Source organism: Helianthus annuus, chromosome 6, assembly GCF_002127325.2.
Source record: "Helianthus annuus cultivar XRQ/B chromosome 6, HanXRQr2.0-SUNRISE, whole genome shotgun sequence".
NCBI classification, from domain to species: domain Eukaryota; kingdom Viridiplantae; phylum Streptophyta; class Magnoliopsida; order Asterales; family Asteraceae; genus Helianthus; species Helianthus annuus.
Genome location: NC_035438.2, coordinates 86,737,753 through 86,809,841, shown reverse-complemented (window position 1 = coordinate 86,809,841; position 72,089 = coordinate 86,737,753). Strand labels below are relative to the sequence as shown.

At 35.0% G+C, this 72,089-nt stretch overlaps 2 protein-coding genes, 1 long non-coding RNA gene and 1 pseudogene across 22 annotated transcripts in view; 1 reads left to right on the top strand and 3 right to left on the bottom strand.

Moving 5' to 3' along the window:
- Positions 1 to 544, bottom strand: part of LOC110944997 — a 2,489-nt gene extending 1,945 nt beyond the window's left edge. The window contains exon 1 of the mRNA XM_022186637.1: positions 43 to 544. Coding sequence (XP_022042329.1) covers positions 43 to 544 — 502 coding nt within the window. The remainder of the gene's footprint in view (positions 1 to 42) is intronic.
- Positions 545 to 11,780: 11,236 nt separating this feature from the next.
- Positions 11,781 to 20,353, top strand: LOC110944998 (annotated as a pseudogene).
- Positions 20,354 to 32,226: 11,873 nt separating this feature from the next.
- Positions 32,227 to 32,945, bottom strand: LOC110864157. Its single transcript, XR_002549678.2, has 2 exons — positions 32,544 to 32,945; positions 32,227 to 32,453 (listed from the first exon to the last, which is right to left on the bottom strand). It is a non-coding gene; the product is annotated as an uncharacterized LOC110864157 (long non-coding RNA).
- A 1,890-nt stretch (positions 32,946 to 34,835) lies between these two features.
- Positions 34,836 to 39,533, bottom strand: LOC110865839 (protein RRP6-like 1). Of its 20 annotated transcripts, none has more exons than XR_004861096.1 (9): positions 39,028 to 39,533; positions 38,429 to 38,730; positions 38,237 to 38,333; positions 37,996 to 38,073; positions 37,883 to 37,934; positions 37,676 to 37,784; positions 37,507 to 37,589; positions 37,371 to 37,416; positions 34,836 to 35,180 (listed from the first exon to the last, which is right to left on the bottom strand). XR_004861096.1 is itself a non-coding variant. In XM_022115165.2 (9 exons), exons 5-9 carry the CDS (start codon positions 37,888 to 37,890, stop codon positions 37,225 to 37,227), a joined length of 312 nt encoding a protein of 103 aa, XP_021970857.1. In that variant the 5' UTR covers positions 37,891 to 37,934; positions 37,996 to 38,073; positions 38,237 to 38,333; positions 38,429 to 38,730; positions 39,028 to 39,533; the 3' UTR covers positions 37,098 to 37,224. The 20 variants fall into 20 exon arrangements, 17 of the variants coding, with proteins under 17 accessions (XP_035830592.1, XP_035830593.1, XP_021970857.1 ...); XM_022115165.2 differs by lacking the exon at positions 34,836 to 35,180 and adding an exon at positions 37,098 to 37,290; XM_035974695.1 differs by lacking the exon at positions 34,836 to 35,180 and adding an exon at positions 37,098 to 37,290 and having other exon boundaries at positions 37,883 to 38,073; positions 38,237 to 38,314; positions 38,394 to 38,453; positions 38,638 to 38,730; positions 39,028 to 39,368.
- Positions 39,534 to 72,089: the final 32,556 nt, after the last annotated feature.

Genomic DNA, 72,089 nt, shown 5'->3' with positions numbered 1-72,089 from the left:
TACAATTAACATAAGTGAAAAAAAAAATTAAATTCCACGTACCAACATTAATATCGCCAAGAAATTTTTTTTCCTTAAGGTCTTTTATCAATGCATCAAGCTTCATCTTAAACAATCTACAAAGAATGTCGGGTCTGTCTTCAGGCTTAACTGATGTGTCACCAATAAACCTTACCATCTCGGGCCATTTCGGATTACAGGTAATAGTTATGAAAAAATCAGGATACCCATAATTCCTACATAAAGCCATAGCATCCAGGTAATTTTGCATCATATATCGAGCTCCACCAGTAAACGAAGACGGTAATATCACAGGTTTTCCAGTATGAGACAAATCAGTCTGGCCACCTTGCTGAACACTTCTTAGGCTGTTAAACGATTCGCATCGTAATTTGGTTTGCTGAAATCTTATGTAGTTTAGCCGCTCGCTTTCGATCATTGTGTATGCGTCGACTATAAACTGTTGATACAACCTCCTCGCATTAAGGATTAGAGAGAATTTGTTGTCCCTATCCTGCATCCTATAAGCAAAGAACTCTCTCATTGTGCAATTTGGACGTGTCTTCTTGTGTTTGGACCAAAATCCCTATGAGGAATGTTAATCCTATAGCCATCATCTCCAAAAGGAAAAATAATTGGATATTGTAAAGCAAGGTATGAAGGATGTAACTCGCTAATACGTTTAAGAACTCCTGACTGCTCTTCGACAATAATATCACGTTGTTCCACACTTTGATTTTCATCGCCAACAATTAAAGCAACAATTTCGGATGATGTAGGTAAATTGTAAGTCCTGCTATCTTTATCTCTCTGATAAATCAACCGAAGCCTAAGAGAAACATTGGGTTTCTCATGAAGATGGTTTCTAACCATCCGATATGTTTTTACCAACATATTTTTTGAATCTAACATGTCAGTTAGATACTTTATGAATTTATCGTCAAGCTCTTTTGATCTGGAAGATGACTGAGTTGTTGAGTCCCTGGTATAAAAATTAAAGATAATTAACAATAGGTAGAAAATACAATAAAAATAATTAATTATAAAAAAAACATTGGATTAAGAATATAGGTGCTGATAAAATAACATACCCAAATAAGGTCTTCCTATTGGACAGTTCATTCTCAGTATCGTAAATATAAAGTTGAGAAAACTTTGGTTGGTCACCGGGTTTAGGAAGAAGGCTACCCATACTATGCGCATTTTGACCACTGATTCTATAAACAAAAGGAGCATTACCTTTGTTTATCTTAGTATCCACTTTTCCTCCCATAGAAGTAAAGGAAAACATTGAATTGTAACGTCGAATATTCTTTAAGAAAAACTTGCTATCTGAATCTAAAGATCGAAAAAGCATCTGGTAAGATGGGTCAGATTCTTTATAATCAGGTAAGTCAACTTTACCATAACCACAACATAAGGCATATGTTCGCTTTTGAAGTGTCATACGACCCTTTCCAGCTTCAGTTTACCACAACTTTGCAAAGCATAACCCACAACAAACAGATTGGTCGCCATGGTCAAGGTAAGCTGCACAGTTAAACGAAAATTTAAGACTTAAGAATGTAAAAATATAATGATTAACAATTAATTTTGGTTACCTGTAGATGTGCCTTTCCTGAGGTCTTTAATCACTTGTTGGACAACATTTTCATCATCAGAATCAAGATCAGCCATTCGTATGGGTTCTATTTCGATTGGTGTATGCGTCAACTTACGCCTTCCAGAAGACATCCTTTTAACAGAAGACAAATCTGTCATCATATATGTAGCATTTCGTTTACTAACAATCCGCGGAGTAATAGAATAACAATCGGTCAGTGGTAAAGTAGATGACGTTGCAACATTGTCTGTTGTAACAAATAAAACATTATTAAAGAAAAGGTATATTTTTTGTAGAAAATAAAAAGTTTTCTGAAAAATGTATAATTTATAAATATACCGGGAGAAATACGGTTCAAAGAAGACATAGCATTAGTAAACTGTGAGGGATTACGATTTTCTGAAGGTATATTTGTCATACACGAAGAAGGTGTTACGTTTTCTTTGTTTGCAGTATTCGAACTTCGAATAAATTTAGAAGAATCTTGCAATACTACATTGATCTTTCCATTCAAAGTTAAAACCGACCCAGATGTAGAAGTAACCGTTCTTGAAGAAATGCAATGATTTCCTAAAAAAAATATAACAAATATCATATTACAAATAACCATTAAAAAAATAGTATTTACATATATCAGAGTTATAAATATAATAAAAAAACATTTAGAATTAAAACCCTTCTTTTTGTTTACAAACCTGGTAGTATGTTTGATAAATTTGACAACGGTGTACGGTTGGGTGTTGTATAAGGGTGTTGCACATCTTTTCTGTTCTTCTTAATAGTAGTAGGTGTTATAATGGAAGTTTGTCCGTTTAAGGAAGTATTTAAATGATTTCCTAAAAAAAAATAAAGACATTATTGTAAGTAAACTAATAATAAAAAGACTTTCGTAAGATGTAAAACAATATTGTTGTACTAATAAGATGGTCTTAAGTAAAAGAATAGTTACTTAAAGGAATAACTGGTGAACAATTTGTAGGCAAGCTTCTGTTTGAAAAATTAGGTGTTATGTTTTCTTTGTTGTTTAAAACGACCCGTGTTGCTGATGAAGACGTTGAATCCACTTTTGATGGAATACAATTTCGATTAAACTTTGATCTCTTACTATCAAGATATAGTTTTCTTAACCTACGCCTTCTTTTTGCCTCGGCAACTGCAGTGAGCAAAATGGTTAAAGCAATAAAATATGAAATAACAAAAACTAAATAGTATTAATGATAATAATACTTATAAAAAAATTAAGAAATTTTGAAAAAATAAACAGTATTAATAAAAAAGAAGTAACCTTTGAGAAAATAAGGATGAACTTGTGTAGTACATCTTGATCTCTTATTATCAAGATATTGTTTTCTTAACTTTCTTCTATGCCTGGCCTCGTGAGCTACAATTACAAAATAACTAAAGAGGGCAAGAAAGGAGTAACAAAAAATATGAATAAATAGAGATTAAGTTTAAAAATGTAATAATAAATTTCAAATTAATTACAATACTAAGTTACCTTTCATAACGTAAGATAACCAACGTGTATAATCTGAAAGAAATTGGGAACAAAATAAATTAATTACTATATTGAATTATTTTTAAATATAATATGTTTCAGTACAAAAATAAAAAGAACAACACTTACAATCGTTAATAACGGCATTCATGGAAGGTTCGGAAGAAGATGAATATTGATGTTTAAACCTATTATCCATTTTCTAAACAGCAACAGAAAGGTAAAATGAAACATTATAACTTACTGTCAGAATTTAAGATATAAAAGTTTTATATTTAAAAATATTTACTCATAACAAAACTTTATAATATGTAGCAAACATCATAATAGGTATAAATAATATAACAACAAATTAGGATACATATGCATAATAGTTGAACAATCACTAACTTACTGGATGTATAAAAGAGTGATGAAAAAAGAAATAGAACGTAAGATTAATCTGAATGAAGATTGAAAGAACGTTGAAGCTGAAATGAAGAAATGAGTATTTTTTTTTTGGTTTTATAGAGATAATCTATTTTTGGAATTCTATAATAGTAATCAATGTAAATTACTTAAAATGAAAATGATTACCTTAAATATAGAAATAATCATAAATATAGAAACTGTACCAAATTTCTGAAATCTTTGAATAAAACAATCAAAATTTAATTACCTGTAATTTACCTGTAATTATGAATATAACATATTTTAAATTTTAAATGGTAAGTAATGATTACAAAGAAATTAACAAACAAAAGTAAGTGGTCATCTAAACGTAAATATAGTAACGGTTAAAGTAAAAACACATTTTTGAAATAATGGTTTTAATCTACATCATATGAGTATATTACTAAAAAAAGTAATCTAATTAAATAAGAAACATGAACAAACATTATTTAAAACCAAACGACACAACAGTTAAATAAATATGTCATATTACATTAGCAAACCATATAAAGTTTTTAAAGCACAACCAACATAAAAATTCAAAACAAACTCTCAAACATCAAAATAATTGTTTCTTCTTGTAAAAGTATGATTATTTGGTTATTAATTCTTGGCATGATCCTCATCAAAAGAAATGTTGTCACCACTTATGCGAGGTTTACTTGCCGACGATCCCACTCCATCTTCACTCACATAGACATCACCAAGATTACGCTTCAAATCAGTTGATGTTTTATTGAAATCAGACGCAACATCCTTTGAAACAGGTGTAGAGTTATCACCGGTATAAGAGACACCATCCTTTATAAAATAAAGAAATATTAGTACTAAAGCAATTCTTAATTTTATGATATATTAGTTGACAAATCTCAAACCTTTGCACTTTCACCGACAGCATCTTGGAATTCAGAGTGACCCATAGAAAACGAATCAGATGCATCAAGCTGTTAACATTTGGAATAAAATCTCAATATCTATAAGGATCATTTAAATGAAAAAAAATTAAAATAATTTAATATAAGATTCACTTACTTGATCAATTTTCCATTTTTTGTTTAGCTGATCCAAAATATCTACATCATTGGTCACAACTGATATACCATAATTCTCAACAGCATTGAAAATATTAAAGTCTGTTACTCGAATAACGAACGCACACTTCATGTTAACCAATGTCTCAAACTCAACAGGATATGCTCTGGGCACGTCATTGGTATTAAGTATCTATATTGAAAACATGTGATGTCTCGTAAGGATCATATATGAACAAAATAATTTAAGTAAATCAGACAGAAGTATTATATTTACATCGTCCTGAATTTGTATAAGTTCCTTTGCAGTTTTACCAACAAACTTCAACGCCTCATGATCAAACATTGTAAGTGTCACCGTACCAGTTGAATCTTGAACTCGAATTGGTATTTTAAACCTTAAAAGAGTATTTATATAGTTTATAAAAAAAATCATGTTAATTACAAAATAAGAAGTATGAATGCAAGTTATTTACCTCGACATTGGGAAAACATCTTTTCCATCACAATCCTTGTTGGAACACTGGTATACCTTCTCATCTCTAACATCACTTGTACCATCTTCCTTATCGTATGTTTCAAACTTTTGCTCAACTTTGGATTTGCAATAGTTACATCCATCATAATACCACATCTTATCAGAAACAATTGCTACAATAGTTCCCACAATAACAACCTTTTTTGGCTGTTTTAATAGTAAAATATATGAAAGCGAATTAAGATTATGATATTAGTAAAAAAAGTAAATTATAAATTGTGAGAAATAACCTGTATGATTGAACCAAGATAAGCAATTGGCGAGAAAACATCATTTTTCATAAATTCATCTTCAACAGAACATAAAACATACGACCCAACATGGCTACTTGACTCGGATGAAGCAGAAAGTTTTGCAATAAACCTAATCAAAATTTATTTAAGAAACATTAATGTTAAATAAACAAAGAATATAAATAGATATTTAGTTGATACAATGCAAAAATTTAAGTTTGTTAATTTTACTCACTTTTCCTTGAATGTCAATATCTGATCAAAATTGTCGTTAATGAAGACTCGGGTACCATCAAAATTGTTAGATATCCCCCATTTACCTGATAATAAGAAACATATTAATAAATCACATAATCATATATATTGTTAAAATAAAATTTAAAACTTATTAAGATACCTTTGTAGGTTTTAACGGCACCAAAATGAACAGCAATGACAACATGGGCTTCACGATCTTGACTAAGCATGTACGAACACATGTCTTTCGCATAATCATCCCAAAGAGTTAAATCAACCTCAACATATCTGAAACCAATAGACCAAATATATATTAAAAAAAAAGAAAACCTTCTAAATTTTATAAAATATAAAGGAAATAAATTTAGTAAATAAAAATAATATCAAAATGAAAATTGTATTACTCGAGATCTTGAAGTTTAAGATTGAGGCGTTTTCCTTTAGTACCATTTTTTTTGTTAGTGTCCTCAATCTTGTAGCAAACAACAACGTAACATATGAAATCTAATAAAAAAAATGTAACATGTTAGTATAAAGTGAACACAATATATTAAAGTAAATGTGAAACAAATGTTATAATACAGATATTTCGAAAGAATTTACAACAATACCTATTGTTGTACCCTCCTTGTATCTCTGTGACAAAACATCCTTAAAATCAACAAAATCAAAAACAAACTGTGGCCCATCCCATTTACTACACTTTTCGACAAATGTCTGGTAATAAAAAGATAGCTTCTGATTGTTAGGAACAATTTTGAAAGATGCAGTGTTGGCAGCAAGAGATGGCCTTTTTATTAAAAGGCATCCATCAACATTAAGATGTCTCTCAAATTTTGAAAAGAGCCTATGTAAGCAAGAAGCTTGAATCTTGGTACCCTGTACATTAACAAAGTATAAAATATAAATAAATGGTAATATGAACTTTAAATCATAAAAAAAAACAAACATTAATAAATATTTAGTTAAGAAATTTACCATCTCATCCATAAGTATCATATCGATACGATAGGTCTCTCTTTCGTTACCTTTCATCTTCTTTCTCCACAAACTTATAATCTTCACCTTTATAGTGAAGTTTGTACTGAGAGCGTTAACATCATTAAGAAGAGTAATCGTACCTTCTTGTTCCATAGATTACCTCTGAAACAGTGACTCAAGGAAAATAAAAGTTATTAATTGGATACAATATATGAATGAAGAAAAATTTAACATGAATTTATAGGAAAACTTTTAACGATATATTGTTAGAAACAATATTTTCAAAAAAATAATAAAAATTAATTATGTAAACATTGAATGACTAAGGAAAGTGTATGTCGGACTAAAATAAGTTAACATGAATACATTTAAAAAAAATTATAATTTCAATTTCGTTTACCAAAAATAAATTTTGACAGCACAAATATTCCGTAATTATATTAAAGTTTCAAATTTACTTATATATGATTCTGAATTAATAATAAAAGAAAAATATCTAATATCTAAAATAACTTCTATAGGATACTGGAGTATATATGGAATTACTTTATACATTTTTTGAAAATATGAATCCGTTGCTGGGACAACATAAATTAAAAAAAAATTTAAAGGATCATTTTTTTTATCAATTTTATGTATAAATATGTATAAGTTTCCAAAATAACATCACCAAAGTAAGTTACTAAATGTTAAGATATGGAATTAGAAAATAAGCTAAACAAAAAATGAATACATTAAGTGATTGGTTAATCTGAAGTGTACATTTTATCAAAATATAATCCCCTAAATATAATATGTTTTAACATCAATAACATATTGAGTTGGGAGTGATATAATTTAATGTTTTTTAGATATTATAACTTCCTATTGGTATAAAATTAATAAATTTTGAGGTTAGGTTGTTTGTGTTAGATAATATAATTCCTTGTGCAAAGATAATAAAAAAATTATAAATAAAGGTAGTACCAAATATTAGGTAATAATTTGAAAGATATAATGGGTTGCTAACTTTCTTACAAAATAGTAGCGCCAATGTGTATTTGATTTGATTTCAAGAATCTCGACCACTTGGAAAAACCATACCTGTAAACATCACCATTCTTTTCCGCTACCGTCTTGATGTTTGTTACCTCACATCTAAGGTTTTTTATCGAAACCTCATACAGGTTGTGAACAGAAAGAGACAAATCATCCGAAATAGCAGACGGTAAACGCTGAAAACATAAAAAAAAGAAAATTTTCAAATTAATCTATAACATATAATTATTAGTTATATATGAAATAAATAAAAATTAATAATATGAAAACACATACCAATCGGTTTTCTGCGACTTTCGTGAATTCAATGAATGAATCTGTTTTCGTCATTTTCAAATTAGAACGTTTACGGCAAACAGGTGCGGTTTCTGGCTGTGATCTTATCAACAACAGCTTCTTTTTTGTTTCTATACTTTGAACGGGTACGATGAGCAATTACAGAGTCATCGGACACAATCATAACTGACTTACATTTCCGAGTGGCCTAATAAGTCCAAAAAAATAATCATTAGTTTGTCTTTTAAGATAAAATTTTTAAAGTAAAATATGTATATATGATACTATACCTTTCTCTTTCTCGGCAAAACAGATTGACGAACATCAACTGTATTGTTCGGAATGGCCTAAACAGGTAAATAAATACATAAGTAACTACCTTATTGGAAAAAATAAGACTTTCAGCAGAACTCACATCAGAAACAACTTTGGAGCACAGACTCGGTTCATAAACCATAACATTTTTTGGTATCAAAAAGTTGTCGAGATCCGTTTGACTCATGCTTTTGTCCTGAAAAAAGGAAAACATAAATCTAAAAATAATGTAAACAAATTCAGTTAAATTAACAAAAATAAATTTAAGTAACACAAATAGAACCTTTAAACTTAGATTTTCATAAACATCAACAATAGTTTTCGCCTTCGGGTCATCCTACGAAAGATATAACATTAACCTTTGTAAATGAATAAACAAAGGCAAAATAATTGTAAAAATTTAAAATTTTTATCATTTGTTAAATAAACACAAACCTTCATAGTTGAATCTTCATCACAAACAACACTTGATTCGCCTTGGCCTTCAGTTTTTGTATCCCAATCATCTTTGAACTACGTATCAAAAAAATATTTATTTAACAAAATAGTAACAATTATTATTAAAAAATAAAATTAAACATGTAAACAAAATTACCTTCTTCTTAAGGTCTTCCATTTCAAGTAGAGATGAGAAAAAGGTATCAAACTTGGAATCGTCTTTATCCTATATAATTAAGAATGAAGTAAATAATGGTAAAAATACAACAAAAAAATATTTATAAAATAGTTAATTAATTTGCTTCTAATATACAGAATTACATTGAACAGATATTCAAAACTTGCCAAATGAAATTTGTCATCTTCACTTTCCACAACAACACCTTCTTCAACGTCAGTTCCAGCACCAATACACTTATCCTTATGTTCGGACTAAATATAAAATTAAGAAATAACAATGTGTTAAATGAAATATCTACTTGTAAGATCGTGTTGATAAGTAAACAATAGTGTACATTTATAATTCTAACCTCAATAGCAAATTCATCACAATCGTCAACATAGATTGAGTCGTCCAAAACAACTAACTCAACCCTGTTGTTCTGAATTTGAGTACCGGTTTGATGATTAAATACTGAAAGCTCGAAGATTTTATTTCCATGCAGTGAGAAAACAAAGGTAGATCTCCTGTCTAAGGCAAGTTCGTTTATCATCTCAGAACATCCATGAGTAAAAATACAGCTGTCAGTTAATCCGTCCATGTTAACGTTCCAAAACCTATCTCCTAAATACAGAGTTGATTGACCACCTTTGAATTTTTTTCCATAAAATTGCCTCCAAAATTCATCAGCCATTACCTGCATATGATGTGATAATTAGTATTAACAATTAATTTAAATACCAATATACAGACATAAAAAATTATTCATCATACATATATTATAAGATACTACTTACAATAACATCTTCGTGAGGATTGATCTTGGATATGAAGCAGTTTTTATGAACACATGATTTAAACACCATTAGAAAAAATGAGGATGGTCCATATGACTGAAACATAAGGTAGTCATCTTTTCTTACAGAACTATCCCTAACTACTTTGGTGAATCCATCAGCAAGAACAGGGCCCACATCAGTTTTTTTCACTCTTACAAACCATATATTGTCACCATCAACAATCTTAACTGAATCTTTGTAAGGTGGTTGGTCTCCCCAAACCATTGACGCAAAGTCATTAGGTATTTCCTATGAGTTTAAAAAAAAAGAAAAATTTATCAGTTTACATAATATATAATTATAAAACATTAGAATAACAATAAACGTACCAAAAATATCGGGAATTCTTCATCAATTAGCTTTAAAAATGAAGGAGTGTTCTGCAAGGGGTCGATACCTGAAATTAATATACGAAGGTTTATTAAAAACTAAAACAGGCAATGTATTTATAACAAAGCAATGAATATTACCAACAATAATAAGTAGACGTTTTGAAAAAATTTAAAAAAAAATTATTTTTAGAAACACATTCAATATTTGGAAAAAAAATAAAACAGAATGAAATATAAAAAAATAAATACAAAATCTTTTCAAAAACATTGGATTCGTATAATGCAAAATAATCTACAACAACAAAAAAGTGCCAAAAAATAAAGGAAAAAAATCAAAAGAATCTGTATTTTTAACAAAACGCATGATCATCAACATTAAAAAGTAAGATCTGCCGAAAGGGTTTTGCCCAAAAAGAAACATAAGATCTAAAAAACAATAAACAGTAAATTTACCTACGATTGTTGAAAGATTCGTCATCTAAAAGGATCACCGGCTATAGAATTTTCTGCAATTATCTATAAATAAGTAACAACAATAAACATTATCGTCGGGCAAAAGGGTTTTGCATAAATCAAAATTGATATAACCTATAAACATATAAAGAATACATTTACCTTCGATTGTTGAAATATTGGTCAGTTTTAAGGATTATCGTCTTCAGTATTTTGATAATGGGATTTAGGGTTTCTAAGCATCAAGAACGAACAAAAAAACTACAAAAAAGGGAAAATAAATCAAAAATTCCGAATAAACATAAAACAATAAATAAGGATCAAAGTTTCATTACATACCTGCAGATTGTGTGGAACAATCTACAAAAAAAAATGATTAACATCTGCCGGTTGGGTTTTAAAGACAAAAAAAACTGTATATGTGATCTAATAACATAAATAAAGAGTATTTAAGTTTGATCAAGTAGATTTACCGATGAATTTTGAACAGATTCGGCACCTAAGATGTATATCGGATATGGATTTAGAAGAGAGAAAAACCGTTCGCAAAGAAAGTGTAGAAAGAAAGATTAGGGTTCAATGATTGATAAGAAACATTATATAGGATCCATATTATATTTGGGTTAGTTTGGGAAAGCATGAATCCGACCCAAAAAGTTTCGGATCCCGCGTTGAAATAAAGAATGGTTTGTGTATGAAGAAGTAGAGATTTTCCCTCCCAAAATGAAGGTTCACTAAACAAATGGTTGCCACATCATCATATTGGCTTCACCATCCAAGGACAAATAACCCAAATCATCTCCTTTATTAATATATATAGATAAATCTCGAACCAAAAATGCGAAGATTGGAGATACACCACACCAGCTACTAATTTAACACACACGACTGAGGCAAACTAACACGGAATAAGAAGGTGCTCGCTGGATTCGTCTTGCTCACCACATAAACCGCACACCACCAACTCCATATTTACGTTCCTGTTTCTAAGCGCCACTAAAGTCGGAACACGATTCATCTCCGCTTTCCACATAAAAAGATTAGCCTTTTTAGGAACCCAGTTGTTCCAATCCATAAAAAATTAACCGGGTCATTGGATATTTCGAATAGAATTTGTTTCATTGAAGCAACTTTGAACAAACCATCTTCCTCTTTGATCCATTCCCATCGACCCATTTGATTAGAAAAATAAATCCTTTGGAGCATATTAATCAATTCATCAAATTACCCCCTTTCCACTTGATTCATAGAGGCAAACTTCCACTTCTATTTCCACGAAATCAGCTGGTTCACTATTTCTTCACATTCATTAAGGGTGTACCTATTGGCACACCCAAATGCCTATATGCACACCAAAAAGGGCTTTTTTGTCCTATATGCATACCCTGCAGTATCGAGCTGTGGACAAAGTGCGGCATTTTGGTCCGGTCAACCAGACAAAGACTGACGGGTGTTTGATGGGTCTTTTGACCGGACCAAAACGCCGAGCTCTGGCCACGTTTTGGTCCTGTCAACCAGACAAAAGACTGATCGGGTGTCTGGTTGACAGGACCAAAACGCGGCCAAAGTTCGGCGTTTTGGTCCGGTCAAAAGACCCGTCAAACATCCGTCAGTCTTTGTTTGGTTAACCGGACCAAAACGCCGCGGTTTGGCCACAGCTCGACACTGCAAGGTGTGCATATATGACAAAAAAGCCCTTTTTGGGCTGACTATCTACACACCAAGTGTGCAATTAGTCTCCCCCTTCATTAATCATCACATTCTTACTTTTTTTTTCCAAAGCAAACAAATTAGGAAATCTATTTTTTTAAAGGTTCCTTGTCCAGCCACCAATCAGTCCACAATCGATTTTTTTCGTCCGACCCCACCTTTCCTTTAATCAAGTTATTCATGGATAGGCCCGATTTGGCCAACCTATCCTCCAAGTTTGCAATCGTATTCCAAATCCTGGAAATGAATTTCACGTGAAGAAGACCCGCCGTTGACTGAATAGAGCCATGAATGGCTAAGATAACTTGTCGCTATAATGTATTTGTTTATGTCTTAATGGACTTCATATGAGGAAGATCCGACGTTAAACTCATATAGTTAAAATTATTAAAAACATAGCTATAAAAAATTATACAAGATAAGGGGATGTTCAATTGAGAAGAAAATACAAATGTAAAACATTAAATAGTTTTTCTCTCATCTCATTTATTATTATCATTGACCAATTAGTTAGTCATAAAGACTATCATCCTTTAACATGTTTCGAAATTTATCTTACACATATTTAAATTTATCCTACACAACTCGTAATTTATCATACACTTTAAATTATTATTTTTTTATTTTTCAAAAAATATTTTTTTAACAAAATAAGTTACAAATTTAATGTAGTTAACTATTAAAAAAGAAAACTACAAATTAATGATATATCTAAGTTAACTAATATATTCTTACAATAACAATAAATACAAAAATTAAATAAAATAAAATGAAGCATTTTTTTATTCTTACATTTGAACCCTCTACGAGAAAGCTTATTTTTTTAGCTTTTAAATTTTGACATAAACATTCAAAATAAAAATAAAATAAATCATTCACGTTGAAGCTGCTTCTGGGAGTAACAATGGCGGACGAATGGGGAAACCTATAAGGTGGGTGTTTGGCATTTCTTCTCAAAGTGACTTATTAACTTATATAAGTCAAAATTGAGAAGTTAGAAATTCTAACTTTTCAAGAAATGACTTCTCAAGACACAAACTCCTTCAAAATAAGCTAACCCAAACACTAAAAAAATAACTTATTAACTTTTATAAGTCAATAAGTCATAAGTTGCTCCAAAATAAGCTAACCCAAACACCCCCAAGGACGCCTTTCGTATTCATCTATCAGAATCAATCATAGATTCTCCTATTCCTGTATGTATATTCGATGACTGTTTCCACTTTGAATTTTATTTGGTATTTAACAGGAATGTGGACATCTAACCCTAACGGTCTAGTCAAATGACTAATCTGCAGCATTAAATGTGCAGGAAATGATATCTTGTCTTATGATCCACTCAGGAAATAGCGAATCCATTGAATTACATTTGTGCCACTTGATTCTTCATGAATTGAATGTGTATAAAATGATATAGTTAAAATGAAGAACCTTAATTAGGCGATATCCAAAAAATACGAATAACACTTTGGTTAGCAGGGTATTGGCACGTCCCATGAGTTTTCCCGACATGTTATAAACTTGCCCAAGTATCACGGTTTTAAACACCATGGTCGACAAATTGAGATAGACTACAGTTAGTTCGGATACAGAAACACCACCAAATCAAACTGCAAGGCTGCAATGGCAAACCCGTAAGCTACAGATTCGCCACTTTAGGGTCAGACTCCGAGCCCAATCTCAAAAGTAAAATGGATAGAACCACTGGATGTGTTACTTGTGCTACCCCTTATATATGCATTGCTTGCATATACTACTACTACTACTACCTTGAGAAATGAATGTTAGAACTGAGTTGTTACTTGTGCTACCCCTTATATATGCATTGCTTGCATGCGGTCAGAATCAGGATCGTAAGTTTGTTATTATTCAGTAGTATCCCATCTGTTCAAAGAAGGTTTTGGCTTCTAGATTTCAGCATGAATTATTCACGATTTATTGCATTTACGAAGTTACACTTCTACAACGTTTTCATTTAATCATCAAACTATAGTTATTCAGGAAAGCACCCTTGTTCAAATGTTTGATGTTCATTTGTTTCAGACAAAGGGAATGTTAAATAATTTTATATGATAGTTTGCCTTTTTCTTTATCATATTTTTGAGAGAACATTATATTAGTTGCAAATTCATCCAGACACAATAACATTATTCTCTGGTGCAGTTGTGTATCTGGAAGCTCTCAAGGATAGTTGGCAGAATATACCACCCAATTGGGTTGGCTCCGACCCATGTGGGGACAAATGGGATGGGATCTCCTGCAACGATTTACGTGTAACATCTATGTAAGCCTTCCCACATATGTAGAGAGAAAGATAGATTCAGATGATAACCACTAAATAATTAGGAACTAAATGAACCACTTTTTGGCCTTGGGATCGTAGGGATGGCTTAGATGACACAAACGTTTCTTCCACGCCATTAATCTTGACCAGTCTATCCTTTTTGTCTGCTTTATGATCAAGGGCTAAACAGTGGCTCATTTGTTTCCTAATTATTTAAGGGTCTCAGCTGAACTCATCCTATATGTACATAGATATATACACACATATGTACATACACGCATGCATATGGATGATTACTGAAACTATCTAACTTCGTTGTTTCATATGCACCCTTAACCCCTTCATTTCAGAACCTTACTAAACATCAATTTAACGGGTGAGCTTTCTGGAGACATTGGACAATTATCTGAATTGCAAGTGTTGTATGTCTCACAAACCCTTTTCTTGTCTGTATCTTCTTGCCATAGTTGTTTGTTATGTTTCTTAGATTACTAAGCAATGTTTTCAGAACCAGACGGACGTCGAACCGGTCTTCTTACCCGTCTGGGTCTGAAAACACTGTTACTAAGTTGAAACTAGGGCTAGCCACATAAAAGGTAACTAATATTATTCTGATTTCTATTTTTGGTAACCAACATATTCTAGGCTACAAAAAACCATCAAAGTGAATAAAACAATGGATGTTAAGGTAATCCCGTAATAAGATAACTGGTTCTCAGTACAACTCAAAAGATGTCAACATGGTCAGAACTCAGAAGTCATCTTTTTGCGGCAGAAATTTCGGAAGTTGGTTACTGGAAATAGAAACCAGACCAACGCTGGTACCTTTTTATGCAATTAGCCCATGAAAATACATAAATTTTGAATTTGAGAATTGTTTTTACGTGTAGGGATCTGTCTTACAATAAGGGTCTGAAAGGATCTCTTACTCAAGAAATTGGGAAATTAAAGAAGTTATTACATCTGTAAGGACGTTTATATTGCTGTGTTATTGTTTACGACCTTTTTGGGTAACATACAGGGCCGAAGTATAGAAGGGGCGGGGAGGGGCGCCCGCCCGACACCCTGAACTTTTCGCTCAGTAGTGTTATATATGTTGTTTTCGTATACAAATTTTTTTGGGTATATACGTTTTCGACCCCCCGGTTCTATAGAAATTTTTGGGTGTATACGTTTTCGCCCCCCCCCCCCCCCCCGGGTCAAGCTTCGCCACTGGTAATATATATGATTTTATATTGAAAATACTTTTCAGACACTTGATTGGTTGTAGTTTCAACGGCCCACTTCCACCGACACTAGGATCTCTATCCCAGCTAATTTCCTTGTAAGTATTTTGATTATATACGACTGTCCCAGCTAGTTTCTATTTCTGACTTTCAGTAATCGTTTTGCAGGTCTTTGAATTGTAATGGCTTCGCTGGACCTATTCCACCGTCAATCGGGAATCTGTCTAAACTTTTTGTGTTGGATTTAGCTGATAACAAGCTTAGCGGATCCATACCAGTTTCCGATGAAGCCACCCCGGGCCTTGACTTACTGTTTAATACAAGGCACTTGTATGTGTAAATATACTCCTCGTATCTGGATGTGTATAAACAAAAAGAATATTAACATATGATTCTCTACTTCTCTTTTGCACTTGTTAACAGTCACTTTGGAAAGAACAGGCTCTCAGGTGAAATACCGCCTCAGCTCTCAACTCAAAAATGACTCTTATACATGTGTATGTTCTTGCAAACCTAATTTTGTAGTGGGTTTCAGATCTGACTGTGTGATACATATATCGTGAATTGATATAACATATAAGTTAATTGACCAGGCTATTTGAAGATAATCAGTTAACAGGCACTATTCCGTCGACACTATGGCTGGCTCAGAAGCTCGAGGTGTTGTGAGTATCTTTAGCCATTGCATACGCTTAAGAAACTATTGTGATCTCTAGTAGTTTATAACTTTAATTTTTGGTGTATGAAACAGGCGATTAGACAGGAATTTATTAAGTGGAAAGATCCCATCAAGCATCAACAATCTTAAATTGCTCAAACAGCTGTAAGTTGGACAACATGTAACACGAAAAAAAAAAAAACCTCATGTTTAACTATTGTTGTGGGGAACTTGCATATACTCTACTCACCAAGAAATTTGTTGACTTATTTTTTTAGGTACCTATCGAACAACAAATTGGATGGTCCGTTGCCCAATCTAACTAGCATGACATTCTTAAACTATTTGTAAGTGACCAATGCTGCTTCTATTTCTTAGTTTCATCACTAAACTTGTAAATATGGGCCTGTGGCAACCAAGTAATTGTTCTGCAAAACGTCGTTTCAGGGATATTAGCAATAATTCTTTCGAACCGTCAGAGATTCCTCCATGGTTTTCATCCTTGCAGTCTCTTACAACTTTGTACATTTCTTTCCTTCTACCTTATCTTACATGTTCCTTAGTCTTACAGTTCTTTTCATGGCAAAACAAGATCATATAAAACTTCAAATATTACGTATATGAAATGTAAAATAAGTATGTACTATGTAGTTGGACAAACCTCTACAAGAAATTGGCAATATATCAAAGTAATGAACAAACGACAATATGATCGATCACACTGACTGTTGAATAAATATGCAATATCAGGATGATGCATGATACCGGGCTTCAAGGAGAGGTGCCTGTTGACTTGTTTCACATTCCACAGATAGAGACTGTGTGAGGACATCATCTTAATCTTACGTTGTGCCTTACAAGTATATGGCAATTTCATTTTCTATTTTCCTGCTTTAATTCTAAATAACTTTCAACTTTTATTGCAGGGTACTAAGAAACAACCAGCTTGATGGTACCCTCGATTTTGGAGAATCTTATAGTGAAAGTCTTAGGCTTATCGATGTGAGCAATAACTCAATTTCAGCCTTCACACAAAGAATACACTCTGCTGATCAACCTGATCTCATGTATGCTTTTCTTGATGGAAACCACTATATATCCTTTTCTTTTCCAAATAAATAGTGTTTTAAATATGATTTTATAATCATATTTTAACAATGGTAATATACTTCTTGAAATACAAACATTTATGAGGTTTTGTGCATTTGAATACATTTTGACTGCACTCACTAGTAATGCATTTTTATTCTTTTTTCAGCCTCATCAATAATCCAGTTTGTAACAGATTAAAAGCAACGCCGACATATTGTGATGATCCCAAAGAATCAAACTCCTCATATTCAACACCCCCAAACAATTGTATTCCTGCTGCTACCTGCAGTTTGGATCAAACGTCAAGTCCGAATTGTAAATGCTCCTATCCATATACTGGAACTTTAACGTTCAAGGCTACTTCCTTTTCTGATCTCGGAAATTCCTCTATCTTTACATCCATTCAGAGTTCCATGATGGTTTACCTTAAACATAATCAACTCCCAGTCGACTCAGTTTCACTAAGTAACCCCACCATGAATTCGGATTACTTGGTGATAAACCTAGAGATTTTCCCATCTGGTGATGAACGTTTCAATAGGTCGGGACTTTCTCAGATAGGATTTGCGTTTAGCAGCCAAACATATAGACCTCCATCCAGTTTTGGACCATACTCTTTTATTGGCAACACCTATAATTTCTTTTCAGGTAATTACTTTCTATGCAATTAACCCATTTCTCAATGCATATTTGGCTTCAAGATAATCTTTATATTCTAAGTGATGTACACAGTGGCGGAACTAGCCCATTAAATCAGGGGTATCCCGAAAAAGTTTTTACCATGCAATCATACAATATTAAAAAAAAAAACGACAATAAATAAAGAGTAAATTACAAAAATCGTCCTTTATGAGAATTGAGAAAGATGATTGACGTTTGGTATCCTTGCCGTGCATTAAAACTTCAGGGCTTATTTTATTATTTTGGGCTAACATATTGAGCAATTGGGCTTATTATTTACAATCTTCAATTAATTTGGGCTAACATATTGGGCAATTGGACTTATTATTTTCAATTCATTTGGGCTTACAGACTTTTTTTAGGGGTGTCCTCGTAGTTGTTCAGAGGTATCTTTGGTATAAAAACCGAAAAAAAAATTTACATTGCCGATAAAAAGTTGAGCCGTAGCCCGTGCTACGGCTTGGGATACATTAAGTCCGCCACTGCCCGGTCGTATTATGTTTTTATCTATTTTTCACTCCAAACACATAATAATGCCATTGATTTAATGTTCTCAGCATATTGGAAAAATTTCAGCTTGACAATCCCACGCATTTACCCCGATCATGCTTGACTTTATGGACATAATTAACATTAATTAAGTCTAATTGCACGTAATTAATACATAAACAAGATTAGGATGTACGGATCAACCTGAAATTTTGCCGGTTGTCACATTGATATTGTTAACGATGTGCATGTGTGTGTTACAATTTACAGACGTGTCGAAAGGAAAAGCCAAATCAGTTAGCACAGGAGTTATCATTGGAGGATCAGCAGGTGTTTGTGTTATATTGCTATTACTATTCATTGTTGGACTTCATGCTTACCATCATAAACGAAGAGCTAAAAGATCTACCAAGATGAACAGTCCTTTCGGTAAGTCAGCAAAAATAATAAATATTTTCATATCAACAAGAAAAAGTAAAAGAAAAACTTGTTCAACCTGCTAATAATTTTATTTTTGCAGCTTCTTGGGACCCTGATAAAGGCAGTGATGGTTGTCCTGAACTGAAAGGGATAACATATTTCCCATTTGAAGAGCTTAACACATGCACAAATAATTTTACAACAACCAATATAGGTTCTGGTGGTTATGGGATGGTTAGTTTCAGTAAATTTGCAACCGTGTCTGTTTCTATAACCGCTTGGTGGACCGAAGTTGGTAAAAGTTTTTGCTAACAATGTGTAGGTCTACAGAGGGACTCTTCCAAATGGGCAATTTGTTGCCATTAAAAGAGCTAAAGGTAGACCGACAAAGGTTGGAACTGAATTCAAAACAGAGATTGAGCTTCTTTCAAGGGTTCATCACAAGAATCTTGTTAGTCTTGTCGGTTTTTGTTTCGATGAAGGTGAGCAGATGCTGGTCTATGAGTACATTGTAAATGGTTCTCTCAAGGATAGCCTTTCAGGGAGGTCCGGTATTAGGTTGGATTGGATTCGAAGACTTCAAATAATCCTTGGAGCAGCACGCGGTTTGCAGTATCTACATGATCATGCTGATCCTCCCATCATACACAGGGATGTCAAGTCAACTAATATCTTACTTGATGGTCACTTAAATGCCAAAGTTTCGGATTTCGGTCTTTCCAAACCGCTCCGTGATGCTGACCGTACACATGTTACCACTTGTGTCAAAGGGACGTTGGTTAGTCAAGTTTCTTCCATACCCATTTTCGTTTTTGACCCTAAAGATTCAATAAGGTCTAAAATGTTTCTAATGGTTACAGGGCTACATTGATCCCGAATACTACATGACCCAACAACTGACCGAAAAAAGTGATGTTTATAGTTTTGGAGTAGTGATGTTGGAGCTGATAACAGCTAGAAATCCGGTTCATAAAGGTAAGCACATTGTGAGGGTGGTAAAGGAGTCAATGGACCGTAACCTCCGTGAGCTTCTTGACCCGGCCATTGGGTTGAGCACTCAGCTACAAGGGTTAGAGAGATTTATTGATGTTGCATTGAGGTGCGTGGAAGAAACAGGAAACCAGAGACCAAAAATGAGTGAGGTTGTGAAAGAGATTGAAAATATCATGGAATTGGCAGGTTTCAATCCGAATGCCGAGTCTGCATCCACATTAGAAAGTTATGGATGGGAAAGTAATGGGAATAATGAACAGAGAAGCCCTCTTTACGTATAGTGGAGGTCCTTTAACTTGAAAGAACCCGTTTCATTATGAACAGGTCGATAAGTAAAAAAAATCGGAACGGGTCAAATAGTTCAAAAGTTAAGTGCATTTACAGTGCCTGTAATATCCTAAAATGGTGTTCTTGTTAGACAAATAATTATAAGGCTAGATCATATTTATATAGTTATTTATATTTATCTATCTATTTATTTTTATAAAATGGCAGTTATTGCCGTATTATGTATATGTATATATATTCATTATTTGTAACCGGATGAGGCACCAATTCATTTTAATGAACACAAAATCGTTTCGATATTCAAAACCCTAAATTCAGAAATCCAACAAAGTGGTATCAGAGCCATATAGACCAAATTCAAGAAATCATCAAATTCTCGAAACATGAATCAGGGACAAGGAATTCAAACTCAACTTCCAAAATTCACAGGGCAAAACTATTATCACTGGCATATTCAAGTGAAAGTTTTACTTGAATCTCAAGAACTGTGGAATGTAGTTAATGAAGGAATTCGTGAATTAGGCACTAATCCAACGGAAGAAGCGATATCAACGCACAGAGATGCAGTCAAAAAGGATAAACGTGCATTATATATCTTATTTCAATCCGTAAGTGAAACCATATTCGAGAGGATTGCGCTGGCAACATCATCAAAAGAGGCGTGGAACATTCTACACAAATCATATCGTGGAGAAAATCGGGTAAAGACAATTAAACTTCAATCTCTTCGATGTGAATTTGATTCGTTAAAAATGAGGGAAGGGGAATCTATAGAAGATTATTTTAATCGAACGATTCTTATAGTTAATCAATTAAGGATGAACGAAGAATCGATTAGTGAACAGAGAATTGTAGAAAAAATTCTACGAAGTTTAACTCGGAACTATGAATCTGTGGTAATAACTGTGGAAAAAACAAAAAATTTAGAAAATATTTCGACTGAGGAATTAATGGGTATTCTACAATCTCATGAATTGAGATTGAAACGCTATGAAGATACACCCACTGAACATGCATTTCAAATGCAAAATTCCAGTCAAGACCGCTATAATTCATCACGGAATGAAACAAAGGGACGCGGAAAGAGTAAGGGTCGAAATTGGAGCACAGTTAGATGTTATAATTGTCAGAAGATGGGTCACACGGCCAAGTTTTGTCATCGAAAGGATGATTATGAAAAAACTGACAATGTTTTAATTCATAGAGATGAAGAAAGTAATGAACATGAAGACACAATGTTCATGATCTTCAATATGGAGGAAACAATCAAGGATGATTGTTGGTATTTGGACAGTGGTTGTAGTAACCACATGACGGGAAACAGAGAACTCTTCATCAACTTAGATGAATCGATAAAGAAAGAAGTAAGAACTGGGGATGACAAACGACTGGAAGTACAAGGATGCGGCGAAGTATCAATTACAATCAAAGATAAAATTCGGAAAATACCAAAGGTATTCTATGTAAAGGGCTTAAAGCATAATCTTTTAAGCGTAGGGCAACTCATCGAAAAAGGATATGCAGTTTTGTTCAAAGAAAATCATTGCATAATCAAAGATGTAAACGATGAAATCGTTGGGAACATTAACATGACAAGTAATAAGATGTTTCCTCTTCGGCCAGTTAATGACTTACATCTTGCAATGACCATGACCATGAAGGAAGTGTCTTCACTCTGGCACAGGAGATATGGACATGTCAATATGGATGCGTTAATCAAAATGGAGACCAAAGGTCTGGTACTTGGATTGCCGAAGATAACGAAGGATGGAGATGTATGTGAGGGTTGTGTTTCGGGTAAACAGTCAAGAAAATCTTTTCAAAAGAAAAATACATGGCAAGCTAGTAAGCCCTTACAACTAATTCACTCTGACATTTGCGGACCTATGAGGACTGAATCAATAGGAGGATGCAGATATTTCATTACATTCATCGATGATTATTCAAGGAAAACTTGGGTATACTTTCTCAAGTTCAAATCAGAAGCGTTGAATTTCTTTAAAACCTTTAAGGCCTTGAATGAAAGACAGTCAGAACACTTGATCAAAACTTTAAGAACGGATCGCGGGGGTGAATACTGCAGCAAGATATTCCAAGACTATCTAAAAGAAAATGGTATACGTCACCAACTTACAAATAGTTACACGCCTCAGCAGAACGGAGTGGCAGAAAGGAAAAATAGGACGTTGATGGAGTTAAGTAGAAGTATGATGAATATTAAACGTTTACCGAATAACTACTGGGCAGAAGCAATAGCTTGTGCAACATACATACTGAACCGAACCATCACCAAAACCCGGCCCAATGTAACTCCCTATGAAGCCTGGTATGGAGTTAAACCAAATGTAGAGCATCTAAAGATTTTTGGCTGCTTAGCCTATGTCCATGTTCCAAAGCAACATCGAGATAAGTTAAATGAAAAAACTGAAAGGGCTGTGTTCGTTGGGTATAGCGAACATAGTAAGGGTTACAAGTTATACAATCCTCAAACAAACAAAATCATTATCAGTCGTGATGTAGTGTTTGATGAAGATAAACAATGGGTTCTGCCATTAGAGAGCTCCAAGACTCCAGTCATAATACCGGATGATAATGAGGCTTTGACACAAATACAGACAGAACCAAATGTGACACAAGAGAATGAAGAGATACCTCCTGAAAACGAGTTATCAACAGCTGGTGATATCCCTGAACATAACAACTTATCAGCAGCAGAAAATGAAGAGATGCTTCCTGAGAACGAGACCACAGTTGCATCAGCAGATCATGGAGATAGTTCGTCAACATCAGATTCAGAGAATGAAGTTATTCGTACAAAAACTGTTAATAATGTTTATCGAAGAACGAAAGCACTGACAGAAGCTGAAGTTAGACAGAAATATCGAGAGAATCAAGTGGTCAATTTTGTTCTTTTCACTAGTTCGGATCCCACATCTTATGAAGAAGCAAGTCAAGATCCAAAATGGTTAGAAGCAATGGATAACGAGATAGAATCCATTCATAAAAATCACACATGGGAACTTGTAGATCCTCCATCACAACAAAAGCCGATTGGAGTCAAATGGATTTACAAAACGAAATTTGATGAAAAGGGTAATGTAGATAAGTACAAGGCCAGATTAGTTGTAAAAGGATATAAACAGAAGTATGGCATAGATTACCAGGAAGTCTTTGCACCAGTAATCAGATTCGAGACAGTTCGGTTAGTTTTAGCCCTTGCTGCAGAATATGGTTGGCACCTCCACCAAATGGATGTAAAAACAGCGTTTTTAAATGGTAACTTAGAAGAACGGGTATATATAGAACAACCTCAAGGGTATGTAAAGGAAGGAGAAGAGAACAAGGTATGTTTTCTAAAACGAGCTTTGTATGGTTTAAAACAAGCTCCAAGAGCGTGGTATAGTCGGATAGACGCATATTTCATTCAAAACAAATTTAGAAAATGCATCTACGAGCATACACTATATATCAAGGATACAAATGATGGAAAGATTGTCATTTGTCTGTATGTGGATGATCTAATAATAGCAAGTAGTTCAGAGAAACTAATTTCAGATTTTAAAGAATCAATGAAAGAAGCGTTCGAAATGACAGATATGGGTCGGTTGCATTATTTTCTAGGCATGGAGGTCACTTATGAGAAGGGAAACATCACCCTGTCTCAAAGGAAGTATATGAAAAATCTTTTAGTAAAATACAGAATGACTCATTCTAACACGGTATCAACACCAATGGAATATGGTTTAAAGCTATCTAAAGAGGATCCAGAAGAATTTGTAGACGAAGGGTTATATCGTAGTTTAGTGGGGAGCCTGATGTATCTGACAAATACAAGGCCAGACATCATGTTCGCAGTAAGTAAGATAAGTAGGTTCATGGAATGCCCAAAGAAAAGTCACTGGGAAGCAGCTAAACGCATACTAAAATACATCAAGGGGACCCAAGAACAAGGAGTTACGTATTCAAAAGGGGGAAAGAAATATTTAACAGGGTTCAGTGACAGTGACTATGCAGGTAATATAGATGATAGCAAGAGCACTTCAGGATATATATTTCATCTAGGAACCGGACCCATATCATGGCAATCGAAGAAACAGAAGGTAGTTGCATTGTCTTCAACCGAAGCTGAGTACATGGCCCTCTCTCTAGCTGGGTGTCAAGCTTTATGGATTAAAGGAATTCTAAATGATCTGCTGGGCAAGAAAGAGTATCCTATTCCTATATTTTGTGATAACAAATCAACCATATGTCTTGCTAAAGACCCGGTATATCATGGTAAAAGCAAACACATAAGAGTCAAATATCACTTCATTAGAGATCTAATAAAGAAAGGAGAAGTTGAAGTATTGTTCTGCACTACAAAAGAACAATTGGCAGACATCATGACGAAAGCTCTCCAGCCCAAGGACTTCACTCGAATAAAAGAATTGCTGCATATGAATCTGATATGATCAAGCTTACGGGAGGGTGTTAGACAAATAATTATAAGGCTAGATCATATTTATATAGTTATTTATATTTATCTATCTATTTATTTTTATAAAATGGCAGTTATTGCCGTATTATGTATATGTATATATATTCATTATTTGTAACCGGATGAGGCACCAATTCATTTTAATGAACACAAGATCGTTTCGATATTCAAAACCCTAAATTCAGAAATCCAACAGTTCTTTTGTTCAAAATAAAATAGATTATCATTGTCAAAATATAGCTTTTGTAATAAATTGTTTGTGGGTCAGCATTACCAGTTTTGACCCGTACTAAAATGTTATCTGTCTAGAGTTAAACTAGTTTTGACCCATTACCCAAACTACTCATTTTGCCGTCTTTACTTCTGAATCCTGTCACCTATATTGGCGACTTTATTATAGCTGAACCATATGAGTCGTCGGCTGGAACTAAAAACAAGATCTGGCACAAGCGCTTCAGTGTTTAATAGCAATCAGCAGTAAATCGTGTTTAAAAATGCAGCTATTTGTGATTAAAATTATGTGTATGATTAATTTGAGGATGATATATTATTACTGTTACTACTGTTATTGTTATTGTTATTGTTATCATTATTAATTATTAATTAGTGATTAAATTGTAATATTCTGGGATGATTTAAAAATAATGACTATGGGAAAGCATGCCATTCTTCGAGGGTTCTGAGTTTGATCTCTGACTTTTCATGCGGCAACCTAATACACATTGCAGTCTCCACGATAGTTCTCTGGTGGTGAGTATAAGAAATTGATCAACCATGTTATTTCTCAATGACTAAAGGATTACAAATATACAAGATTGTAGCTATAAACTAGGAACTAATGAGCTAAAATTAGGGAACTAAACAGATCTTGATCAATTAATTGGTAAGTTACAATAATAAAATTAAAGCTAGGATCTTGACCAATTAATTGGTAAGTCACAACAATAGAATTAGTTTGAATTTGAAACTTCTTTGGTAGGAGATTCGGTTTTGACTGAATGTGTTCTAATATGCCCCCGCAAGATGGACGTTCGTGAGAGGAGACCAATCTTGAAGGTGAGAAGTTGAAACCGTTGTCGTAGTATTTAAGAAAGAGAAGAAGTTGATGAAGTTGAAGAGATGAAGTAGATGAAGCAAAAGAAGATATATTTTGTGATTTTTTTTGTAGGGTGAATGCAATAAAAGATAGAAGATCAAAGGCGACTTTCATCTGAAGAATGATGGTTGCGACAGTGATAGGATTATAGGTTTTGCAAAACCTAACTGATATAGATGAAGAAGTTGTGTTTAAAGAAGTAATCATGTCTAATGGTGATGTAGGTCGAAAGTTTTATTTATTTATTTATTTATTTAGGAGAAGATGGATGGAAAATGGATTGTAGGTAACAGAGTGTGGTGGAGTTTGAGGAGAGAATGATAGTTGTGGTAGTGATAGGATTATAGGTTTTGCAAAACCTAACTGATATTGACGGAGAAGTTGTGTTTGAAGAAATAACCATGTCTAATGGTGATGTGGGTCGAAGGTTTTATTTTTTATTTTAGAAGAAGATGGATGGAAAATGGATTGTAGGTGACAAAGGGTGGTGGAGAGGAGTAATATTGTGATTGTAAAAGATATTACTTGAATATAGAAAGAAGAAAGGAGATTTTGAAATCTACGGAAGAAGAGAAGGGTCGGGATGTTGAAGTGGGAATGGAGGAGAAGTCATTGCTAATGGTAGACTTGTTTAGGAGTGTTGGCTAAAGAAATGATGGTTGCAGGATCAAGAGCTTCTCGGTGGAGATAAGTGCTCTCATACCATATAAGAAATTGATCAACCACGTTATTTCTCAATGACTAAAGGATTACATATATACAAGATTGTAGCTATAAACTAGGAACTAATGAGCTAAAATTAGGGAACTAAACAGATCTTGACCAATTAATTGGTAAGTTACAATAATAGAATTAAAGCTAGGATCTTGACCAATTAATTGGTAAGTTACAACAATAGAATTAATTTGAATTTGAAACTTCTTTGGTAGGAGATTCGGTTTTGACCGAATGTGTTCTAATAGTGAGGATGGCGCCACCTGATTTATGATTTATTCCTTACCACCCGATTTACAATTTACTCTGAGACATGATTTACCTCCTTTATGTTGACCGTAGAGCTAGTTAGTGGGAAACGTCTAGTGGTATGATTCACCTCCTTTATGTTGACCGTAGAGCTAGTTAGTGGGAAACGTCTAGTGGTTGTGGCGTACACCGTTTAATACTCATTGCCCGCAATGTTATTGATAAGAACCAATCGGTTGATAGATAATCCGTTGAGTGGATCAATCTCAAAAGAAAATAGTAAGAAATAGACTTTGAGATAACTCTCTATAATTTTCATTCCTAAAATAAAATGGAGATACAAACTCGTTTAAATAAGACTTAACAATTGTAACCATCCAACCCACTACTTCTACTAAGTCACTAACCCACTATGCAGTAAGATAAATAAATAAAACAAGTAACTAATATGCATGATTCTAGCAACTGCCATAACACACATTTCATTTTTGTACATGGTGTCTCATGAGTAAATATATATGTGGATGAGGTACGCATCAGTTATCTATTAAATCAAAGATGCTCCTTCCTTCAAATTGGGGGCCCTATTTAAGATTTGTGTTAGTTTTTTAAGTTCAGTTGAGCTTTCCATTTTGTGTTTTAAGATTTATTTTTTGAGATAGGTTTCTGATTTTCTTAAGGTGAAAGGGGCGTTGTGTGACGGAGGAGTGTGATGACCATGGTGAAACACCACCACAAGTGGCGTGGTCACATTATGTGATTGGAAAATGTGATGGTGGTCACAATTAGCTCTCAAGTTTTAAATAATTAACTAGCAATATTTCCTCGTGTGATGCGGCGGGAAATCGACCAGTATCACTAGTGGCGGAGCCACACTTTGAACAACGGTGTCGTCCGACACCATTGAATTTTGTGTAGCAAATACAACGTATAATAGGAAAAATTCGAGCGACACCATCGTTTTTTTACGAGCGACACCGTTGTCTTTTTACAAACGACACCATTGTTTTGTTTTCTTCTAAAAGAATTACATAATAAACAAATTTATATTTCAAAAATTAATCCCCGTTACTTGAATTTAATTAGTATACTTTAAATCATTAAAGGTCCATGCTTAATTTTTATTTTTTTTCTAATCGAGTATGCATTATAGCCTCATGTCTATTGGTTTTGTTTCAATTGTTTAACCTAACAGGATGTTTGATGATCATTTGAATGATGCGTGCATTTGTTTGTTATAATGAAAAAGAGGGAGTTTTTTTTCGCAAGTTGCCATTGAAAACATTATGAATTGTTTTCAAAACATGAAAATGCGTACATGACAACTATTAAATGCATTTTTTTTATATATTTCAAATGACTTTGTAATTTTATTATGTGTTTTTATTCAATAACATTGTACTTTTACTGTGATATTTGCTTTTATTATGTGATTTGACCTGACTAGATCCGAACCGATCCAAGAAGTTTTACTCCGGGTTACTATAAACCGGGGTAACCATAAAAAAATGACACCATAAGAAAAAATTTATGGCTCCGCCACTCAGTATCAGTTGGTTTCCTGATGGTATCTATATGATACTGACACTTGGTTTAAAGTCATGTTTTTTTTTTCAACAAAGTTCATACATGAACACCGAGAAAAATATATTAAACATAATCGTGTAGTCATTTTTTAAAATAAAAAGATAATGAACGCAAGTTATTGGAGGAAAAATCAAATTAAATAAAAACAAAATGGGTTAGAATCGTATATTGTTTAAGGTATAATGGGTGAAACTGGAACATAATTTTTTTATATAATATCTTAAAAACTGATGTTACTATTCATTAGGGTTCGAAATTTATATATTTTGTGCGCGATGGGGTGGGAATTCGCCCGTTACTGGTTTGGTTCGTAACACTATCACTACTGTACCGACTTTCAGTTAAAAGTCAATAATATGCACAAATAAATGTGTTTTACATTGAAAAGAAAAAAACGAATATCGTTACTAGTTCCGATAATAACAACAGCGGTAACGATGTCGATAGAGAATAAAAAAAGAATATCGATATTGGATCTGATAATAACAAAACAATAGCAGAACCGATGCGGGTATCAGTTCAGTTCACCAATAAACTATGTTAAATAAAACTCTTTTTCTCAACAATATTTATACAAACACGTCGATAAAATAAATTAAATACAATCATATATTTAGCTAGAAAGAATAATGAACGTGAGTTATAAGATAAAAGGTCAAATTAAATAAGAATTAAATTAATTAAAACGTATATAATTTAATATATGTAAAATTCGAAATTAAAAGAAGAATATAATAACATAAATTTTTTATTTTACTATTCATCAAAAGTTCAAATTAATATGTATAATAATATAATTAAATTAATTAAAAACGTTTATAATTTAATTTAATATATGTAAAATCGAAAATTAAAAGAAAGAATATAATAACAAAAAAATTTTATTTTACTATTCATCACAAGTTTAAATTTAAATTTAAATTTAAATTTAAATTTAAATTAATTTAAATTAATATGTATAATATGTATAATGTATAATAATTGCTCTAACTTTTTAAGTGAACATAATTAACTCCTCTAATTTTAAATATTTTTTGTTTTCTACTTTATGTTTTTTTCAAAAAAAAAAAAAAGAATTGTAAGGTTATAACAATTATTAAAACATAGTTTTTTTTTTTTTTTTTTACTTTTTATACATTTTTTAAAAGAAATTATAGAAATGTTATGTTTAAAACATTTTTGTTTTTTAGTTATTTACATTATTTTCGAACATTTTTTTGTAAAATTATAACATTATTTGTTTTTTGTTTACTTATTTTTACATTTTTTCAAAAACATTTATAAAAGTATAACATTTCTATGTTTATAACAATTCTTTTACATGTTTTAAAAAAATGTAAAATTTATAACTTTTCTATGTTCATAAAATTTTTCCTTAAAATTTGTTTTTCACTTTATTTTTTTATTTAGTTTTTATATTTTACTATTTAACATCTTTAAACGTGACAACAAAAAAATATACAAGTGCCACGCAACTAGCAGGCACTATTCATAAATTGTTGAATTAATGTTTGATGTCACTTATATACTTAAAGTTGCATGTTTATTATTATTATTATAAAATAACTTAACTAAACTATTTTTACATCACTTAAAAACTAAGATCTATTTACAAACTTATTGTTGACGCAAATATATTTTAGACATAATACATGTACACGCGGTTGATGATTGAGGTGAAGACACATAGGATATGCCTTAGAATAATGAAATGGAACTTATGTTATGATTTTATTTTGAGATTATTGTATTTGAATTTGTCATGAATTCTTGATTGTGTGACAATTTAATATTGATGATTTAAATATTCAAATATATATATTAGTGTCAAGAGCTATGAGCAATCTATCATGCCTCGTACTATATTCGCTGCGTGTCGGGTGTGACAATCATCCACCACCACAATCACCCACCACCACTGTCCGTACACCACCACCAGGTTATTTTAAAAGTCTACGTACGTTAAAAAACAAACAAGCTTCTTTTTGCAGACTACAGAGGTTTGGTGCACCTTTTCTTCTACAGATGTCTGCAGATGTGGTCCGCAGAACATTTTACCTTTTAAAAAACAAATTGATGCAGTTTCTCTCGCAATCAAATGGCTCAAGATCACTTCGTTAATCAAAGTCTTATAACGAACTAATAGGTTCAAGAACAACGTTCTTTTCTATTAAAATTCAATCAAAAACTGAAAACAATAAAACCTAAATACCCTACTTATACTAAACAAGTAAAAAGATAAAACCGGAAATTTGAATTTTAAATAAATAAAAGATATGCCTTGCATCACAAACAACACCTAAGTAAGAGCTATATCAGGTGATCGTGATAGAGAATTTGTGGTCAGTGCATGAAAAGGAGGCGAGCGGGGATTCGATTTGTGATTGATGCAAAAGGGGGGATATTTTTTTGGAACGACGACGTTTTTGTGTTTGGTCACCGTACTCCCCAAATTGGAGAACCCCTTTGCCCCACTCAAGCCATACTATGTTGTCTTAACCGAGTCTACGTTGGCTTCAGAGTTTGGCTTGGGCGTTCCCCTGGGAAACCATATCGTCGTCTGCCACTTGATAGTCGTTGTGCCACCATAAGAGCAGAACTCTTTAACGTAACACACAGTGGGATGAAAACCCGGGTAAGCTCGGGATTCAAACTGACAACCTTGCACAAAACGTAACGCATATCTTTTAATACCTTAATTCATCAAAAGTGACAAAAGTAAGAATAAGCTTGGATCTCCACAACCAAGCTTTCTACCACTGGACAACAAGCAAGGATTCAAATGAAGGACATGCCGTTTTGACTATTATTTATTTTTATCAATTATTAAGTGAATTGCATAAATATTCCATGTGACTTTTAATTCAGTAAGATAATTATTTTAAATGACGCCATGTTCTTTTTTTACTTTATAGATGGAAAACCACATGCTTCAAACATACCAGTTCAAAGTTTATTAAAAAACCGTAAACGTTATCATGGTAAAATAAATATATATATGACTATGCAGTTTATTTTAAATTTAGTTAATATAATACTTAAAAAACTTGTTAATATGTTTCATGTGTCATATACAAACACTTAAAGGGTTAGCATTGATTTTTTTTCTTCCAATACAATTTTTTTTTAACTATAAACTAATTTACTCTTATATATCAGAGAAAAATGTCTGGATAATCCTTTTGGTTTGCTTTGTTTTTACCTATAATCCTTACATTTCTAAAATTATAGCTATAGTCTCAAACTTTTGTACGTTCGTTCTCAGATGATCCTGACGTGTATGAGGGTTAGTTTTCTCAGTTAAGTATGTGAAATCATAAAATTACCCTTTGTATTAAAAAATTGAAAATAATAAAACAATCTAATTAATCATTTAAAGCATCTGCAACACTACAAAAAAAATGCCATCTAGTGGCATGCAAAAAGTGCCATAGAAAAACAAGAAAGTGCCACTAAAGAACCTTGTAAGAATGGGCGGCACACAAAAAAAGTGCCACAAGAAGCGCTGACGCTAAAGCCTTTTAGTGGCATTCTTTCAATGTGTCGCACAAAGTTTTTAGGCTTTAGTGGCACTTTTTAATCTGCCAGTACAAACTTTTGAGCTTTAAGTGGCACATATTTTTTGCCACAAAAATCACATCAAATTAAATACCATTGAAGTTTATCATATTAATTTTAATTAATTACAATTACCATTTATTTACATTAAAAAATAAAAACAAAATTGTAAAATGTAGAAATCATAAAATAGTCGCTTCAATTAAAAGTTCAATCAATCTTCCAAAGATTCCAAATGTCTAATAAATATCGATCTAAGTCTAATGATCAAACATATAACCAAATAAACTAACAAGCGTATGAATAAAAACTCAAAATTTAATTGTGCTCATGAATCTCTTTCACAATCTTCATGCGAGTTAAATAATCATCTTCAACAATTTTCTTGGCAACAGGTACAAATGCAGCGCCATTCTGCATGGAATGCTTAAAGATGCCAACGAATGAACCAAGATTTCGCTCAATATAGGGGTGTCTCGATTTCAATAAGTGTCGCAATTTTCCAGTTGTCACCGGCATTTGCTTTGCTTTAGAAATAGAACAGATAAAAATAATAAGTTAATATCAAAATTAAAAAAAAAAAGAGGAATGAAATTATGAAAGAGCTACTGCATTACCAATTTCAATAAGAACTTAGTTTGGCAATATATAACCGGTACTTTCATCTTCTAAATAGGCCTGGCAAATAAAACCCATTTGGGTTTTTTAGGTTATTTTGGGTCATTTTAAAAATGAGAATGGGTTAGGATGGGTTAAGAAATAACTAAGGATGAGTCAGGATGGGTTATATGATATCTATTTAAAATAATTCGTGGGTTATGATGGGTATTACGCACGATACATGGATAACTCAAAAAGAGCATCACAGGCAGATTTTTCATCCCATTCGAGTGTTCGTACATGTTGGCTTCACAAATAATAAAAATTTTAAAGATAATAAAAATTTAAAAATAATAAAAATTTTCCAAAAAATCAGAAAAATAAAAAAAATTCTAAAAAATAAAAAATAAAAATAAAAATCCAAAAAATTCTAAAAAATCAAAAAAAATAATAAAAAATCAAAAAATAAGAAAAAATCCAAAAATTCTAAAAAAATCAAAAAAATATAAAAAAATAAAAAATGATAAAAATCCAAAAAATTCTAAAAAATCAAAAAAATAATAAAAAATCTAAAAAATTCTAAAAAATAATAAAAAATCAAAAAAATGATAAAAAAATCCAAAAAATTCTAAAAAATGATAAAAAATCCAAAAAATTCTAAAAAATAATAAAAAATCAAAAAATGATAAAAATTCTAAAAAATAATAAAAATCCAAAAAATTCTAAAAAATCAAAAAAATAATAAAAAAATCCAAAAAAATCTAAAAAATCAAAAAAATAATAAAAAAGCAAAAAATAATAAAAAATCCAAAAAATTCTAAAAAACAAAAAAATCTATAAAATTCTAAAAAAATAAGAAAAATAATAAAAAATCCAAAGAATTCTAAAAAATAAAAAAAAGTATAAAAATAATAATAAAAATTCAAAAAAAATCCAAAAAATTGTAAAACATCCAAAAATTCTAAAAAATAAAAAAAATAAAAAATATCCAAAAAATCATAAAAATAAAAAAAATCTAAAAAATCAAAAAATAATAATAAATCAAAAAATAATAAAAATCAAAAAATTCTAAAAAATCCAAAAATTCTAAAAATGTTTTTAGGATTTTAAGGTTTTTTTTTTATTTTTTAGAATATTTTAAGATTTTTTAGATTTATTTTGATTTTTAGGGTTTTTTATTTCTTAGAATTTCTTTGATTTTTTTTATTTTTTAGAATTTTTTTGATTTTTTTATTATTTTTTGATTTTTTTTAATTTTTGAATTTTTTGGATTTTTATTATTTTTTGAATTTTTTTGTTTTTTTAGAATTTTTAGGATTTTTATGATTTTTATGATTTTTTAGATTTTTTAGATTTTTAGAAATTTTTTTTATTTTTTAGAATTTTATTATTTTTTTATTTTTAGAATTTTTTGATTTTTAATTTTTTTGATATTTTTGAATTTTTATATTTTTAGAATTTTTTTTTGATTTTTTAGAATTTTTTATGATTTTAGGATTTTTGAAGAATTTTTTAGATTTTTTTATTATTTTTTGATTTTTTGGAATTTTTTGATTTTTTAGAATTTTTTGATTTTTTAGAATTTTTTCGATTTTTTAGAAATTTTTTGGTTTTTTTTATTTTTTTACCATTTTCTGGATTTTTTATTTGATTTTTTAGAATTTTTTATGATTTTAGGATTTTTTTTAGAATTTTATTTTATTATTTTTTGTAATTTTTTTGATTTATCAGAGAAAAATGTCTGGATAATCCTTTTGGTTTGCTTTGTTTTTACCTATAATCCTTACATTTCTAAAATTATAGCTATAGTCTCAAACTTTTGTACGTTCGTTCTCAGATGATCCTGACGTGTATGAGGGTTAGTTTTCTCAGTTAAGTATGTGAAATCATAAAATTACCCTTTGTATTAAAAAATTGAAAATAATAAAACAATCTAATTAATCATTTAAAGCATCTCACTACAAAAAAAAATGCCATCTAGTGGCATGCAAAAAGTGCCATAGAAAAACAAGAAAGTGCCACTAAAGAACCTTGTAAGAATGGGCGGCACACAAAAAAAGTGCCACAAGAAGCGATGACGCTAAAGCCTTTTAGTGGCATTCTTTCAATGTGTCGCACAAAGTTTTTAGGCTTTAGTGGCACTTTTTAATCGGCCAGTACAAACTTTTGAGCTTTAAGTGGCACATATTTTTTGCCACAAAAATCACATCAAATTAAATACCATTGAAGTTTATCATATTAATTTTAATTAATTACAATTACCATTTATTTACATTAAAAAATAAAAACAAAATTGTAAAATGTAGAAATCATAAAATAGTCGCTTCAATTAAAAGTTCAATCAATCTTCCAAAGATTCCAAATGTCTAATAAGTATCGATCTAAGTCTAATGATCAAACATATAACCAAATAAACTAACAAGCGTATGAATAAAAACTCAAAATTTAATTGTGCTCATGAATCTCTTTCACAATCTTCATGCGAGTTAAATAATCATCTTCAACAATTTTCTTGGCAACAGGTACAAATGCAGCGCCATTCTGCATGGAATGTTTAAAGATGCCAACGAATGAACCAAGATTTCGCTCAATATAGGGGTGTCTCGATTTCAATAAGTGTCGCAATTTTCCAGTTGTCACCGGCATTTGCTTTGCTTTAGAAATAGAACAGATAAAAATAACAAGTTAATATCAAAATTAAAAAAAAGAGGAATGAAATTATGAAAGAGCTACTGCATTACCAATTTCAATAAGAACTTAGTTTGGCAATATATAACCGGTACTTTCATCTTCTAAATAGGCCTGGCAAATAAAACCCATTTGGGTTTTTTGGGTTATTTTGGGTCATTTTAAAAATGAGAATGGGTTAGGATGGGTTAAGAAATAACTAAGGATGAGTCAGGATGGGTTATATGATATCTATTTAAAATAATTCGTGGGTTATGATGGATATTACGCACGATACATGGATAACTCAAAAAGAGCATCACAGGCAGATTTTTCATCCCATTCGAGTGTTCGTACATGTTGGCTTCACAAATAATAAAAATTTTAAAGATAATAAAAAATTTAAAAATAATAAAAATTTTCCAAAAAATCAGAAAAATAAAAAAAATTCTAAAAAATAAAAAATAAAAATAAAAATCCAAAAAATTCTAAAAAATCAAAAAAAAAATAATAAAAAAATCAAAAAAATAAGAAAAAATCCAAAAAATTCTAAAAAAATCAAAAAAATATAAAAAAATTAAAAAAATGATAAAAATTCCAAAAAATTCTAAAAAATCAAAAAAATAATAAAAAATCTAAAAAATTCTAAAAAATAATAAAAAATCAAAAAAATGATAAAAAATCCAAAAATTCTAAAAAAATGATAAAAAATCCAAAAATTCTAAAAAATAATAAAAAATCAAAAAAATGATAAAAATTCTAAAAATTCTAAAAAATAATAAAAATCCAAAAGATTCTAAAAAAATCAAAAAAATAATAAAAAATCCAAAAAAAATCCAAAAAATCAAAAAAATAATAAAAAGCAAAAAAATAATAAAAAATCCAAAAAATTCTAAAAAACAAAAAAATCTATAAAATTCTAAAAAAATAAGAAAATAATAAAAAATCCAAAGAATTCTAAAAAATAAAAAAGTATAAAAAATAATAATAAAAATTCAAAAAAAATCCAAAAAATTGTAAAACATCCAAAAAATAATAAAAAATCCAAAAATTCTAAAAAATAAAAAAAATAAAAAAAAATTCCAAAAAATCATAAAAATAAAAAAATCTAAAAAATCAAAAAATAATAATAAATCAAAAAATAATAAAAAATCAAAAAATTCTAAAAAATCCAAAAATTCTAAAAATGTTTTTAGGATTTTAAGGTTTTTTTTTTATTTTTTAGAATATTTTAAGATTTTTTAGATTTATTTTGATTTTTTAGGGTTTTTTATTTCTTAGAATTTCTTTGATTTTTTTTATTTTTTAGAATTTTTTGATTTTTTTATTATTTTTTGATTTTTTTTTAATTTTTTGAATTTTTATTACTTTTTAGAATTTTTATTACTTTTTAGATTTTTTTGTTTTTTTAGAATTTTTAGGATTTTTTATGATTTTTATGATTTTTTAGATTTTTTAGATTTTTAGAAATTTTTTTTATTTTTTAGAATTTTTATTATTTTTTTTTATTTTTAGAATTTTTTTGATTTTTTAATTTTTTTGATATTTTTGAATTTTTATATTTTTTAGAATTTTTTTTTGATTTTTTAGAATTTTTTATGATTTTAGGATTTTTGAAGAATTTTTTAATTTTTTTATTATTTTTTGATTTTTTGGAATTTTTTGATTTTTTAGAATTTTTTGATTTTTTAGAATTTTTTCGATTTTTTAGAAATTTTTTGGTTTTTTTTATTTTTTTACCATTTTCTGAATTTTTTATGATTTTAGGATTTTTTTTAGAATTTTATTTTATTATTTTTTGATTTTTTGTAATTTTTTTGATTTTTTTGAATTTTTTTATTTTTTTAGAATTTTTTTGATTTTTTAGAATTTTTTTGATTTTTTAGAATTTTTTATTATTTTTTTGATTTTTTATATCTTTTTGGATTTGTTTGAATTTTTTATCATGCCCAAATACATCTTGACCAAAAACCCATCTTGACCTAAACCCATTCTAACCCATGCCCATCCTAACCCATTACCCAAACCTACCTAACCCACCCATTTTGCCACTCCTACTTCTAAACGAGCATTAACATCTCTCCACTCAGAAAGTCCCTGTTTTCCACAAGAAAAATCCCTCGAATATATTATTTATTATATATCTTTAACAGAGAATAAAAAAAGCAGTGACTTACTGCAAAAATCCCAAGTTGCTGGCCGTTGAGATCAGCATCATATAACCTGTATCAGCAAAAAAGAGTGACGTCGTAAAACAATTTCAAAATTGGAATTTCTGAACGTATCACAATCACAAACACAAACAGAATTTACCCATATATGTTTAGATATGAGTTCTCAGTCAGAATCTCTTTCTGATAGAGCTGCATACATAGATCATAACTGTGTTGGTATACCTAAAACCAACAGTTTTAACTGAAATTATCAGACAAAAATATTTTTCAAATATTATACAGAAAAAAAAGAACGATTCATTTATTACCTCAACAAGAGATGCTTCGGGGCAGTTTGGATCTGTTGATGATGAAAGCAGCTTTCTTTTCATAAGATCGTATATGTACAGAAGATAACGTGTGTCTTCTCTAACATATCTATCGAAGATAAAAGTAAAAGGCACACATAAGCATGAAGAAACATGTAATAAAAAGGAAAAAAAAAATAGAGTAAATTTGTAACAAGCAATGACTACCTCAGCATTTCACCAGTTAACGGTCGCAACCGCCAGTCCGCATTTTTGGTATCTGTTAATAAAAATGTAAATTATATGTTATGTGTTGTGTCATGTGTGCAAAAAAGACGTACTCTTTATTTGCAGCAACGTCACAAAAGTGTTTCAATAGATACTCTAGGGAGTTTCTCCAACTTTAACACCTTTGAGGCCTATACGATTTCAAATTCACGCTCAAATTAAACTCAATCAAATTAAACAAAATTAAACTGAAAGTTTCTCCTGCAAATACATAAGTAAATCTTATTATTTTGAGGGACCCATCTATATCTATCCCTTTATTGACTAACAGAACCGACAATAGCATCTTCGTACCTCACGTGATATAAGATGAGTAACCTTGCTTCTGTTCGTTGGGCCTTGCTTCTCCAGTTCCTGCTCCTTTGTAGCCTTCTGGTGCACAGTATACAATCTGTCAAAGACAAAGTCGAATGGTAAACATAATTGACTTAATAAAAACACAAAGTCAAACCTGTATGTTGATGACACAGAAAAAATCAGATTCACCTTGTGCCTGAAATGACTTGGTAACCTGATGACACGGATACAATCCATATACTAGTTAGACCTTACTTGACTCGCAAACCGAATGATATTATATTTGGTGAACTTCGATTCTTTGGTCCCATGTTTCATATAATCCCGGTCTCAGCCTCGGGTAGACAAAGAAAACCCGATTTAAGAATACCCGACTCGACTGTTCAACTAATTAATACCTCAAATTGGAAGGGCAGAATACTCTAATCAAATCATTAACTAATGGATTTGGTTTTGCTTATGTTAACATTTACCCACTCAAAACTTTGTACCTGCCAATACAAATTGAAACAAGGTTCTAATTGGTGAATTCTTGTCAATTGTCATATGGAAGGATCAAAATTATTACATAATAAAAACATCAAAGAGCTCATAACTGAATGGCAACATCTTCGTGTAGATCCTTTCAAACAAGTGGCCATTAATAATTCCAAAATTTTTAGTGTATAGAGATTAGGATCTACCTGCATATATTTTTACCTATCCAACTAAATTGTGGAGAAACAAAAATACCAAAACAGAAGCAAAAGAGACAGTATATGTAAAGAAATAAAAGTTTTGTCTATAACCTATGCCAGTAAGCCGATTCGGAGCCTGAGCTGCATACGACGACATCTTCTCATCCACACAGCTCGAATTCTGATGCCGGATTTCAGAACCACCGCTACATCCCCTAAGGCGGTTTCGATTGGCTTGTCGGAGATGCGATTCCAACCCGGGTTGACTCCTGTTGTTGATAGTTGTCATCACAACGACCCTTTTTCGTCGATGGTGGTTACGTAGACGAAGGTGTGGTGGCAGCGGTTCTTGGGGGTGGGGTGAACTATAGAGAGAGATGGAGGAAATGTGAGTTTGGGCCAGTGGGATTAAAATTTAAGATATTGGTAAATGTGAAAAGTAAATGAGAAAGTTAAAACGGGATTCAAATTCTTTTCACATCCGTGAATATTTTTTTGAACTGCAATTAACTTTAACTATATATTGATATAGCAAAAAAAAAAAAAAAAGCAGCTGCAGATACACACAAAACGAAACAAGTTATACAAACGAATAAATGTCAAAATCTTGTCAACGTGAATATTTACTTCAATTGTGGGGATTCTAATTAAAAAATAGAGTTAATTGCTCGGATGGTCCTTATGGTTTCACGTTTTTTCACGTTTAGTCCCCACCTTTTGAAAATAGCATGTATGCTCCCTATGGTTTGTCATTTTGTTACTCGGATAGTCCCCCAACATTTACATTTACTCTGGGGACTATCCGAGTAACAAAATGACAAACCATAGGGAGCATACCAGCTATTTTCAAAAGATGGGCACTAAACGTGAAAAAACTTAAAATCACAGGGACCATCCGAGCAATTAACTCTAAAAAATATGAATAAGTTATTCTTTCTTTTTTGATAATTTATTTGATTTAACAAATAACGCTTCTGGCTGAACAACATAGCATAGTATCAGTCCTATCCGAATCATTACCGATATTCGTCTTTATATATTTCGATTGGTGTAAACATGTGTCGACATTCTTTTGGTATATTACATACTTTTCTTTTTGGATTCTCTCTTACACACTTTTCATAAAGGTGTAGTGTTTTTGTCAACGCAACAGCTAAATATATTGCATCACACCAACAAAAGGCTTTTGTACTAGTGACATTCTTTATTGTATTAATTTCAAATTTTAAATATATAAATTCTTTATTGTGTTATTTATCTAGAGTATTGCATAAAAATTTAAAGGTTAAATCATATTTAGAGGGAAACCAAATAGTGGCATATGTAAAGTACCACTAAAAGTTATTAAAAATTTTAGTGGCATATGGAAAGTGCCACTAAAACTCTAAATTAACGGCATAAGAACTAAATGCTACTAAAAATGTGGGTTAAGCAAATGTGGCATACGTAAAGTGCCACTAAAACCTAAATTAGTGGCACAAAAGCTAAATGCCATTAGAAATGTGTGCCACTAAATGGACTTTTTTTTGTAGTCCCTCCCCCCAAATTCGCCGAAGATCTCTCCCCCCCCCCTCTATGTCTATCTCCCTTCTCTCTCTATCTCATTAATCCACACAAACCCTAAAAAACAATCCCTCTCACTGGAATTATCAAATCTATCATGAATCAAAACGCCCAATCTAGAAACCAAATCAAACAGTGGTTCTCGTCGGACTTACTTCTGTGGCTGGAAATTGATGGTGGGGAACAAGTTAGGGAGAGAACAAATGGTGGAGAACAAGTTGGTGGGGGGGGGGGGGACAAATGGTAAGTAATGTTGTGTTGTGTTGTGTTGTGAGTGGGGTTAATTGGGGGTGAACTGGTGAAGGGACGTCGACGTAGAGGATGAAAGGGTGGTTGGTGGAGGAGAGGAAGAGAGGAAATGGTGGTTGTTAGGGGAGGATTTTATAATCCTAAGGATCATGGATCCTCAAGTGCTGCCGGGGTCAGGGATCCTCAATTCTGTTTGAATTAGTGATCCTCAGGGAGTGTTGCAGGATCAGGATCCAGGATCATTATTGTTATCCTTAAACTAATGATTGTCCATTTCGAATATGAAGTTGTTTTGCAGGAGCTAAAGCATGGACCAAGTCTCACCGAAGTTCCTGGAGCATATTCCTTCAATATTCCACACGTGCAAAGCTCTTATGGACGTTATGGAGATCGTGGGGAGCTTGCATAATTGTCAGACAGTTTGTTAATATAGTTATTTCTAATTTAAAATGCGGATAACAAGCTTGAGTAGAACACTTAGCTATTTTTGGCATCCACACACACTCGTAACAGCTCTCAGTCAGCTCTCGAATAATTACTTGGCGATTTCATACACCTTATTGCACATTACACACTAGTGATCCTTGTAACAAGCTTGTTATCATCCCGAATTGTAAACTTCTTTTGTTTAATCTTAATTGGTGATCGGTAGTTTCCATCACCCGAGGTTTTTTTATGGCGGAGATCAACTCTTGATCAAGGGCTTTTTCCTCATATAAATCCTTGTGTCATTTTTTCATTACATTTGATTGTTATCCTTAACATTGTTCATTGATTCAAGCATCACACCTCACAACAAAAGATTTGGTTGCATTATCTTTGCTTGATTTTTGACCAAAACAGTTTGGCGTCCACCATGTGGCAATTGGTGCTTCATTTCTGAGAAATTTTGTTCATTTCGGTCATTTCAGTTCATCACCTTCAACCACATGGCTTCTCAAGGAAAAACCACTTCAAGTGCAATGTCGGCAATCAATTCATCCCAGGGCGTTCCACCTTTGCCTCCACCACCTTCTGGATCCCAGAAGAATGCTGAAAATCCTGCAAAAAGACCGAGCCCTATTTTCTCAAAACCTCCAACTTCTCCTGTTTCTTATAATCCTACTACTAGTGACCTCTTTACTTTGATTTTGCAGATGAAGGATCATATACAGCAGCAGGATAAGACCAACGAAAAAATTCTCAAAGAAATTGGAGATATCAAGAAACAGAAAAAATCAGCGGAGGATCATTCCCCATTGATGCCTAGGTCTCTGAATTTCGACACTCCAGTCATAACCTCCCAGCATTCTGCAGCTCCGGATGTCTAATACTTGGGTGGAATAAGAGGAATGCATTACGGATCCTCAGCAATGACTCAGGCCCTAGGATCCTATTTTCAACCAGCAGGATCCTTCTCTCAGCATCAAGGATCCTTCGCCAGCTCAGGAGGATACATGGGGACTGTCACACCCCGACCACGTAAAACAACAAAACATGGCAGAAACGTTGGGGAGTGTTGTAACAGAATCATTGTTTCACAACCATGGAATAAATAATTTTGTTTTATTGAATAAATGAACTCATTGTTTTAATACAATCAAATAAGTACAACTATTATCTTCCAAGTTTTAAAGTCGCTAAGGCACGAGTCCATCCTATGTGTAGCATATATCATCAATCATCACAAAGCAGTACCTGAAACATGTGTAAAAATAGGTACGTCAGCATACAAATGCCTGTGAGATACATAGGTTTTATTTTATTTAGGATTCATGACTTATGAGTCTAAAGAAAAATGTTTAAGAAAAGTAGTCATGATCCTTGTAAAAGGTTTTCTTTTATAAATCATTTATAAGAAACCAGATGATATAAAATAATAATACATAGGAAATTAAATAAGTAAGTAGAATAAGTTTGTATAAAAATATATTGTTTGAAAAAAAATATTTTGATAAAAAGGTTTATAGTATATATAAAAATATACTTTGATTTAAGAAAGTCGAATAAATAATATATTAGAATATATTTCGGTTCAAAAACCGTTAACCCAAGTGTACTTAATAACGCCACGGTATGTAATGCGATGAAAACACTTATATATAAGAAGTACCAGCGGCGTATCTACCATGTTTTCATCACATTACACCCGTCCCGTTATCTAAACACTAACCAAATCCCAATTGTTAAACAAATAGTATATTAAATATATTTTAGGTGTTAAAAATAATAATTTTTAGTAGTATATTTAAAGTATACTTTGGATTTATAAATAACATATTAAACTATGTTTTGGTTTGAAAATAACATATTAAAACTATGCTTTGTATTATGAAAATAACATATCAAACTATGTTTTAATGATTAACAAAATATATGTTGGTTTTTGTACAATATCTCATATGAGAGCATATCAAACTATACTTTTGGGAGTATAACTTAATATACAAAAATAATATGATTTAAGAATTCATTCAAACCTAGTGCATCAAAATACACCTTTGAGACTATAGAAATACCACAAAGGCAATCCCTATTTGGATGGAGCAACAAATTGGTTTCAGACATTCCATGACAACAGGAATGGGGTGTCAAATCCTATAGCGCTATATCATACTACCAACCGGTCTGGTGAACAAAAATAAGTACTATTCCAACAACTAGTTTTATAATCTTTGAAAAATCAGTGTTTAAACCATAGATAGTCATTTAGTTTGTCAAAAGATAAGTACTAACATGTATAATCAATTATACTTTGAAATCATGAAAATAACAGATAGGTACACATGCTTCACCCCAAAACAGTTGAAAACAGTAAAAGAGGGGACTATGTACTCACTTGAGAGTGCTTAGAAGTCTTGAACAACTACCAAGCAAGCTAGAGGGAGCACGGAATCAAACGGCACCTAATATTGATAACTACATAAATAAACCGGACCTAAATCGGGAGATCGGATAGTATGAGGTCTCGTGAACCAAATGAGTGTGGGAACTCATATGATATGGTCTAACAAGGCCTACATACTAAAATGATACCTATCCTAAGTGCTTTCGACCCAACACGACCCGTTTAGGTAGCTTACGCTACTTTAACGCGTCACGCGCGCAATGCACGTTCGAGACGTCTAACTAGCCCTATGACAATTATTATATGCCAAAACATGTTGAAATATGTTACATAATCAGTTGTGTGACAAAAATTTAGGTTACGTATGCTTAAATATCAATTATGCATAAAAAGGGTATTTTGGTAATTTACCTAAGGCATATAAACTACCTATCATACAACTACTTAAACTAGGTGACCATAAGGTATAACCTCGGAAGGTTATTCCCTATAAAACTATGGTCACTAAACATGTTTGGTCGGATCCTAATGATCGACCAAACGGGTTGTGTTCGAAAGTCTAAGCGGGTGTTTAGTCCGCTTGACTTACGACTCTACACAAGCACTAAACTAAAAGTGACGAGCTAAACATGTTGAAACATGTTTAACAAAGTTAGAAAACAGGTTTTGTATCAAAACAAACAGTTTTGATACCTAAAGGTAGCTTGGTTACAAAATACGCGAGAATACGTATTCTGGCCGAAGCTACAACTCGTCACTGAGCCTAGATAACGTGGTAATCAGTAGGTATAGTCACTCGGGACTATAACCATCGTGATTACGCTCACGTTATGAAGTTCAAATGAACTTCGTATTGACCATAAACTGGTCAATGCAGAAAGTCAAACGCAGTTTGACTTTTAAGCGAAAAACGAAAGAAAAGAACGAAAGAATACTTACAAAAGGTCCCCGCAAGCTATGATCCGATTTACTCTCAGATATGAAGCATAAACTTCAACTTAGAGAGCCAAAATCAGATCATTGTGGGTTTTGCAAGTGAAAGGAGGTGGGTATATATAGGAAATCTAGAACCGTTAGGATCGTTCATCGTAAAACGAGCTTCGATCTCATCCGTACACATGTGCCCATGGTTTTGTGAAACCATGGGAGCCCATAGTTTCATTAAAACCATGTGCAAATGAGGGGAACAGCTGGAACAAGCTGGAATTTAGATTTTTCATTTTGGTCCCTTCCTAAGATAACTATGGCAGAATGTCAATTTTGGTCCCTGAACTTCAGAATCTTGCATTTCGGCTCATTTTTTACACATTTAAGCCCCGTTAACCTCATTTCAAGGCTCTAAAATGAAGTTAAAGTATTCGGAACTAAAAACATGTTCAAAATATCTCGGATGTCGGTTCGTTTGGTCGTACGGTTGCGTTGTTCGGTTAATTACGACGAAACACGAACGAATGCGAAAAACGATCCAAATTACACGACGAATGGAATTTTATCATGCCAATCACTAAAATCAAATATTTTAATGATTACATAAAGTTTTGGTTGTCCGGATGTGTTCAGAACGTAAGATATGCGCGAAAATGCAAACTTATGCACTTTTTGACGCTTATAGTCCCTGAATGACCAAAAAGTTTATTTTTAGCACACCGAACCCCTCAAAGCCTATTTCTAAGCTATGTAAAGGCTATTTAGGGTATGTTTAACTTATGGTCATGTTCCGGAATGTTCGTTACAGTACAAATCGGCATACTTTCGCAGTTTTGTCGAAATTAGTCCCTGTAAGCGAATAAACTTGGTTTCGCCACACCAAACCTGCCAAAACTTATTTCTAAGTTATGTAAGGGTTATTTAAGGTATGTTAAGCCTATTTCACTATTCCGGAGTGTTTGTTGCATTAAACTGGTTATATTTACGCATCAGAGCGCGTATAACCCTTCAGAAAGCGATTTAAACCTTGAAATCGAATAAGAGTTGATATGTGCAAACGATACACATATTTTTACAAATCCCAAGTATGAAATACAATATTTCTTTGGTTTGGTATTTGTTTGTTGGTTGAAGTTACACAGGTGTCACAGTCTCCCCTACTTTAGGAAATTTCGTCCCGAAATTTAATTTTAGGGGAAACTTGTGAAGACAACTGTGATGGTTTCGCTTTCGAACAAATACCTCGAACCCTAAGCAAAACTCTGGGCCATGTTAGGATTCTTAGCGAAGTTGCCAACTCTCAAAGTGAAGTCCTTGTAGTAACAAAACATGGAATTTTGAACTACGGACGAAAGAACGTTTCTCATGAAGACTTATCATAGGAAACTTGTGTGTGCTTGAAATCAGAATTGGGGAGTGTAAGATAAATTGGCATCGGTCAAGGTCCAAGACTTCTCCCGTATCATTACTCTTGTCACTATAGGTCTTAACACATGACAAAACTTCCTGTGGTTTCTGTGCACTAAATTCCATAATTATGTAGGCCTCCATAATTACGTAATTCCTTGCACAGTCTGCACAATTCATTTCATAATGCGTATGGGAAAAAAAATCAATTGAATAAACATGAAGCGACTTGACTAGACCACCAAAGGATCTTTTTAATTAGATCAATGAATGATCTTTTTAAATAGATCAACACGTGATCTTCTTAACTAGACCATCGTACGATCTTCTTAAATAGACCACTTAAGGGATCTTTTCAATTATATCATCACATGATATTCCTAACCAAATTTTCAAATCAATCTGTTTAACTAGACCACTCAAGGGGTCCATTTATAGTATAGTACTTTAAAACCCAAGGGACTTTACTACAACGTAGAAGTCCATTAAGGATTTAAGATAGTACCTTTGGATATCCTACTATGAATCCCTCATATGAGATATGGAAGATTCTACGAGGATTTGGATGGATCACACAAAACATATAAGAGAACATATAAGCACATAATCACATAATTAGTTAACTTGATCTTTAATTTGTTATCTTTGGACAAGCATAATTAAAGCATACCAGGAATCCAATCCGTGGATTTCATTTGGCACATTAAACATAAGAATCTAACTATGGAGATAGAAGGATCTTCAACAGGAGTTTGGCTTTGTTTCTTAAAAGAAACGAGCGTTTAAGGTTCTTGGGGAGATCACAAGTGATCATAATAATGACAAAACCACACGAGTAGTTTGTCTTTTTGTTGACATCATAAGGTTGCATCAAACATTCATACAATTGTATCAGTTTTAAAAATAAAAACGACGAATTTTTATTTATATAACAACTGACTTGTCTTTAAATGTCAAAAGATAACAACCAGAGGAAATAACAAAACACTAATTGTTCACTGCTGCATCATTGTTTACGTTTGCCTCATTGATGTTAAACGTCCGTCCACGTGCTGGAGGTATGTTAACAAGTCTTGGGCAATTGTTTCTGTAGTGAGTAAGGTCACCACAATTATAACATGACCCCGGTGGGAACCGTGCTTGAACAACAGCAGGGTTTGCAGCAGCTTGGTTTGCATAACGGCAAACATTAATCAAATGTCCCAACCGCCCACAGTGGGTACATTTGTGATACTGCTCTTGCTCCAGATGATGACGGTTGCACTTGTTGCACAAAGGTGCGGTACCAACATAGTTTTGCCTTTTGCGAGGTTGTGCTGGCTGGTTTGGTGTAACCTGTTTCTCTTGAGCAGTGATGGCGCAGTTTTGAGAAGCCTTACGCTTCTTCTTCTTGGATCCTTCAACCTGCTTTTCGTTTGGCTCGGCTGAAGTAGTCTTGTCGGATGGTCTTGGGTCGCCTTTTCGAAAAAGCTTTTTCTTCCTGATGTGGGATTCAGTTAAGGTGGCAGACAATTCAATGGCTTGTCTGACAGTAGTAGGGTTGCTGCCAGTAACAATATCCTGAACTAGGTCAGGAAGACCATAAATATATTTCTCAATCGCCTTATCCACAGGTGTAACCATAGCAGGACATAGCAGGCTCAATTCCTCATAGCGGTCAGTATAGGCGCGATGCTCACCGCTGTCTTGCTTCAGGTCATCAAATTCCCTTTCTAAAGCCCTCAATTCATGACGAGGACAAAACTCCCTCATCATAAGAGCTCTAAGCTCAGCCCAAGTTTGTGCTAATGCGACCTCAGCACCACGGTCCCTCATAATTCCGTTCCACCATGTGATAGCCCTCTTCTGAAATACACTGGATGCAAACTCAACTTTCCGATTGTCTAGACATTGAACATGACGAAATGTACTTTCAATGCTTTCGAACCACTGTAGGAGCCCAGTTGCTCCTTCAGAACCGCTAAACTTGAGGGGGTTAGCTGAATTGAAACTTTTGAAATTGCAGGGAGCATTCTGGTTGTCATTGGCTTGGTTCACTTGAGCTATAATGTTTGGGAGTGCGGCAGCCATGTGCTGTGCCAGAATATCTGCCATTTCGGCATTTGTGAGCGGATTTTCGCGTCGAGGAGGCATTCTAAAAGGGAAACAGGAAGGAAAACAAGTGAGAGGATTAGACGAAAAAGATGAGATGAAACAAATCTGATGAAAGCAAATATGGTGGTCATTTGTTTGTTACTACAAAGCAACAAACGACACACGGTGATTAATCAAAGTAAATGGGTCAAAAATAATGTATCGCGAAGACATGCTCGCCTATAAGTGGACACTCACCCCAAGAGTTCCCAGGTAAGAGTGACTGGTCCGATACTGCGGATTTGTACGAACACTCTAGCCTTAGACAGAAAACTCAGGGTACAGGCACTCACCCTTCCAGTTTGCATGTGTTCACTTTATTTAGACCAAACTTTGATGGGATTTTGAAAACTTAAAAGGTTCAAAACCTTATAGTAAATCATCCTAGAACAGATGATTAGTTTTCAAGATGGAAACAAAATTTGTATTCTTGTTGGGGTTGTCACCTAAGAATAAGTGACTGTATTGTTTTAAAACTAAACACAAGATAATTTGTGTTAGGGTCCTAGGAAGGTTATACTCTAGGTCAAAGCATTACTAATAACCTAATTCCCTATAACCATTGGCTCTGATACCAACTTTTCTGTCACACCCCGACCACGTAAAACAACAAAACGTGGCGGAAACGTCTGGGAGTGTTGTAACAGAATCATTGTTTCACAACCATGGAATAAATAATTTTGTTTTATTGAATAAATGAACTCATTGTTTTAATACAATCAAATAAGTACAACTATTATTTTCCAAGTTTTAAAGTCGCTAAGGCACGAGTCCATCCTATGTGTAGCATATATCATCAATCATCACAAAGCAGTACCTGAAACATGTGTAAAAATAGGTACGTCAGCATAAAAATGCCTGTGAGATACATAGGTTTTATTTTATTTAGGATTCATGACTTATGAGTCTAAAGAAAAATGTTTAAGAAAAGTAGTCATGATCCTTGTAAAGGTTTTCTTTTATAAATCATTTATAAGAAACCAGATGATATAAAATAATAATACATAGGAAATTAAATAAGTAAGTAGAATAAGTTTGTATAAAAATATATTGTTTGAAAAACAATATTTTGATAAAAAGGTTTATAGTATATATAAAAATATACTTTGATTTAAGAAAGTCGAATAAATAATACATTAGAATATATTTCAGTTCAAAAACCGTTAACCCAAGTGTACTAAATAACGCCACGGTATGTAATGCGATGAAAACACTTATATATAAGAAGTACCAGCGGCGTATCTACCATGTTTTCATCACATTATACCCGTCCCGTTATCTAAACACTAACCAAATCCCAATTGTTAAACAAATAGTATATTTAATATACTTTAGTTGTTAAAAATAATAATTTTTAGTAGTATATTTAAAGTATACTTTGGATTTATAAATAACATATTAAACTATGTTTTGGTTTGAAAATAACATATTAAAACTATGCTTTGTATTATGAAAATAACATATCAAACTATGTTTTAATGATTAACAAAAGATATGTTGGTTTTTGTACAATATCCCATATGAGAGCATATCAAACTATACTTTTGGGAGTATAACTTAATATACAAAAATAATGTGATTTAAGAATTCATTCAGACCTAGTGCATCGAAATACACCTTTGAGACTATAGAAATACCACAAAGGTAATCCCTATTTGGGTGGAGCAACAAATTGGTTTCAGACATTCCATGACAACAGGAATGGGGTGTCAAATCCTATAGCGCTATATCATACTACCAACCGGTCTGGTGAACAAAAATAAGTACTATTCCAACAACTAGTTTTATAATCTTTGAAAAATCAGTGTTTAAACCATAGATAGTCATTTAGTTTGTCAAAAGATAAGTACTAACATGTATAATCAATTATACTTTGAAATCATGAAAATAACAGATAGGTACACATGCTTCACCCCAAAACAGTTGAAAACAGTAAAAGAGGGGACTATGTACTCACTTGAGAGTGCTTAGAAGTCTTGAACAACTACCAAGCAAGCTAGAGGGAGCACGGAATCAAACGACACCTAATATTGATAACTACATAAATAAGCCGGACCTAAGTCGGGAGATCGGATAGTATGAGGTCTCGTGAACCAAATGAGTGTGGGAACTCATATGATATGGTCTAACAAGGCCTACATACTAAAATGATACCTATCCTAAGTGCTTTCGACCCAACACGACCCGTTTAGGTAGCTTACGCTACTTTAACGCGTCGCGCGCGCAATGCGCGTTCGAGACGTCTAACTAGCCCTATGACAAGTATTATATGCCAAAACATGTTGAAATATGTTACATAATCAGTTGTGTGACAAAAATTTAGGTTACATATGCTTAAATATCAATTATGCATAAAAAGGGTATTTTGGTAATTTACCTAAGGCATATAAACTACCTATCATACAACTACTTAAAATAGGTGACCATAAGGTATAACCTCGGAAGGTTATTCCCTATAAAACTATGGTCACTAAACATGTTTGGTCGGATCCTAATGATCGACCAAACGGGTCGTGTTCGAAAGTCTAAGCGGGTGTTTAGTCCGTTTGACTTACGACTCTACACAAGCACTAAACTAAAAGTGACGAGCTAAACATGTTGAAACATGTTTAACAAAGTTAGAAAACAGGTTTGGTATCAAAACAAACAGTTTTGATACCTAAAGGTAGCTTGGTTACAAAATACGCGAGAATACGTATTCTGGCCGAAGCTACAACTCGTCACTGAGCCTAGATAACGTGGTAATCAGTAGGGATAGTCACTCGGGACTATAACCATCGTGATTACGCTCACGTTATGAAGTACAAACGAACTTCGTATTGACCATAAACTGGTCAATGCAGAAAGTCAAACGCAGTTTGACTTTTAAGCGAAAAACGAAAGAAAAGAACGAAAGAATACTTACAAAAGGTCCCCGCAAGCTATGATCCGATTTACTCTCAGGTATGAAGCATAAACTTCAACTTAGAGAGCCAAAATCAGATCATTGTGGGTTTTGCAATTGAAAGGAGGTGGGTATATATAGGAAATCTAGAACCGTTAGGATCGTTCATCGTAAAACGAGTTTCGATCTCATCCGTACACATGTGCCCATGGTTTTGTGAAACCATGGGAGCCCATAGTTTCATTAAAACCATGTGCAAATGAGGGGAACAGCTGGAACAAGCTGGAATTTAGATTTTTCATTTTGGTCCCTTCCTAAGATAACTATGGCAGAATGTCAATTTTGGTCCCTAAACTTCAGAATCTTGCATTTCGGCTCATTTTTTACACGTTTAAGCCCCGTTAACCTCATTTCAAGGCTCTAAAATGAAGTTAAAGTATTCAGAACTCAAAACATGTTCAAAATATCTCGGATGTCGGTTCGTTTGGTCGTACGGTTGCGTTGTTCGGTTAATTACGACGAAACACGAACGAATGCGAAAAACGATCCAAATTACGCGACGAATGGAATTTTATCATGCCAATCACTAAAATAAAATATTGTAATGATTACATAAAGTTTTGGATGTCCGGATGTGTTCAGAACGTAAGATATGCGCGAAAATACAAACTTATGCACTTTTTGACACTTTTAGTCCCTGAATGACCAAAAAGTTTATTTTTAGCACACCGAACCCCTCAAAGCCTATTTCTAAGCTATGTAAAGGATATTTAGGGTATGTTTAACTTATGGTCATGTTCCGGAGTGTTCGTTACAGTACAAATCGGCATACTTTCGCAGTTTTATCGAAATTAGTCCCTGTAAGCGAATAAACTTGGTTTCGCCACACCAAACCTGCCAAAACTTATTTCTAAGTTATGTAAGGGTTATTTTAAGGTATGTTAAGCCTATTTCACTATTCCGGAGTGTTTGTTGCCATAAACTGGTTATATTTACGCATCAGAGCGCGTATAACCCTTCAGAAAGCGATTTAAAGCTTGAAATCGAATAAGAGTTGATATGTGCAAACGATACACATATTTTTACAAATCCCAAGTATGAAATACAATATTTCTTTGGTTTGGTATTTGTTTGATGGTTGAAGTGACACAAGTGTCACAGGGACGCAACCAGTTCAAGGATCCTCTCAGGTTCAAGGATCCTCTCAGGTTCAAGGATCCTTTCATGTTCAAGGATCCTCCTTTCAGCCTCAAGGATCCTCCTTTCAGCCTCTAGGATCCACTCAGGTTTTCGGATCCGTGGATTATCCTCCAAGACCCCCGTTCACAGCACATCAAGGATCCAATGTCTCTCAGGATCAAGGATCCTTAAGAAGCTTGCAGCTTGGAAGTTCAGATGTCCATCAAGGAGATTTCATCCCAATGCAGACCATTGCTTCTTCTGGCCCTTCGGTTATACCAGAATCCCGACAATATGGATTCACATCTGGGATTCCAAACTTGAATCCACCGGGAGGTAACAATTTTAATAATTCATATACCACTAACCATGGCCTTATGCAGGATACATGTATCAATCAAGCTATGGCTAGGGAGTTACAGAAGCTTAAGGATATGATATCCAGCGTTCCAGGAGTGGTTAAACCCATTCCTGAGATTGCAGATGGGAGCCATAAGATATCTCGTTTTGCACCACCTATTTGTGATGCTGAGATACCCAAAAGGTTCCAAATACCAACTATGAAGTTGTATGATGGCTCAACAGATCCTGAAGAACACGTGGCTCAATATAGAGAAAGGATGGAGATCAACCCCATCCCAGAGAGGTTAAAAGAAGCATGTCTATGCAAGGGTTTCGGATCCACACTTACAGGATCGGCTCTTAAATGGCTGCTAAGTCTTCCCCCTTACTCTATTACTTCATTTGCTAATCTAGTTAACCTGTTCAATAATCAATTCTCTTGTAGTAGAAAATTTGAACGTTTAACTAGTGATTTATATAGGGTAACTCAAGGTCAAAATGAATCACTTAGAGACTATATCACTAAGTTTAGTAAAGAATCCTTAGATATTCCTAACTTGGATATAGCCACGGCTGTTGAATCCTTTAAAATAGGTTTACTTAGGGATTCATTATTCTATGATGATCTTGTTATGACCCCATGCAGGAATCTTGATGAAGTAAGAACTAGGGCCCTTAGGTTCATCCGATTAGAGGATGACAAAAGGATCCAAGAGAGACTAGCAGGATCCTCGAAACAGGAAAAGCAAGGATCCTACTTCAAGAATAACAAGTTCAAATCCTACAACAAGTCTGATAACCAGAAGGTGCATGCAGTAGAACAAGAAGAGGATGATAAGGATTATCCTCCAATTTCTGAATACTGTTTTTCTGTTGATAACAATGAACTAATTCTTGCAATGCAGAATTTAGGTGAGAAAGCTAGGTGGCCAAGAAAAAGTGATAAACCAGCTGCTACAAAAGACAAATCCAAATGGTGTGCATATCACGAGGATTTTGGGCATCTCACTGAAGAATGTATTGCACTAAGAAAAGAAATTGGTTACTTGTTAAGCAAGGGGCACTTAAAGGAACTTTTGGGACGAAAGAAGTCAAGGATCCAGGATCCTGAAAGGATCCCAGAAAAGGCTCCTGCTCCCCCAGCAGATGCACAAGTTATAAACTTTATATTCGGCGGATCAGACATATGTGGTACTTCCTTTTCAGCAGCCAAAAGACATACCAAGGAAACCAAGATGGACAATGGAGACAGACCCATCCGAACATCCACTGTTACCAAGGATAAAGTCATAACTTTTGATGAGGATCATCATGTTGACATTCAGGATCCTCATCATGATGGTCTTGTTATTACTCTTTTTATTTCTAACCATTTTGTTCGCAGGATCCTTATAGATGGAGGAAGCTCAGTGAATATCATCCAGCTTGATGTCCTAAAGAAGATGAATTTTCCTGAATCTGATAATGTACCAAGATCCTCAGTACTTGTGGGATTCAGTGGAGAGACCAAGAACACTCTGGGGGACATCAAACTCCCAATCTATATCGAAGGACTCCATTCTTATCAAAAATTTTGTGTTATATATTGCTTATCTTGTTGTAATGTTATCCTTGGCAGGCCCTGGATACATGACATGAAGGAAGTCCCATCTACTTATCATCAGTGTGTGAAGCTTCCTAGTCCCTTTGGGGTGGTGAAAATTGAGAGTGATCAACAAGAGGCTAAGAATTGCTACACGTCATCGATGAACCAGCCTCAAGGCCAAGGGAGCAATAGCAATTAAAGCATCCTCCAAGGGATGTCTTGGAGGCAAGAGAGCAGGATGTGAAAGAAGTCCTTATGGATCCTCATGATCCTGAATCCAAGATTTACATAGGATCAGGGATCCTTGGTAAAATAGAATAGGATCTGGTATCCTTCCTTAAGAGGAGAAAAACTACCTTCGCATGGAAGCACGAAGACATGACAGGTATATCTAAGGATATAATTACTCATAAGCTTGGCATTGACAGGTCATTCAAGCCAATCCATCAGAAGAGAAGAAAGTTTGCACCTGAGAGAAATGCCATCATCCACGAGGAGGTAGAAAAATTACTCCGAGTAGGTATGATTAGAGAGGTTAAGTATCCAAGATGGTTGGCCAATGTGGTTGTTGTTCAAAAGAAAAATGGAAAGTGGAGGATATGTGTCGATTTTACTGATTTAAATAAGGCATGTCCCAAGGATCCTTTCCCATTACCCCATATTGACTCCATGGTGGATGCTACAGCGGGTCATGAACTGTTAACTTTTATGGATGCTTCATCTGGATTTCAGTAAATTCAGATGGAACCATCTGATCAAGAGGATACAGCCTTTATGACCCCAACTGGTATATATTGTTATATTGCTATGCCATTTGGACTAAGAAATGCAGGTGCCACTTATCAAGGGCTAGTCAATATGATGTTCAAGGATCAAATTGGACACACTATGGAAGTCTATATAGATGACATGGTGGTTAAGTCTAAAATAGCTGAGGATCACCTTAGAGACTTGGAGGAAGCATTCAATATCCTTGATAAATTTAATATGAAACTAAATCCTTCCAAGTGTCATTTTGGTGTTAAAGCAGGTAAATTCCTAGGGTATATGGTGACAAAAAGAGGCATTGAAGCAAGTCCAGAGCAAATTAAGGCTATTGTGAACATCAAATCTCCTGCCAATGCTAAGGATGTAAAAAGATTAACAGGCAGGATCGTAGCCTTGAACAGGTTCATATCCAAATCCTCAGAAAAATGCAAGGAATTCTACGACATTTTTAGGAAGAACAAAAAATTTGACTGGACTGAAAAGCACGAAAATGCTCTTAAAGCTCTTAAGGATTACCTATCCTCAGCTCCTGCCTTGATGAAACCAGAAAAAGGGGATGTGTTATCCTTATACCTCGCAGTATCCTCTAAAGCAGTAAGTGCCGTCCTTGTTAAGGATCACGAAGGTACACAACATCCTGTCTATTATGTAAGTAAGAGTTTGCTTGATGCTGAATCCAGGTATTCACATTTAGAAAAACTTATTTTGGCCTTAATTATGGAATCTACTAAATTAAGACATTATTTTGAAACTCATGCCATTATTGTTAAGACTAATTTTCCAATTAAGAATGTTCTCAGGAAACCTGAAATGTCAGGAAGGATGGCTAAGTGGGCAGTGAAGCTCAGTGCTTATGATATAAGATATGAGCCTAGAACCGCCATTAAATCCCAAGCCTTAGCCGACTTTGTGGCAGATTTCAGTAGTGACTTGCAAAGGGAAGCCAAATTAGAAGTCCAACAGCTAGAGGAAACTAAGGATCCTTGGATACTCTTCACTGATGGAGCCTCTAATGTCAAAGGAACTGGGCTTGGAATACTACTAAAATCGCCACAGGGGGACATAATACCCCACTCTATAGCTTGTGAGTTCCAAACTACCAACAATGAGGCTGAATATGAAGCCTTGATAGCTGGTTTGCAAATTGCTAAGCATATGAGGATCAGGTATCTTGAGGTACATGTAGATTCATTATTAATCACTAATCACTTTAATGGATCCTATGCTGTTAAAGGTGAAAAGCTAATCAAGTATTTAGAGATAGTCAAAGAATTGGCACTCTCTTTTGTTTCCTTTAGTTTGACACAGGTACCCAGAGAAGAGAATGCAGAAGCTGATGCATTGGCCAATCTAGGATCATCCTTGAAAATCCCAGAGGATATCAAAATCCCTATTATCCATATCCTAACCCTGCTATTGAGGATCATGTAGCTATGGAGATAGGAGAGGATTCTGCAATTATTCCTAGTGATGATACACAATCTCATTCAGGATCATGGATCCTTCCAATCATGAGATATATCCAACATAGAGAGATCCCTACAGGAGAAAACCCCAGGGCTTTCAAAATTAAGGTATCTCAGTTTATAATATTGAATAACATGTTATATAAACGATCTCTTGCAAGACCATATCTAAGGTGTATTGAGGATCCTGAAACCTAAGAAGTCTTAAAGGATCTTCATGAAGGAGATTGTGGAAACCACACTGGGGGCAGGGCATTATTCTCAAGGATCCTGAGAACAAGATATTATTGGCCTCCTATGAAGAAGGACGCTGTGGATTATGCTAAAAGATGTGATCCTTGTCAAAGACATAGTAATATCCTTCATCAACCAGCAGAGCTCTTGCATCCTATACCCTCTTCTTGGCCATTTATGAGATGGGGAATGGATATAGTTGGTAAACTTCCCAAGGCACCTGGTGGAAAAGTATTCATGCTTGCTATGATTGACTATTTCTCAAAGTGGATAGAGGCTGAAGCCTTTGCTCAAGTCAGAGAAAAAGAAGTGATATCCTTTATCAAAAGAAATATTATTACTAGATTTGGTATTCCTTCTGAAATTGTCTGTGATAATGGATCCCAATTTATTGGGAGTAGAACTACTAACTTTTGTGACAGCTGGGGGATTAAGATGATAACATCAACACCAGTCCACCCACAAGCTAATGGCCAGGCAGAATCATCCAACAAGATCATCATCAACAACTTGAAAAAGAAGCTTGGATCCAAGAAAGGAAAATGGGCAGGAGAGCTACCTTATGTATTATGGGCTGACATGACAACTCCCAAGAATGCTACTGGCCAAACTCCATTCTCTTTGGTATTTGGAGCAGAATCAGTGATCCCTATTGTTAGGGGAGGATTTTCTAATAGCCCGTGATCCTCACTTGTTATCCTATTAGTGATCCTTACTTCTGTGATAGATAGTGATCCTCAGAAGTGCTTTAGGATCAGGATCATGGATCACCCTAAGGATCCTTATACTAACGATTGTTCTCTTTGAATTTCGTATTGTTTTGCAGGAGTTACAAGTTGGACCTGGTCTTGGCAACGGTATTATGGAATATTCCACGTCTATTTCACACACGTTTGACCAGAAAGGGACGTTGTGGAGAACGTGGGAGCATGGCACGAATTTCGGATAGTTTGTTAGCATAGTTAACTTCTATTTTTAAAGGGGTAACGAGCTAGTAGTTAGAACATATAGCTAATTTCAGCTACACACACTCGTACAATTGCACTCTCAAGCATACAGCAGAACACTTAACAGTTTTCACACATTCTTGCACGATATACCATAGTGATCCTTGTATCTAGCTCGTTACTATCCGAAGTTGTAAACATTTTGTTGGTTAATTTGAACTTGGTGATCGGTACTTTCCATCACCCGAGGTTTTTTATGCCGGAGATCATTCATTGATCAAGGGCTTTTTCCTCGTATAAATCTTTGTGTCAATTGTGCAAATTACATCTAAGTGATCCTTATCATTGTTCCTCATTTCAAGCATCATACCCCGTAACTAAGAGTTTGGTTGCATTATTCTCATCAGATTTTTGACCAAAACAGTTTGGCGCCCACCGTGGGGCAGTTGGTGCTTCATTCCTAGGAAGTTTTTCTGTTTGTGATCATTCCGGTTCATTTCATTCAAGTATATGGCTTCATCATCAAAGAATACTTCTACTGCAATGTCTGTGGTCAATTCATTCCAGGGCATTCCACCTTTGCCTCCACCACCTGCTGGATCTCAGAAAAATGCTGAGAAGAAACCAACTCCCATTTTCTCAAAACCCCCAACTTCTTCTGCTTCTTATACTCCTACAACTAGTGACGTGTTTACTTTGATTTTGTAGAAGAAGGAACATATACAGCAGCAGGATAAGACCAATGAAAGGATTCTCAAAGAAATCGAAGACCTCAAGAAACAAAAGAAACCGGCAGAGGATCATTCCCCACTGGTGCCCAGATCTCTGAATTTTGATACTCCGGTGATAACTTCTCAGCCTTCAGTGGCTCCAGATGTGCAATACGTGGGAGGACCAAAAGGAGTGCACTACGGATCAACAATAATGACTCAGGCACCAGGATCATATTTCCAGCCAACAGGATCCTATCCTCAGCATATGGGATTCTTTACGAGTTCAGGAGGATACTCAGGAGCACAACAGATTCAAGGGTTCTGGCCGTTTCCAGGATCATCCCAGGTTCAAGGATCCTCCTTTGTTCCAGGATCATCTCAGGTTCAAGGATCCTCCTTTGTTCCAGGATCATCCCAGGTTCAAGGATCCTCTTTTGTTCCAGGATCATCCAAGGTTCAAGAATCCTCCTTTGTTCCAGGATCATCCCAGGTTCAAGGATCCTCCTTTGTTCCAGGATCATCCCAGGTTCAAGGATCCTCCTTTGTTCCAGGATTATCCCAGGTTCAAGGATCCTCCTTCGTTCCAGGATCGTCCCAGTTTAAAGGATCCTTCCAGATGCCGGGATCCTTAAGGAGCTGGCAAACAGGAAGTTCATATGTCCATCAAGGAGATTTTATTCCGATGCAGACCATTGCTTCTACTGGTCCTTCGATCATTCCAGAGTCTCAACAATATGGGTTCACATCCGGAGTTACTAATTCGAACCCGATGGGAGGTAACACTTTTAATAATTCTCTTACCACTAACCATGGATTCATGCAGGATACATGTATCAACCATGCCATGGCCAGAGAATTGCAAAAGTTAAAGGATATGATATCAAGTGTTCCAGGAGTGGTCAAACCTACCCCGGAAATGGCAGATGGGATCCATAAGATATCTCGTTTTGCACCACCAATCTGTGATGCTGAGATACCCAAGAGGTTCCACGTGCCAACCATGAAGTTATATGATGGTTCAACGGATCCTGAAGAACACGTAGCACAATACCGGGAGAGGATGGAGATCAATCCAATCCCAGAAAGATTAAAGGAAGCATGTCTGTGCAAAGGATTTGGATCCACTCTTACTGGATCAGCTCTCAAATGGCTGCTAAGTCTTCCCCCTACTCTATTACCTCATTTGCTAACCTAGTTAACCTATTTAATAGTCAGTTTTCTTGTAGTAGAAAATTTGGACGCTTAACTAGTGATTTATATAGGATAACCCAGGGTCATAATGAATCATTAAGGGATTACATTACCAAATTTAGTAAAGAATCCTTAGACATTCCCAACCTGGATATAGCCACGGCTGTTGAGGCCTTTAAAATGGGATTACTTAGGGATTCATTGTTCTATGATGATCTTGTTATGATACCATGCAGGAACCTAGATGAGGTAAGAACCCGGGCACTCAGGTTCATCCGGCTAGAGGATGATAAGAGGATCCAGGAGAGGTTAGCAGGATCCTCAAAACAAGAAAAGCAAGGATCCTCGTTCAAGAACAACAAGTTCAGATCCTATAACAAATCTGATAACCAGAATGTGCATGTTGTTGATCAAGAAGAGGATGACGAGGATTATCCTCCAATTTCTGAATATTGTTTTTCTGTTGATAACAATGAACTAATCCTTGCGATGCAGAATTTAGGTGATAAAGCTAGATGGCCCAGGAAAAATGATAGACCAGCTGCAACTAAAGATAAATCAAAGTGGTGTGCATACCATGAAGATTTTGGGCATCTCACAGAAGAATGCATTGCACTGAGAAAAGAAATTGGATACTTGTTGAGCAAGGGGCACCTAAAAGAATTACTGGGTAGAAAAAAGTCAAGGACTCAGGATCCTGAAAGGATCCCTGAGAAAGCTCCGGCCCCTCCATCAGATGCACAAGTAATAAACTTTATTTCTGGAGGATCAGACATTTGTGGCACATCCTTCTCAGCAGCTAAAAGATATGCAAAGGAAACCAAGATGGATAATGGAGACAGGCCTATCCGAACATCCAGTGTCTCCGAAGGGAAAGTCATAACCTTTGATGAGGATGATCGTGTTGATATCCAGGATCCTCATCACAATGGTTGAAGGATTCCATAATTTATGTGGCGAGACTAAGAATACTCTGGGGGACATTAAACTCCCAATTTATGTTGAAGGATTCCATAATTATCAAAAATTTTGTGTTATTGACTGTTTTGGTCAAAAATCACACAAGGATAATGCAACCAAACTCTATGTAAACGGGTAATGATGCTTGGTTTGATGAAAAAGTAAAGGATTACTTTAGTATGAAATATGCAAGTGACACAAGGATTTATACGAGGAAAAAGCCCTTGATCAATGAATGATCTCCGGCATAAAAAACCTCGGGTGATGGCAACTACCGATCACCAAACTTTAATATAACAAAAATTGGTTACAACTTCGGATGATAATGAGCTGAGTACAAGGATCACTATAGTATCGAGTGTCTAAGCGTGTGAGAAATGTGTTGTATGTCTTCCGAATGGGGAAGAGTGTTATATATACAAGTGTGAGTGACCTATTTTAGGTAAATAGACTAACAATCAGCTCATTACCCCTTTAGAAATAAAAGTAAATCTAGCCTAAATTATCGCCCTTAAATCATGCCGAGTTTCCATATCCTCTACAACGTTCATCTCTGATTAAGCATATGCCAAAGTTGTAAAGACGCGTCCCTTGTTTGCGATGCTAAGAGCGGATCCTGCTAGACATTCCTGCAAGATAACATTAAATTCAATGAAAACAACTGTTAGCATGAGGATCCCTATGATGGTCCGTGATCCTGATCCTGGAATTCTGCTGAGGATCACTATCTGCCAAAGAAACGAGGATCACTGGTTAGGATCACATGTAAGGATCATGTGTTAAAAAAATCCAGCCCTAACAATTGCCCCCAAAATATAAGGAGTGATATTGTAAATAAATGAGTTATATTTTGCTTGATCTTATCTGCAACGAGCTAATCGGATAACTAGCCGTTGGAGTCGGACTAGCCGTTGTGATTCTTACGTCACAGAAGTGACAGCCCTGCAGATCATCATTATAAATAGGAGATAGAGATAGGATCAATTCGCATTTAAAATCAAAGAAAACTCCCTTTATAATCTCGTCCGAAGATCAATCAGGTATCTCCCTTCTTCCTTCTTCCTTCTCTTACTCTGTTTTTCTGCTTCTTTGTTTTTCTTCAACATTCTGCAAGCATGCTGCTACGCAACTCCCCTCATAAGGATCCTAAAAAGAACAGTCCCTTGAAGGGTCAAGGGATCATCAAGGATTCTCCCCATGAGAGGTGTTGTTTCACTGATGTTCATATTGATAGAATTCGTCATTGTTTTCCGGCGAATGCTATCTTTAAATCTTTCACTCCCACTGCTTTAAGTGACTTTGTCTCCGATACTTGGGTAGCTTTTCCTGTAACTCCGTTCACCATAGGCTATACGTATCCCTTTCCAGCTTTCACCCAATCTTTCTTTTCCCTGACCGGCATATCTTACATCCAAGCCATGCCGATGATCTGGAGGGTTTTGTATACCCTTGAGAGGATCATTGAACAAGAAGGGATTGACCTTGGTATGGCGGAGCTGGCTGAGATGTACGATCTTACCACTTTCGGACCCCATCGTTATCTATTTAAGCGAAAAGCTGGAGAGGATCATCCTGTCTTCAAGGTCACCAAGAACGACACGAATTGGAAGCGACGGTTCTTCTTTGTTAGGAGGGATACCATCCCTGATGGGAAGGATCTGCCCAAAGAGTGGGCTACTCATGGTAGGATAGAGGATCCTGGAAGGATCACCATAAGATTTGTTCCTTAGGATGAGGATCACTAATATTTTCTTTTGCTTTTTGTTTATTGTGCAGCTATTTCCATCTCTCGTCTGAAGTTGACACCTGCTGCAAAAGAGAGACTTTTAGCCTTCAAGAAGCTTGATCCGGAGACAAGAACTTTCCAGGTTGCTACTCAAGATTCCCAAGAAGTATCCTCTGCCTCTGTCACGATGTCAAGTAAGTATCCTGATTAAAAAGTAGTTTCATGTAGGATTTTTTAAATTAGTTAGAATACTTATCTGATTTTGGTTGTGTAGGTGCTGGAAAATCTGCCTCCAAGTTTGGCATTGATGATCTTGCTAATGTCAAATCTGCGAGGAAGAAGACCCCTGCTGCTAGTCCAACCGCTTCAGCCCCTAAAGCACCTATTAGGGGTAAAGGAAAGAAGAGGAAGGCCTCTGAGGATCTTCAAGGATTTCCCCTGCTCCGCCAACAGTTTCTTGATTACGTTAACGAAGTAAGGATCACTGCTCCTGCTTGTATATCCTGCTTGTATATCCTGCTTGTTTGAGGATCACCTGGTCCTGAACTTACCCTTTTCCCTTTCTGCAGAAACTCACTGAAATAGAAACATATATTGGCCATGTTGAGGATCAAGACCGCCAAATTGCCGACCTCCAACAGATGGGTGTGCTGAAGGATCTCAAGATTGCTGATCTTGAGAAGGAGCTCCGGGCCACCAAGGATAAAGCTGCCAGGATGCTGATCAATTTTGATTATGAGAAGCATGACATTACCCAGGATGCCAAGGTCTCGGCTGCGATAACCATGTATAAGATCCAGCTGCAGATGGCTGCGGAGGCTCAGGATCCTTCCTTCGACAAAGGCACATGGGACGTGGAAGGCTTGAAGGCAAGGCTGGTAGAGTTGGAGGATGATGAGGAGGCTGAGGAGATCCCAATGCTTGAAGGCGGTGATGTTGGCAAGGATCAGGGGGAAGCAAGTGGAGCTGGTGGTGATGGTGCAGCGAAGGTTTGAGCTACAGGATTGGGCAATGATGGAAATTTCTAGACATAGCCGGAGCCCAATTTTTTTTTTAAATTTGGTAGTGTTTTTTGTGGTTGTGATGTTTTGAAACAATGATGGTTTGTAACTTTGAACAATAGTTTTAGGATTAAGGATCCAGGATCCTTCAGACAATAGGTAGGATTGCAAACGGTGGAGGGATCCTCTGTTTGGGGGATGAAGCCTTTGTGATCCTGCCGCTTTTATTTACCTGCACCTGCTATGACCGCATAAACAATGGACACCCTTTGCCAACCCATGTGGACGGGCCACGTTTTGCTGGTAGAAACGTGGGTTGGCAATTTTGACAACTTTGAAGGGTTTAAAATCCTTTGTTAATAAAATAACTCTAATCTTTTTGGCTTATCTCGTGTTGTTATCCTTTGTCTATCCTCTTATTTTCTGCTTGTTTAGAAACGTATTTATTTGAGTAAGAAAAGTTAAGCAAATCATGTTCAATCATTTTAGGATATGATCCTGGATCAAATATCCTGTAATCGAAAAATTTTCAAAAATAGTTTATGATCGAGGATCATAGGTTTAGTTGTCAAAGTGTAAGGGTTATTCAAATGAATAATAAATGAAATAAGAAATAGTTTAAGGATCATACCTGAGGATCCAAGTTAGGATCCTAACCTTTAATCAGGATAACTATAAGTAAAACTTTAATGGATAATAAGGATTAAGGATCCTTAATTGTTTAACTTCGAAAACCTGAAAAAGTGGAATATAACTTGGGACTAAGCCAGTATAAAGGATAAGTTAGTAACTGGGGACAAGCCCAAAGGATAACTGGGGACAAGCCCATAGGATCACTGGGGACAAGCCCGAAGGATAACTGGGGACAAGCCCAAGGATCGTATGTAAACTGGAGTATGGCCCTCACTGGCGACTATCCAAACTTAGTGACATGAAAATGCCAAAACCTTAGCTAACGTGAAAACGTTAGAAACCTTAGGAACGGATGTATGGTACGTCTACCATTATACGTAGGATCCTAGGTATAGCCAGTACGATGAGGTTGTCAGCCCCGAAAGTGGGTACTGGTCCCAAAGACGTGAACTATACCAGGATCATCGTGCGCTACAGGCGGAAACTGGGGACAAGCCCAAGGATAACTGGGGTTGAACCCAAGGATCTGAGGTGCTTTTGAAGACTATCAATAACATGCTGAGGATACCTGTACTATCAGAACTCAAATTCTCGTGAGAGGAGGATGAAGGATACGTGATCCTTATCCTTAGGCAAAAATAAGAAAATGGAAAAGTTTTGAGATAAGGATTTTACCAGAGTAAGGATCACTGATATCGCCGGGATCCTTCGAGGATGCTTTCATTGTAAGGATCATATGCTTGAAGGATCCTGTTCACATGAAATATTTCTTTAAGTGAATAGCATTCCAGGCTCTTGGTAACAAATTTCCTTCCATGGTTAGCAATCTGTATGCCCCCTTTCCTGCTTCGGCTTCAATCAAGTAAGGGCCTTCCCATTTTGGTGCCAATTTTCCATCAGCAGGATTGATGGTATTTTGGAATGCTTTTCTCAACACCATATCCCCGACTTGGAACTTCCTTATCCTGACATTTTTGTTGTAGGCACCAGCCATTCTTTGTTGGTAGCTTGCCATCCTTATCCTAGCCAGATCCCTGATTTCCTCAATAGTATCCAAGTCTTGAGCTAGGTTTGCAGCATTCTCTTCAGGATCACGAGTACTTGTTCTAGCAGTTGGAACCACCATTTTTGTTGGGATCACTGCTTCTGCCCCAAATACTAAAGAGAAGGGTGTTTGACCAGTGGCATTCTTGGGAGTTGTCCTATCAGCCCACAACACATAAGGCAATTCCTCTGCCCATTTCCCCTTCTTGGATCCTAATTTCTTCTTCAGGATGTTGATGATGATCTTGTTGGATGATTCTGCTTGACCATTGGCTTGTGGATGGACTGGTGTTGATGTTATCATCTTAATTCCCCAACTGTCACAAAAGTTAGTGGTTCTGCTCCCAATGAATTGGGAACCATTATCACATACAATTTCAGAGGGAATGCCAAATCTGGTTATAATGTTTCTCTTAATAAAGGATATAACTTCCTTTTCTCTGACTTGAGCAAAAGCTTCAGCTTCTATCCACTTGGAGAAGTAGTCGGTCATGGCAAGCATAAATACTTTTCCACCAGGTGCTTTAGGGAGCTTGCCAACTATATCCATTCCCCATCTCATGAATGGCCAAGAGGATGGTATAGGATATAGAAATTCAGCTGGCTGATGAAGGATATTGCTGTGTCTTTGACAAGGATCACACTTCTTAGCATATTCTACAGCATCCCTTTTCATAGTTGGCCAGTAGTATCCTGTTCTAAGGATCCTTGAGAACAATGCCCTGCCCCCAGTGTGGTTTCCACAATCTCCTTCATGGAAGTCTCTCAACACTTCTTGAATTTCGGGATCCTCGATACATCTTAAATATGGTCCTGCAAGAGATCGCGTATATAATACATTATTTAAGATTGTGAATTGAGATACCTTAATCCTGAAAGCTCTAGGATTTTCTCCCATAGGAATCTCCCCGTGTTGTAAGTATCTCATGATTGGTGAGATCCATGATCCTGAGTGAGATTGAGTTTCCTCACTAGGAATCACTGCAGTATCCTCTTCTATTTCCATGGCCACCTGATTTTCAATAGCAGGAGCCAGGATATGGATGATGGGGATACTTATATCCTCTGGGATCTTCAAGGATGATCCTAGATTGGCCAATGCATCAGCTTCTGTATTTTCCTCCCTTGGTACCTGTGTTAAACTGAAAGAAACAAAGGAGAGTGCCAATTCTTTGACTATCTCTAAATATTTGGTTAGTTTTTCACCTTTAACAGCATAGGATCCATTAAAGTGATTAGTGATCAGTAATGAGTCTACGTATACTTTAAGATATCTGATCCCCATATCCTTAGCAATTTGCAAGCCAGCAATTAAGGCTTCATATTCAGCCTCATTGTTAGTTGCTTGGAACTCACAAGCTATGGAGTGGGGTATTATGTCCCCCTGTGGCGATTTTAGTAGTATGCCGAGCCCTGTGCCTTTAGCATTTGAGGATCCATCAGTGTGTAGTATCCAAGGATCCTTGGTTTCATCTAGCTGCTGGACCTCCAATTCTGCTTCCTTTTGTAGATCACTACTGAAATTAGCCACAAAGTCTGCTAGTGCTTGGGATTTAATGGCTGTTCTAGGCTCATATCTTATATCATGGGCACTAAGCTTTACTGCCCACTTAGCCATCCTTCCGGACATCTCTGGTTTCCTGAGGACATTCTTGATTGGAAAATTAGTTCTAACAACAATAGTATGGGTTTCAAAATAATGTCTTAGCTTAGTAGATGCCATAATTAATGCAAGAATAAGTTTTTCAAGGTGTGAGTACCTGGATTCGGCATCAAGTAAACTTTTACTTACATAGTAGATAGGATGTTGTGTACCTTCGTGATCCTTAACAAGGACTGCACTTACAGCGGTTGAGGATACCGCCAGATATAAGGATAACACATCTCCTTTTTCGGGTTTCATTAATGCTGGAGCTGAGGACATATATTCTTTGAGGGCTTTCAAAGCATTCTCGTGCTTTTCAGTCCATTCAAATCTCTTGTTTTTCCTTAGGATATCATAAAATTCTTTACATCTTTCTGAGGATTTTGATATGAACCTGTTTAGAGCTGCTATCCTGCCTGTTAGCCTTTGCACATCCTTAACATTGGCAGGGGATTTGATATTCACCAATGCTTTAATTTGTTCCGGGCTTGCTTCAATGCCCCTCTGAGTTACCATATATCCTAGAAATTTACCCGCTTTAACACCAAAGTGACATTTCGAAGGATTAAGCTTCATGTTATAATTATCAAGGATATCAAATGCTTCCTCCAAGTCCCTTAGGTGATCCTCAGCTTTCTTTGATTTTACTACCATATCGTCTATGTACACTTCCATAGTCTGTCCAATTTGATCTTTGAACATCATATTCACCAGCCTTTGATATGTTGCACCTGCATTTCTTTGTCCAAAAGGCATAGCAATATAGCAATATAAACCGGTTGGGGTCATAAAGGCCGTATCCTCTTGGTCAGATGGCTCCATCTGAATTTGTTGGAATCCAGATGATGCATCCATAAAGGTTAACAGTTCATGCCCCGCCGTTGCATCCACCATGGAGTCAATGTGGGGTAATGGGAAAGGATCCATGGGACATGCCTTATTCAGATCAGTGAAATGACACATACCCTCCACTTTCCGTTTTTCTTTTGGACAACAACCACATTGGCTAACCATTTTGGATATTTTACCTCTCTGATCATACCTGCTCGAAGTAGTCTTTCTACTTCTTCCTGGATAATGGCATTCCTTTCTGGTGCAAACTTCCTCCTTTTTTGGTGGATTGGTTTGATCGACCTGTCAATGCCAAGTTTATGAGTGATAATATCCTTAGATATACCTGTCATATCTTCATGTTTCCATGCAAAGGTAGATTTTCTTCTTTTGAGGAAGGATATTATGTCTTCTTTCATCTTGCCCAGGATCCCTGATCCGATATAGATTTTTGATTTAGGATCATTAGGATCCAGAAGGATTTCGTCCACATCCTGTTCCCTTGCCTCCAAGACATTCCTTGGAGGATACTGTAATTGCTATTGCTCCCTTGGCTTCGAGGTTGGTTTCATGGATGAGGTATAACAATCCTTGGCCTCCTGATGATCACTGTCAATCTTGATTATCCCCCATGGGCTAGGGAGTTTCACACACTGATGGTAGGTGGATGGAACTGCCTTCATATCATGTATCCAGGGCCTGCCAAGGATAACATTACAACAAGATAAACAGTCAATAACACAAAATTTTTGATAATTATGTAATCCTTCCACGTAGATTGGGAGTTTGATGTCCCCCAGAGTTTTCTTAGTTTCTCCACTGAATCCCACAAGTACGGAGGATCTTGGTGTGATGTCTGATTCTGGGATACCCATCTTCTTTAGAACATCAAGCTGGATAATGTTTACTGAGCTTCCTCCGTCGATAAGGATCCTGCGGACAAAATGGTTAGAAATAAATAGAGTAATAACTAAACTATCATGATGGGGATCCTGGATGTTAATGCGGTCATCCTCATCAAATGTTATCGTATTTCCTTCCGAGATACTTGATGTTCGGATCGGTTTTTCTCCATTATCCATTTTTGCTTCCTTTACATGCCTTTTAGCCGCTGAGAAGGATGTACCACAGATGTCTGATCCTCCGGAAATAAAGTTGATCACTTGTGCATTCGCCGGAGGGGCTGGAGCTTTTTCAGGGGTCCTTTCAGGATCCTGAGTCCTTTGCTTTTTTCTTCCCAACAACTCTTTTAGATGCCCCTTGCTTAGCAGATATCCAATTTCCTTTCTTAATGCGATGCACTCTTCAGTTAGATGCCCGAAATCCTCGTGGTATGCACACCACTTTGACTTGTCTTTAGTCCCGGATGGTTTATCATTCTTTCTGGGCCACCTGGCTTTTTCTCCTAGATTCTGCATTGCAAGGATTAGTTCATGATTGTCAACAGAAAAACAATATTCAGAAATCGGAGGATAATCCTCATCATCCTCTTCTTGGTCAACAACATGCACGTTCTGGTTGTCATTTCTATGGTAGGATTTGAATTTATTGCTCTTGAAGGAGGATCCTTGCTTCTCCTGTTTTGAGGATCCTACTTGTCTCTCCTGGATCCTCTTGTCATCCTCTAGCCGGATGAACCTGAGTGCCCGAGTTCTTACTTCATCTAGGTTCCTGCACGGTGTCATAACAAGATCATCATAGAACAATGAATCCTTAAGCAGTCCCATTTTGAAGGCCTCAACAGCCGTGGCCATATCCAAGTTGGGAATGTCCAAGGATTCTTTACTGAATTTAGTTATATAATCCCTTAATGATTCATTATGACTTTGAGTTACCCTGTATAAATCACTAGTTAATCTTTCAAATTTTCTACTACAAGAGAATTGATTATTGAATAAATTAACTAAATTAGCAAATGAAGTGATAGAGTAAGGGGGAAGACTTAGCAGCCATTTAAGAGCTGATCCAGTAAGAGTGGATCCAAATCCTTTACATACGCATGCTTCCTTTAACTTTTCTGGGATTGGATTGATCTCCATCCTCTCCTTGTATTGTGCTATGTGCTCCTCAGGATCCGTTGTACCATCATACAGCTTCATAGTAGGGATATGGAACCTTTTGGGTACCTCTGCATCACAAATTGGTGGTGCAAAACGAGATAGCTTATGGCTTCCATCTGCAATCTCCGGGATAGGCTTGACTACCCCTGGAACACTTGAGATCATATCCTTCAGCTTCTGCAACTCCCTGGCCATAGCATGATTGATACCTGTATCCTGCACGAATCCATGGTTAGTGGTAAAATAATTATTTAAGGTGTTACCTCCCATTGGGTTCAGGTTAGGAATACTGGTTGTGAATCCGTATGGCTGGGATTCTGGGATGATGGAGGGACCAGTGGAGGCAATGGTCTGCATTGGAATGAAATCCCCTTGATGGACATCTAGATTTCCCGTTTGCAAACTCTTTAAGGATCCTGGCATCTGGGAGGATCTTGGTATCTGACACGATCCTGGAACAAAGGAGGATCCTTGAACCTGGGATGATCCTGGAACAAAGAAGGATCCTTGAACCTGGGATGATCCTGGAACAAAGGAGGATCCTTGAAACTGCTGTGCTCCTGGATAGGCTCCTGAATTCACGAAGGATCCCATATGCTGAGGATAGGATCCTGCCGGCCGAAAATGTGAGCCCGATGCCTGAGTCATTATTGCCAATCCGAGGTGCAATCCTTTTGATCCTCCCACAATTTGAACGTCTGGGACTCCTGATGGCTGAGAAGTGATCATCGGAGTATCAAAACTTAAAGATTTGGGCATCAGTGGGGAATGATCCTCTGCCGCTTTCTTTTGTCTTTTGAGATTTCCGATTTCCCTGAGGATCATGTCATTAGTTTCATCCTGCCGCTGCATACGATCCTTCATCTGCAAAATCAAAGTAAATACATCACTAGTACTGGGAGCAGAAGAATTCATAGCGGAAGAAGATGAAGGTTTAGAGAAAGTAGGAGTTGGTCTCTTCTCAGCATTTTTTTGAGATCCTGCCGGTGGTGGAGGTAAAGGCAGAGTGTTCTGAGACGAGGTGACTGCAGACATCGCCGTGGATGTATTCTTCAATGATGAAGCCATGTAATTCTTTGAAATGATTTCGAACAGAAAGTTTTCTTATGAATGAAGCACCAATTGCCCCACGGTGGGTGCCAAACTGTTTTGGTCAAAAATCACACAAGGATAATGCAACCAAACTCTATGTAAACGGGGAATGATGCTTGGTTTGATGAAAAAGTAAAGGATTACTTTAGTATGAAATATGCAAGTGACACAAGGATTTATACGAGGAAAAAGCCCTTGATCAATGAATGATCTCCGGCATAAAAAACCTCGGGTGATGGCAACTACCGATCACCAAACTTTAATATAACAAAAATTGGTTACAACTTCGGATGATAATGAGCTGAGTACAAGGATCACTATAGTATCGAGTGTCTAAGCGTGTGAGAAATGTGTTGTGTGTCTTCCGAATGGGGAAGAGTGTTATATATACAAGTGTGAGTGACCTATTTTAGGTAAATAGACTAACAATCAGCTCATTACCCCTTTATAAATAAAAGTAAATCTAGCCTAAATTATCGCCCTTAAATCATGCCGAGTTTCCATATCCTCTACAACGTTCATCTCTGATTAAGCATATGCCAAAGTTGTAAAGACGCGTCCCTTGTTTGCGATGCTAAGAGCGGATCCTGCTAGACATTCCTGCAAGATAACATTAAATTCAATGAAAACAACTGTTAGCATGAGGATCCCTATGATGGTCCGTGATCCTGATCCTGGAATTCTGCTGAGGATCACTATCTGCCAAAGAAACGAGGATCACTGGTTAGGATCACATGTAAGGATCATGTGTTATAAAAATCCAGCCCTAACATTGACTGTTTATCCTGTTGTAATGTTATCCTTGGCAGGCCTTTGATACATGACATGAAGGCAGTCCCATCCACCTACCATCAATGTGTGAAGCTCCCTAGTCCCTGTGGAATAGTGAAGATTGATAGTGATCAGCAGGAAGCCAAGAACTGTTACACTTCATCGATGAAACCAGCTTCAAAGTCACGGGAACAATAGCAATCAAAGTATCCTCCAAGGGATGTCTTGGAGGCAAGAGAGCAGGATGTAGTAGAGATCCTTATGGATCCTGGTGATCCTGAATCCAAAATTTACATCGGATCAGGGATCCTTGGCAAAATGAAAGAAGACCTCATATCCTTCCTCAAAAGGAGAAAAACTACTTTTGCATGGAAACATGAGGATATGACAGGTATATCAGGATATTATCACTCATAAACTTGGCATTGACAGGTCTATCAGACCAATCCATCAAAAAAGGAGGAAGTTTGCACCGGAAAGAAATGCCATTATCCAGGAAGAGGTAGAGAAATTGCTCCGAGCAGGTATGATTAGAGAGGTCAAGTATCCAAAATTGTTGGCCAATGTGGTTGTTGTTCAAAAGAAAAATGGAAAGTGGAGGGTATGTGTCGATTTTACAGATTTAAATAAGGCATGTCCCAAGGATCCTTTCCCATTACCCCACATTGACTCCATGGTGGATGCAACGGCGGGTCATGAACTGTTAACTTTTATGGATGCTTCATCTGGATTTCAACAAATTCAGATGGAACCATCTGATCAAGAGGATACAGCCTTTATGACTCCAACCGGTATATATTGTTATATTGCTATGCCATTTGGACTAAGGAATGCAGGTGCAACCTATCAAAGGCTGGTGAATATGATGTTCAAGGATCAGATTGGACAAACTATGGAGGTTTACATAGATGATATGGTGGTAAAATCCGTAAAAGCTGAGGATCACCTAAGGGACTTGGAGGAAGCATTCGATATCCTTGACAAATATAACATGA

Bases quoted from the DNA above. Each gene is read 5' to 3' on its own strand.
- LOC110865839 (XM_022115162.2), bottom strand. From the start codon at position 39,205: ATGACAACTATCAACAACAGGAGTCAACCCGGGTTGGAATCGCATCTC. The intron at 38,454-39,027 runs GTTATAGACAAA...CCGTGTCATCAG, and splicing joins GAATCGGCTTACTGGCATAG to GTTACCAAGTCATTTCAGGC. The intron at 38,074-38,236 runs GTACGAAGATGC...GAAATCGTATAG, and splicing joins CTCATCTTATATCACGTGAG to GCCTCAAAGGTGTTAAAGTT.